This window comes from Miniopterus schreibersii, assembly GCF_964146895.1.
Source record: "Miniopterus schreibersii genome assembly, chromosome: 2".
Taxonomy (NCBI): Eukaryota; Metazoa; Chordata; class Mammalia; order Chiroptera; family Miniopteridae; genus Miniopterus; species Miniopterus schreibersii.
This window is the reverse complement of record NC_138102.1, coordinates 54724745-54796833: the sequence shown is the minus strand read 5'-3', so window position 1 is coordinate 54796833 and position 72089 is coordinate 54724745.

The window sequence follows — 72089 nt, the reverse complement described above, 5'->3', positions numbered from 1 at the left end:
ACCCCTCATTCCCTGCCTTGTCTCTCTCTCTTAACCCCTACAAAGGACTGAAACTGGCTGTCAGCTCCGGGGCTTGCCACAGTCATAGCAGCCTTTGTTAACAAGTTAAGAATCTACAGGAATCCCCTCTTTGCTGTCTTTACACTCTGTACATGAGAGCAGTCAAATGGATCAGCTGGGAACCCCTGGCTGTGAAAGCATAAAAGAGCAAATGAATAGGAAAGTTCAGACGAGATATTTCACTGAAATATCCTGCTGATCCCGTTTCATTCTGCATTTAAGAAAATAATACCCATGCCCAAATAGCCTCTTTCTCCCTGAAGTAGAGGGTTGATATCACACAGACTGTCAACCCAGGGGAACCAATTCAAGGCACAACTGAAAGTTCCAATTCAATTCAATCAGCCTGTGTCATATGTCTGGGGCCAGTCCAACGGGGCTGAGGATGTGATTTGAAAGAACCAATGTGAGTTGCTGGTGGCCCACACAGTCAGGAACTGATACCTCGGGTTTACTTGGATGGCAACTGAGCATTAAGGTTTTTTGAGTGTCTCCTATGTGCTAGGCACTGGGCAAGGCTTTTTTAATGTTTCTTAATTCAACTTCACAATAAGCTTATGGGATAGAGTGTTCCCTTTTTAAACAGACATTAAATCATTTCCTTAAGATTAAAAAGCCAGTAAGTGGAAGATATAAATATTGTATGCAAATCTTCAGCAAATGGAAATTTTAGGGAGAATCTACATTTGACTCACCCTTGAGAACTGTTTATTTCTAGGCCTGCCTTGACCTGGGACACAGAGCCAGTATGGGAAGGAATAAGCTAATTAGGCCGTCCTGGTCCTTCCCACTTTCTTGGGACAGCTGTGGGGGCGCTAAAAAACAACCTACGTTAGTTCTAGGGGAGTCCCTATGCAGGGAGGTGGGCCTGCATTCCCTCTCCAGCTCTCCCCTCCAGTCCCCAGTGGCACTGTTCAGGGAAGGAGGGCATGGAGGACACATGGTCCCATCTCCTAGTGACCAGGGGGTGAGGAACACAACACACAAGGCTGTAGAAACAAGAGCCCTGGTCTTTCCTCCTGTCTCCCTTTTGATTTTCATCATGGGTAAAGTAAAAAATAATAATAATAAATAAAAAGACCAGAATCAAGGCTCAAAGATTTTCAAACATGGAAATTAAAAGACATAAACACCATGATTTGACATTATTTCTCCATTTACAAAGAACAATAAATTGGAAATTTCAACAGCTTTAGAGTGGTATTCAGCTCATTTCCCACTTGTAGATGAAAAGTGTGTTTCTGCTGCCCTGGCACTGAGTCTTCTCACCCACAGGAGTGCATCCCCTCTAATGACATGGACAGATTGAAGGTCCTGAGTGTCAGGCCCACAGGGCAAGTGCCAGGAGAAAACCAAGCAGGAGTTTGCGGTGAGACCTGCAGCATGTGAGCCGCCAGGCTCCTGGGTGCTGACACCTGGCCACTCTCATTCTCTGGTGCGCACATGCAGCGCAGGCGCAGGGAACCCATCCAGGACAGTTGTGTGAAAGGAGAAACTTACTCCTCCAAGACTGAGGCGTGACAGAGGCAATTCCGCTCTGATTTCCTCAGCCAGCCACCACGCCTGGTGGGAGCCGCATCTCCACTAACATTGCTGGGCTTGTTGACATGTGTTTTATTATGAGCCACAGTAATCTGTCCACAAGAGACAGAAATCCTGGTATATCAATCCTTAAAGCCTTTTGACATTTGTCCACTTGGCAGATCATAAAAGCCCCTTGAAAATCACAGGAGTAAATGTGTAAACCGCTTACCAAATTATATGATGTAAAAGCCAAGAGAAGGCATTCTGCAGGATAAGATCACTGAATCGTGACTGCCTTCTGAATGTAACTTTATTTTGGTCTTGGGTTACATGTGAGGTATTGCCAAGAACAACTGAAAGAGAGACAAAGACATATGAATTCAGCCCAAAAGCTGACTTTTAAGTTCTCTGTCTTCAAAAGACTGGAGATTCTTTATGAGACGTAGTTTTACATAAACAATCTTTGCTAACAAGAGTTTTCCCCAAATATCATTTAAGTTTTAACTAGTTCCCTGTAAATATTATATGAGTGCCAGAAATGATCTCGGAGATTTGAAAGAAAAAAACTAGAACAAGAGAAAGCTTCATGGCATAAATACACAGACAAAAATGCAAACTGAAATGGTTGGTAGCAGTCAGACTGCAAAGGGGCTAAGAGTTCAAGATCACTGCCACCACTTTCCCGAGAATATCTCTGGAGAGATTTCTCAGAAGACTGAAGAGGAATGTAATAGAATAATTATGCACGAAGCAATGATAAGTACTGTCTCATACAGCGCAGGTAAATCTCTACCAGAAGCTGTTATGCCTGAATTGAGGCTTAGATGAGGCTCTTTGAGAAATCAGGCCCAAAGTCTAAAACCCTCTTTCTATAACAGAGTAATCTCCATAGATTCCATTTTAAATCTCTTGCCTCCATTTCTTAACAATTAATTGCTTATATTTGAATCTTCGATAGAGACAGCACATTAGTTTCATTACATCTCTCCACTGTTTTACACATTGTACTAGATATTCAGCTAGAAATGAGATGAGACTCAAAGAGAAAAAAAGAGACAGAGAGAGGAGAGAGGCCAGGGAGGGGAGAGGGAGTGAAATGGAAATGAATGCTACTGTGTCTACCTAGGTAAGGATTTCCTTAACAGTCACACATCTCTTGCATCAACAGTAAAGCTGATGGTGAGCAGTAGCTCCCAGGTTTCCCAGATGACAGGAATCCCTTCATGTGTGGAGAGCTCTTATGGACAGGAGGGCTGTGACTTCCTCCTGTCAGAGGAGCCTGGGCAGGGCTTCTGGCACTATGATCCCACCTGTTTACCAAGGTGAGAGTTATAAACCTCCTTGCTGGCCTCTAGGAGGGGTTTGCTAAGGGTCTATCAGACCTGTGACTGTTCCTCTACAACTCATGGACTGTAGGTACATATCATACCAGAGGATCTTACATTCCTAAGGGACCTTACAGAGGAACCAGTTCTGCATCCTATTGAATGCACATGTCCCCTCCCCAGTGTCTTCACTCAAGTCTCATCTAGCCTGCACAGACACAGTGAATGAATGCCCTTGCACAGAGCTCTAACTCTCCAAAACCAATTTTTCTGAAATAACCAGGGCATTTTCTACCCATTTCCATTAGTTCTATTCCCTCAGTACCCTAAAGAACAAATGCAATTTCTCTTCTTCCTGAAATATGAAGCAAAAGTCGGGGCTCTAGAGCCAGCAGTCATGTGTGTCACTGGGAGCCTTTTCCTCTCCATTCTCAGTTTATGAAAAGATGATATAAGGCCTCGGATGCGTGCAGCTGCTCCTGCCTGAGACTCTTGGTTTGAGGACGTTGTGGTATGCCTGGGGTACTACCAAGGGACATGGTACTGCCGTGTAGAGAACATCTTTTCCCAGATTTCTAACATGTCAACTGTGCTACCCCTACTAATGGAAGAGGTTTTTAACTTAATCCAAGTGATGTATTCCCCATATCCTCTATTCACTGCACATACATTGGTGAATGACAGTTATGTGCCAATTCTAGGTTTTATGTTAAGGTCAGAGAAATTTAATGGTGATTGAGAGAAAACCTTTGCCTTTAAGGAGCTGTCTAAAGCAAAATCTAGATGAGTAAACAGGCAGGTCTAGTACATCATGGTTAGGATCACAAGAGCTCAAAAAAAAGGGCTCTAATCTAATCATAGGTGGTTCTAGAGGAACTGGTGGCTGAGAGAACCAACCACTACTGCAGACAAGTAAAAGGAACAACCACAGAATGCCTCCCAAACAAAGGAAATAGCCAGGCCAGAGAAAGGGCACAATATAGTATTCCTGGAACTGCTTGGAACGTAAGGTGGGTAGGAACAAGTGCTTATCAAGATACTGTGACTGTATCTCTGCATAGAAGATATGTGAATAATACTGTGTTCTACAGCAAAGATTATATGTGTTGAATTGTGTGCCTGTGTTTAAGTTATATTTGAACATTAAGGATTAAAATAAAATTCACTCAGTTATTCAGATATCTAAGCACTGAGATACAGAGAAGATAACACCTTGTTCTTGGCTTTGTAGAGCTCATAGTCTGGTGGAGGCAATATTTTTCTAACTTGCATGTTGTCCAAAACAACATTATCAAATAGCAGCACTGGTAATTTAGTTTTGTGAAACGTTTTTAAATTGTTTTAAGCATTTGAGTTAAGTCTTCTGAGACAGAAACCCAAAACATAAGTCCCCTACTTCACAATGTTCTCTCTCCTCTTAATCAGAATGGAAATAATAATCACAAATAGTAATTCCTATTCTTGAGTGCTAATTGAAAATCAAGATGCATTTTGGTCAGCAATGAGCTCAATGACTGTTCCTTCTATTGACTTTTGAGAGCCTCTACAGAGCTAAAATGATAAAGAGCTGAGTGGAGTTGGAGGAAACACAGATGTGTGTAAAGTGTAGACGTGGCAAGGAGTGGGCTGTAGGAAGACGCTCCCTGTGAGAAAATTCTGAAACAAAAGGAAACCATCACTGGAAGTTAAATGTTTACCAAGAAGGAAAGACTAGTAAACTAAAGAAGTCAAATTTAATTAAAGAAAAATGTTCTGATTTCTACTTAAAACGTCTCCTTACCCTTATTCAAGGAATATTTTATTGAAATCTTATTTTAAATGGAGGTTTCTCAACTTTAGCACTGTTGAAATCTTGGGCTGGATAATTCTTTGTTGTGGGGGTTTTCCTGTGCATTGTAGGACATTTAGCAGCATCACTGGCCTCTATCCAGGGCATGCCAGTAGCACCCCCAAATACATATCAGTTGTGACAAGTGAAAATGTCTCCAAATATTCTCTAAGGTCTCATGGGGAGCAAATTGACTCTCTTCAGAACCACTGATTTAAGCTAACAGAGACAAAGAGGCAGACAAATTTAGTGAGATAATGAAAGGAATATTTATGGCAAAAAAAAATATTTTAATTCCACTATTGTAGATTATAAATCTCCAAAATTCTTAACCTGAATAATCTTTAAGGTCTATTTGACACACATGCACATACCTAAATGCACACACACAAATGAAGTGGATTTTTCCTAACCATTTTTATATTGTGTTAGTAAGGAAATAAGTTGTGTGCTTTGTAATATAAAAATTAAATGGATTTCCAATTCAGCTTCCTGGGGTTTCAGAATAATTTTATGTTACCATATCAATGTTGGGAAAAAAATGTGTCTCATCAAAACTATTCCAGAAGCACCTCATTTTGATAGGAAAGTACTTTGTGATGATTACCTAATAGGCAGCATTTGTTGAAATGCTTTTAATAGACCTTTTTTATCACATGGAAAAGAATTTCAATGCTAGTTCAGTCTCCTGTTTCATTCTGTCATGAATCAATTTGTAGAGACATTTAGAAGTCAATAATCCACTGCAGCTTTGATGACAGGTGATTAATTTCTACATTTTAGAGACATAATAAGATTTAGCAATAAAAAGGCCTTGAAGTAACCTACCAAACAGCTTTAATCTCAGCCTTGGGACTGTTGCTAAATATGAATGCTTGTACACAAATGTGAATGATTTAAGTTAGTAGGTTTTATTGCAGACTCCTTGTGTTTTCATATTAATCTTGCTTTACAATCAGCCTATCTATACAATCAATTTATGTTGGATATTTTTTTCCAACACAATGCTTGGAGGGAGGAGGGGGTGCTAACAAATTATTTACACACAAAGGGTTTGTTCTACAAAAGAAGTAATTTCACATGCTTATTGCTGAGGGGATGACTGATTTTACTGGCATAGCAAGGAAAGAGAAAAAAGAAGTGAAGGTGGCCTTCAAAAGATTCAGACAGGGGACCGGTTCAGTAAATGGATGGCGATGAATGCTGAACAATAGCCAGCTCATCCTTCCAAGTAATCAGCTGCTCTCATCTTCATTTCCATCTTTTTTATTCTTAAGATTAACAGAGGCCTCAGAATACTTTCCAACTCTTATCACAAGATATCTGTAAATTCAAGTGCTAAAAAAAAGAGTGAAATTAATCTAACCTAAAAAGAAGAGTTTGTCTTCTACCACGAAGGGATGAGACAGACCCAACTGTGGATGTTTGTTTAAAAATAAATATATAAATAAAGATGGATACATTTGATATCCTACATGATTTATCATTCATTTTTGGCCAAGAAATGGTATGGTCTTAGAATACACTAAGTATTCCTAAGGCCAATGCTCCCAGTTTGGTCAAGTTGTACCATGCTTGTTAAATCTTGGTTGCTAGAAGTTTTGCTTTGTTCTGACATGTTTTTGATGTAAGTAGAGGATCATTCCTGAGAGTCTTTATAGAAGGAATGTTTTTTGTTTTGTTTTGTTTTCTTTCAGAAGGAAATGACTAAAGAAGAAGTGGCTGCTTGACACAAATACACACAAAAACAGGAGACAGCATGCTTCTGGGGAAGATCCAAGACCAGGGCATAGGTACAAAAATAAAAGGCTTCTCAAGGGACCACCCAATGAACCAGAACTCACACTCACCTCCCATCACTGTGCCCTTTCCCTTCCCCAAACACCACAATCAAGATTTGGCTTTCTTCATTATTCTTCCTGTTTTAAAGATTAGACATCTGTTATTTTTCACTTTTTCTTCTTTTTTATCCAAACTTTGGCATGACTTTCATTAAAGTGTTTCTTAAAATAACTCCTTTATTCTCTGATTTAGTGCACCAAGTCCTCTGACTAGGTTGCCTCAGTGCCCTCAGCAGGGCTTCACTGCTTCCAGCCTTATCCTGACCACCTTCCTGTCCCTCCCCAAAGCTTCTGCCAGACTTACTTTCCCACAGGACTCCTCACTTGTCCTCCTGCCTTTCTTTTGTTCATTCACACATTCAAGGAGCAAATCTGAGCAATTAATACATGCTAGGCACTCTGGTAGACACTAGGAATTTAAAGATGAGGAAGACATATGTCTTTATTTAAATTCCAAATCTATCCAGAGAGACAGACACATAAATGATTAGCAGAGTACTGAGTTCTGTAATAGATCTGTATGTATGTATTCACAAAAAGTGCAGTAGGTACTCAGGTGAGACTGCTATTAGTACCTCTGAAAGAGAAGACATCAAGACTGAACCCTGCCATATCCTACCAGGAAGAAAAGGCTATCCAGATAAATAATAAACACACAGATTCATCTTGTCCTTAAGATGATGATAGATGAGAGACAGATGATGATAGAGAGATGATAGATGATGATAGATGATGATAGATAGATAGATGATAGATAGATAGATAGATAGATGATAGATAGATAGATAGATAGATAGATAGATAGATAGATAGATAGATAATAGATATAGATAGATGATAGATGATAGATGATAGATGATAAAATCTGCTCTGATTTCTCTCTGTCTCTTCCTCTCTCCTCCCATCTATTCTCATCTCTTGAAAATTTCTTGAAAGACTAGTCTATGTTACTTCTCAGCCTACCACTCCACTGGCATGTCCCCCCACACACACTTAAAAGATAAGTGACTTCCTAGATGCCAAATCAAAAGCATGTTTTGTCATCTTCATTTTACTAGACCACTCTTGCATTTTTGTGTATGTGCTTACTTGAAAACTGTATTTCTTTGGCTTTGAAACAAACACAAATTTCCTTGTATGTCTTCTCCTATCTTTAAGGCTCTTTTATGGGCTCTGCTTATTTATCTACCTTTAAAGGTTGAGTTCCTAAAAGATTTCTTTTCACTGTATATACCTTTCTTTGGAGCAAGTCATCATTCTCATGGTTTTAGCCAGCGACTATCACCATTCCCCATCAGTCTTTAGCCCTGACCTCCCTTCTGAAGTCAGAACCATTGTATCTGGCTGCTAATATTGGATTTAACTACCTATAGAACATCTGTCAATGGCCACAACATGTTGTATTTTTAAGAAGGGAGGAAAGACACAAAAAAGTGAAGAACATGCTTCATCTATAAACCAGGTCTATTAGTCAGAGAGGTAGTCTGTAAAACAAGGAACACATGCAGGAGTTATACAAGATGATCCAATTAGGATGAAAGGAGAGAATACACTCATACATGAACCTATAAGTAAGAGGGGGGACATCCGTGTGTGTGTGTGTGTGTGTGTGTGTGTGTGTGTGTGTGTGTGATACAAGCATAAGTTATAATTTTATTGATTAGGATGCATAATCAAAAAGATTTGGAGATCACTAAAATAAAGTAGAGATTCTATAAAGGCAAGGCTGTGAGTTCAGTCCTCTGAGGAGCAATTGTTATATTCTCTAAATAACAATATCTCTATTACTATGCATTGTTTTTTTCCCTTTGTTCAATAAACCAAAAATCCTAATTTAAAGCCTAATATAATAGTTTTCCTATCCACATACAACTTGCTTTATATTTCAGGATACCTTTTGAATTCCAGGAACTAAATTATAGAGACACCACTCAAACTGACAATCCCATGAGTCTTTGGTTCCAAGACAAGAAGTTTGGTGTGACTGTTCACTTGCCTCCACAGGTTTTTCAACACTTCTTGTTGGCCAAATAGAGAGCTTTAAATACATGTATACACACAATGCATGTGTACACCTGTTCATCTCTCTTTTGTTTAAATAGAAATATCTAGCATTTACTAATGTTCCTGTGACAGGTTTTAAGTGTTCTATATGCATTAACTTAGCTTCAGAAAAACCTAATGAGGTACATACTATTATCATACCAATTTTATAAGAAACAAAAACAGAAAATAAGTAATTTTCAAATTTGATAGACGTACATAAATTATCAAGAACTATAAAGTATAAAATTCTTAATTTGATATCGAAAGAAAAAAATTACTTCAACTTCTTGTTTTCAACATCAATTATTTACTTTCATACATTTACCATTTGTAGCTGCAACATAGTGAGGAGGCAAGAAAATTTATTAAAAACCATAACTAGCCCAATTATTCACTCTTCTGTAATTTTTCCTGATTTTTTGTGATCTTTGGTACCAAAAACGTATATCAAAATGGAAACACTGCTAAGACAAAAGGACAATTGTTTGCTGTGTTAACCTCGGAGACCTATTGCAGTGCCGTAACATCTGTAATAAAACAACGGCTGCCTGTTTTCTCGCCAATGTCAAATCATCATAAAATACTGAGGAGAAGGGGGAATCAAATCTTGCAGTCCTCGGAACCTGATACGAGGTCTATAACCAACCCTGTGCAAGACAGGTAGCTTTTACAAGAGGACAAACACACTGTAAAGGAATGAATCAAAGCAAAGGATTAGATAATTGAGAAGGTGACAACACATCAGATAGCGGGTGGCAGAGTGAGGTATGGAACAGGAGTTGCCTGCCCAGTAACATACAAGAAGAGTTACGACATTTATGCATTTTCATTTCTACAGGTGGGGACCTCAAATCATTCCATAGACTAGCCTCTGAGTACCTCTAATCCAAGCCTGCCAAGGCTCAGTTGATATACTCCTGTATCGTCAAAGATGGACCCAACATATTTTCAACAATATTTCTTTGGTCCTAACAAGACACATTTTAAGTCTAAATAACCTGTAAATTCAAACCTTATTTTCTGTGTTTAAGAAATATGCCCTTGCAGGTTCTATTGTACACGGCCATCGATCCAGGAAATATTACTTGACTACCTACTCTGTGCCAAGCTTGTGCAAGACCATTCTCCTATAACTACCTATTTAGTCCTAACAGCCAGGCTCTGTTGTGTGTGTTATTGTCTTCCTTTTGTAGGTAACAAAATAAAAATCAGAGCAGTAAAATGACCTGAACAAAATGATATATTTTAGAATGCTTTTCTCCCTCTACTATGGTCAGTCTGATTGCAGCTGGATGTTGAAGAACTACAGGATGAGAACATGCTTGACTTCTACCTGGGCTCACCCTGAAGCCCTTCCTCTGACCTCTCAGGACTTTGAGTAAGAATTTCACACCCAGGAAGTTCTCAATCAAGCCTGTCAACTTTTGGAAACGTATTTCCCATTTTATTGAATTTATATCTTTTGTTAAGATAACATAAAATGTGATTATTTTCCTCCTTTACTATTTACTATAGTTTACAATTTTCCAAGATTTTCTTCTCTTAGTCTTTAGCAAATGAATAACAGCATATTGGTTAAAAAGCCTAAGGATAAGTCAGTGCTCCAACAAAGGATAATTACCCTCAAAACAGATCCCACTCCTCCTAACAGATCTCCATTCTAATTTTAAATTATCCTCTTGACCTTAAAGACAATGCTCTGTGGGAGTGAAACACCTAAAACCACTGCTCTTCATAACTCAGTCGAGTCATGAATTTAAAGTTTCCCCCCAAATAGCAATAAATCCAGATCCAAAGACAGCTTAGGAAAGCTATAGGAAAAGTGTTGCTCTCTCATCTCAAGGTCCTTTCAGTCCTTACATAATTTAATTGTTTAAAATCTAGGGTCTTGAATTTATAGGACTTTCTGAAATTAGCCAGATGTCTTGAAAAGTCTACATTGTAACCCTAGAAGATATCAAGGAAAGGTCAGACCTGGAGAGTGCTTTAGTAATATCTTACTGCAGATTTTATCTTGAAAACAAACTCTTCCAAACTTTTGATGGGATTCAATGTAGGAAGTCATGTTGAATGAGAAGTGAATACTGAAGTGAGTGGGATAAAATTAATAGTCATCCTGGCTTCAACCTTACCAGTGATTCAACCTAAAACCCTGCACTCATAACTCCCTGAGCACTTTGTGGCCTCACCTGAAAAATGTAGGATCTTTGACTAAGTTATTTGGAAACTTCATCTTACAATTTTCCATCAGAAAAAGCATAATTAAATATATACATCTAGGATCCAGAATGGAGTTATCTAATATTCAGTTCTCAACTCATTTCATTCTCAAAGCCAAGTAAAAGCTGGTTGGAGTTAGGATAAGTCTACCAAGGCCTTTAGGCTGAAGTTGGTCATGCCTCTGTTAGGAAAATACTTCTTTCAATAGAACAAATTTCAGAATTTTATTTAACAACCAAAACTTGACTAAAATTCCAAGGCTCCTCTGAGGTGAAATAAAGCACTTTAGTCATAATATAGTAAGTCAGCAATTTTCAACAAGTGTGCTGTGGCACACTGGTGTGCTGCAAGAATTTTTAAAACATGAAATACCCTACTATTTAGTCATGAGCACTGACCTCTTTTCCCATAGATTATCAAATAAAAAAATGACAACAGCCAACACAACAGTAGCTGTCCAGTGTGAATGCCTTGTCTTGAACTATAAATATATAGGTCACATAATAGAGTTGCATCTTATTGGTCATGTAGCATAATAAGTTTGCATCTGGTTGGTTAAGTCTTCATACCAGATATCTTTATATACGGGTATAGGCATGATTTTTTTTTTTTAGTCACTTTGGAACTAAAAAGGGTAGGTTATTACTATTATTGGGGTGGGTTTTTTTGGTAAATCAATCAAAATTATACTTATTTTTGTCAGATCAGCAAAAAACATATATTTTGGCATGCCACAGAATTTTAGTAATTAGCTTATATGTCCCATGAGATGAAAAGGGCTGAAAATCACTGTGATAAGTCAATAATATTTTTCCACTACGTACTAGATGTGAGCAGGTGATAATATTGGATAGACTTGTGGTGCACTGAGAAATGCGCCAGTTTTGAAGCAAGGTAGTCCATGAATGATTCATTTTCTACTGTTTCCCCAGGAACTAGAACATTAACTAACATACTAGGATCTTGACCCATATTTGATAAATGACTCACTAAATGAACAAATGAATGAATCTCTTTCAACCTCTTTATTTTACAAATAAGACCCAAAACAGTTAAGGAATTGGTTCTGGACTACTAGCAAACAGAAACTAAAATTCAGGTTCTCTAGATTTTCCTGTGTCACATTGTGACTTTCTCTGTTTTTAATCTGTCTAGTTTATTTTTCAGGTTAGAAAATTTAAGCCTGTATTGAGCAAGATATAAGTTAATGGAGGCACTGACTTACCTCAAAATGCTATAGCACAGAGTTTTCCTAATGTGCCTAATTATAGAAATCACCTGGTGTATCCATTAAAAATAAAGGTTCCCAGTATCTCTTGCCAGGCAAGTCCAGGAAACAGTGGCCTAGCCAGGTTGCTGCAGAAGAAAGAGAGATCCCTTGGTTCTCCACAAGAACACCTAGTTCAAACACTGTTCATTTGGGCTGCAATAATACAGGATGCCTCCTTTGTTGCTGGTAAGTCAAAGGACGCTGATGAGAGCAGTGAGTGAGGCAATTATGAGGGCAAGAAAATACCTGAGAGAGACAGCACTCGGCTTTGATTCATTAATTAAATTTGTAGAAAGGCAGTTACCCAAGAGGTCCTGCAGCTGCACATGTTTCGCTCCACCTTTTTTATGAGAAAGAAACCAATGGCCTAAAGGCAGACCAGTGTAGGGTTTTTCCAGAAACTAAGTTTTAGTGAAAATCCATTCTCAGATGTTTCTGTGCTCCATATCACTCACTTGGGCATTTTCACCATTGACCGGAAATGGTTAAAATATAAATATTTGCTGAATAGATGAATGAAGAGTTTCCTCTTCAACCACTAGAATTAGTACGTGACCCTTTATCTTAATAGCCCTTTTCTAGAATCAGTATAATTTCCTTTCAGAGACATGTATACTATAAGCTACATTATTATGGATATTAAAAGAGAAAATGAAGGAAGAGTCAATGACAGAATGGTAGGAAATAGAGGATTTGGCAAACATACATGCTAAAAGCCTTAAGGAAAATAAAACATGATGAGAAAAAATAAACTTGAGCATTACAATTGCAGTCTCGTCATTGGATCAGTGAAGAGGAGGACATGCTGATGTGCTTAAGAGGGATTCATGTCTTTTTGTTTGCAGTTTTAATGAACTAAGCTAATGTAATCCCGGCAAATTTCATGAACACTGTATATAATTGCTGCAATGCAAGTTTCACAAGGATAAAGTCAAAGTCTGCTTTACCTACTATATATCCCCAGAGCCTAGCCCATGGTAGACAATAAATATTGGATGGATGGATAGATGGGTTGGATAGATAGATGAATGGATGGATAAATAGATAAACAGATGGATGAATTATCTTTGAAGGGTGGCTAAATACATATCTACAAATATCCTAGGCCTTTTTTATCTTCAGGAGCCAAGCAGTAAGGAAAAATATTTTCCATACCTCCCATCTTCTGGTGGTTTGCTAGCAATCTTTGGCATTCCTTGGCATGTAGATACATCGCCACAATCTGCACCTTCATGTTCATATGGCATTCTGTGCATGCGTGTCTGTCTCACCTTAATGACCTCGTTTTGGCTTGATGACCTCTGTAAAGGCCCTGCCTGAGGTACTGATGATTAGGACTTCAACATATGAAGCTGGAGGAGGAGGGTCAAAATTCAACCAATAACAACCCGTTAGGAAAACTGGCGGTGCCACCTAGAAGCATATTATCTGCAACAAAATAAAATTAATTATTGTTTAAGCTTCTCAGTAAAGGGAAGAGGGTATTCCAATCACAAAGGGATAGTAAGTAAAAATTAGTACGAACTACCCATCGTTACTTAGTATTTCTAAAATGTCATTGATATTCTCCTAATTTAATTACTCTGTATTCGTTTAGTGAGGATATTCACTTACTATTTAAACACACAGTTGTTGTGTAAAAATATTTTTAAGAGAGCCTGAATGTATTTGTTTTCAACATCAGTTCTCTCTCATCCTCTTTTACATTTAATGGTTCAATTTCTCCACCACAGTTTTTTAAAGAAGCTGGTCACCACCTTTGGAAAATAAATATCATATATATAGTATTGCATATCTTCTGAAAACATGTCAATCTAAAATAAATTTGAAGTTCTGACCCTTGAAAAGATAATGTCCTCAGAAAATTTACTTACCCAAATAGCTCATTTCCTGACAATGATGAATAACTAAGATTGTGCTATTTATAGAAGTAATTTAGCTGGATTTATACAAATGATAAAATTCAGCTCATTTTATGTGAGAACAAGTATCTTTATGATGAAGGAAAGGGGATATTTTTAAAATATCCAGCAAAAACTTCAACAGCCTAGCTATGTTGTATAAGTCACATCCATCGGGAGTCTGAAAAACATTGAGAGGAAAAGATCAAATTCACTGTTATAGTAACGATCATGGTATTTGGCATTTTTGCTCTATGAAAGAGGCATCAAACATTTCCTCTGAGTACACTAGACTTGAAAAAGAGAAAATTAAGAAGGTTAAATGTTAAATCCTACACTCAGAAAGTTCATAAAAAATATATTTGTGATCCCACAGACATGGGTTTTAACTGGAAAAATAAACTAAGAGTGAAGAAACTCTAAAAAATAAAATGTATTTCACTGCCTAACAATTATAATTGATCTTGAAGAGAGGCAATATTTTTAAATCCACAAGGCTTTGATATAAAATCAAGGACCCATTGTATTTGAACTAATAATAGAGTTCTACAAAATAAGCAGATAAAGAAATACATTAAGACAGTATATTTCCTAAATATCATCAATATTCTGTTAGAAATGTACAATTTTTAAGTAGCACTCATGATTGCATCAAAATATCTAAAATATCTAGGAATAAATTAAGCATATATATAGACAAAAGTATATAGATCTATATGCAGAAAAATACAAAATGTTTTTGAGCAAATAAGATAAATGAAAAGGCATAGCCAGTTATTGAGATGGCTTAATACTGGATAAATGTCAATTTTCTTAATCTACAAAGTTAAAGGTTTTTCATTGACAACTTTGATAGAATTTTTTTGACAAAATGAATCTAAAGTTCATCTGGAAGAGTAATGTGCCAGTATAACTATGAACATTTTTAGAAAGAAAACTGCACAGGGATTTTCCCTGGCAGATATTAAATGTATTTTTATAAAACTATTGTAAAGCTACAATAATTATATGAGTTCAATGGGCTACAAGTGCATGCTATGACACAACTTAATATATGGCTGGCAAAAATATATATATAAGCTTCTATAAATTTATAAACTTAGACTGCAGTTTCAAAAGGGTAAGGAAAGCATTGAAAAACTAAAGTTTACCTGAAGAAGGCAACACTGTAAAGTGGATTGCTCAAGTGTAGAAATTTGGCCTAGAGGGCATTTCTGATGTTCCTTCCCAATTTAACTCTATGAAAATGAAGTAGAATGTATGCAGATGGCTGTAACTCCAAGTCTTTTTAAATTTTTTTTTTTACCAGAGCCCTCTTATTTCATCAGAGTGCTCTAGGGTTCCCTGTGGCAGGTTAAGTGGGAGAAGAAATGGGTGCATTCAAGTTCGCATGTCATAAAGATCACTTGGCAGCAGTGAGATGGATCAGAGAGTGAAGGACAGGCAGAAGGAAGACCAAGTCAATGGTTATTATAATAGTCCAAGCAATAAGGTTGCTGGAACAGAGTAGCAGTGGAGGTAGATAGGGGGGAAAAGAGAACCAAGAGTTACTTAGGAGGTAAAATTATCTTGGTGATCACTGGCACATTAGAGTAAGTATGAACAAAAGTCCGCGATAATTCATAGGTATTAAGTCCTAAGCAACTGTGTAACAAGGAAAAAAGAAGGGTGGGTTTAGAGAGGAAGACAATGAGCTCGATAGCTAGGTCTTTAATTTAAGACAGAATCGGCCTTTTTATATATTTTGTGTATTTGATATATTTATTTTGCATATTGGATTCACCACATAATTTTACCTATAAAAAGATTCTGTTGCTGTTTTAAAAAAGGATTGAAAACTGAATTTGAATGAGAGCCTTTGCATAGTTATGCCAATTCTCATTTTTAAAAGAAGAAAGCTAGGTGCTTTTAAAGTTGTATAATTTTCATCCTCATACCCAATCAGTGTCAAAAACTTCAGGTCTAAAACTTGTGATCCCAGCCTGTGTTCAGATCACTAGACCACATGTGGTACAGAATGTCATGAACTTTGAACTTCTGACCTGATAAGGACCTTCAAGTTCTAGTCCAACCTTTTGATTGTTCAAGAATTGGAGTCCCAGACATTTGTCCTGGTTTGCATAGCGCATCTTAGAATTAGACTCGAACCCAATAGAGTAAATCCTAATCAAGCATGTGACCCACTGCCACACCCAGCCTCACCAATGGATGAGAAATCAAGCAGAATTAATAGCATTTGATGACACTTTGAATAAATTGCATTTTCTATTAACAAAATAGATTAAATGTATTATCCTATTCAATTCTCACAACTTTATGAATTAGGAATAAGATTTCTGCTGTACAGATGAGGAAATTAAAGTTTATAAAAAATATATCTTGCTCGAAGTCATGTAGCTAAACTTGAACTGAAATCTTGGAACTGCAAGCTCTTTACAAGAGAAATGAAATTAAACACAGGAGGAACTGCTGTTGATTTCACATTGGTCTGTTGCAAGACAGTGAAAAATAAAATATACAAAGTTTGTGTGTCCTATTAAAATCGGAATTTTAAAAACTGCTTACTAATCCATTTTACCTTGACATCATAGATTACCTTTAATACTATCCTTGCCCTGATATATTTGACCTTTATTTATAGAAAATGAAACACAGCTGTAAGGATTGATTTTTAGATCTCTTTATTCAAAGTAAAAGATGAGCCAAAATCAAATTTCAGTATGTCTAATATTTATGCATGCAAAGGCAGTCTAGCAAGTGTCAACATTAGGTGTGTATTAGCATTATGGAAGATCAGCAGGTATTGGGTGAAAAAGCCATCATCAATAAGAAAATCTCATATAACAATAAACAGTTTCAGAGTATTGTTTTAAAAAATATACACAGCCCCTCATGTAGACTGTAGTTATTTTTAACAGTAGTCCTTACGTTTATTTTTCTAAAATGTATAAAATTAATTATCAATGCCAGATTCAGAAAGCTTTCTTTCTGATGAAAAATTGAAATAATTGGCTAATACGATAAAAAGAAAAATGGATAGATACCAAGGGCCCTGGATTCAACATGGCAACATGGCAGAGTGATTAAGGGCAAAGACTTAACCAGCTATCCGCGTTCCAACCCTGACTCTACCACTTGCTTGCTAAACGACAGTATAACTGATGCTCAACTTCATGCCTCGGTTTACTCCTCTGTTAAATAAGGATTGTAATAATTACACCTACCTCATAGAGTTATCATCAGGATTAAATGAATACTTACAAAGCACATAAAACGATGTCTGGAACAAAGTAAATGTTGGATAAATTTTTGCCAGTGAAACAAAATTTAGACAAGTCACTAAATAAACAAAATTACTAACAATTTTACACGCTGAATAGATTTTAGTAGACCAAATAAAATTTTAAACTATATTCAAAGTTTCCCATAAAACATCCATATCAAATCCATATTTGGATCTATATCATTACTTTCACTGCCATATTATACTCACTAAGACATATTAGCAAAATTTACGTAGTCCATCATTGATAAACACTTAAAACATTCTTTTGTAATTTTTTTGTGGAATGTGATTATCTTTTCCCTCTGTTAAGAAAAAAGTGACCCTAAGCACTAATTTTATGTGTGTTTTTTAATTCTTAAAAAATTTCTAATGTCAGTCTGTTCTATGTGGAGGGTGGGTGGGTGGGTTGGTGGAGAGATTAACCAAAGAATTTATATGCATCAATGCATAACCCATGGACACAGACAATAGTGTGGTGAAGGCCTGGGGAGGGGAGTGGGTGCAGAGTAGAAAAGGTGAATGGGGAAAAAAGGGAACATCTATAATATTTTCAACAATAAAGATAAATTTTCAAAAATTTTTCTAATGTTTTCTGTTTGTATTTTACTGCATTACTGTTTTGATAAAATATGGTAAATGCTATTGAAAAATTAAATAATGTACTAAAGAAGATAAAAATCATCCAAAACCCTACCATTTAGAAATAATATGTTAATACTTTGAAAAATATTGTTTTTGACCTCTCTTCAAACATATATAGACATAATATATATGATGTTACAGTAATTATATCATGCCAAATCTATTCCTTAATATGTTTTTCTTTCAACAATATGCTGTGGTTATCCTTTTGTCTCAGTCATTGTGGATCTTTATCATCACTTTCACTGCCATATTGTACTCACTAATACATATCAGCAAAATTTTCATAGTCCATCACTGATATACTCTTAAAATATTCTTTTGTAATTTTTTTGTGGAATGTGGTTATCTTCTCCCTCTGTTAATCCTTCTAGCTAAATAAAAAAATATCTTTTAAAAAATAAAAACTATTTTTTAAAATTTACGTAGATCCTATTCATAAGCAATTTAAACATTTAACATGTTATATATTAACATAATATATATTTAAGTATGTTTTTATTTACAAATATACATAAAGAAATATATAGGTCACATAATAAGAAAACTAAAATTTTACTTCAGAACAAAGATAAGACTTGAATAAATGGAAAGATAAGCCTTGTGTTAGATATGAAGATTCAATGTTGTAATAAAGCTAGTCTTTTCTAAATGAGTGCATAAATTTAGTGCAATTCCTATAAAATCCCAGAGATTTTTTTAATGATTCTAAATGTTATCTAAATAATAAGTGTGCAAGAATATTCAGAATAGGATAATTTTTAAAAAGAATTAGGAGCAGGGGAAGAAGAAGAGCAAGGAGGAATAGGAAGGTTCAGTAGAAGGTGGGCGTGTTATGTAGTTGTCATGAGTAAAACTCTGGTACTGGCACAGGAATATGTGATAAGATCAATAAACAGAATACACATTCCAGGAAGTACATAGTGATCTATCATGTGATAAAGGTGTCATTTCAAATCAAATCTGAACTATTCAATAAATAACACTAGGGCAAATTATCAATACTTGTAAAAAAAAAAAATTAAAGGTAGATAACAACCTCAGTCTTTATTCCATAGCAAATTCCAGAGAAATAAAATATTTGAATTTCTAGAATAAGCCTATAAGCTATTAGAAGAAAATTATAATGAGCTGTAGAATAATTTGTTTTTTAAATATATCTTTATTGATTTCAGAGAGAGGAAAGGAGAGGGAGAGAGAGAGACAGAAACATAAATGATGAGAGAGTCATTGATCGAGCCCGCAACCCGGGCATGTGCCCTGACTGGGAATCGAACCCTGATCGCCTGGATCCCAGGTCAACACTCAACCGCTGAGCCATGCCCGGCTGGGCACAAGAGACAGCTTTAAACATGTCACAACAAATGGAAAAGGGAATGAATGTATCTGTTTGACCTTATAAAATTTAGATTTTCTGTATGATTTTTAAAAACATTTGTATTGGTTTTTAGAGAGAGAAGAGGGGAGAAAGAGAAAGAAAAACATCGATGTGAGAGGAAAACATCAATCAGCTGCCTCCTGCATGCCCCCTCCCCGGGATCGAGCCTGCAATTCTGGCATGTGCCCTGACCAGGAATCAAACCAGCAACATTTTGGTGCACAGGATGACACCCAACTGAGCCACACCGGTCAGGGCATGTATGATTTTTTTTTTTTTTAAGAAACAACATACCTAATGTTGAAAGTTAAACCACAAACTGGTATCATTTTTATACCAATTTTTCATTTCAGAGAAGACTTTTATCTTAATAATATTTCCTAGAAAGTTGTTTTATAATGCCTCAGAAATCCCAACACAGGCTGAATCCCAGTCCTCACGTCAACTAAATAAAAAACTGCTTGGTTCCTTCTTCTAAATAAGTATCCACCTGATGCTTAACAACGAATTTTCCATTTTAACAATTACATCACAATGCAAACCTATTCAATTATAGTCTTATTTTATCATGCCAGTAAATTTCACATTTGTAACTTATATTTTAAAATGGTATTTCTCTACCCTTCCTTTAAGTACAAGGGTCCCTGTGGCAGTTCGCACTAACTGATGTACAATTTCAACACAAACCACTTTGTGAATTGCCTCCACTCTAACGTAGGATGCACAATAAAATCATCATATTTTAGCCTAAAATAATTTCTTTGTATATTTGTCCTTCTGTTGGTGCCAGAAAGACAGTATGGCAATAACGTCAATGAATATCTGTCTCTATATGTTGATGATTAAATGAGTTAATACATGTAAGTCATTTAAAACAGTATCTTAGCACACTGTAAATGGTCAATAAATGTGAGTTGTTATTATCATTATTAATCATGATTACTTAGTCCAAATTAAGTCAGAAACAACTTAGAGGCAGGAGACTATTGCTTATGTGTCCTATTAAATAAACAGAACACATATGCCTGTCTGATATTGGAACCGAAGTGAAGAAACAGGTACCGGTTTTGAGCTACACGTCCCAGGTGATGATTAATGGTAACACAATAGTAATGTTATGAAGAGGGGGTTGGGGTGGGGGTCAGGGAAGAACAAAGGGGGAAGGGGATGGGAGGAAAGGGAAGAGGTAGTCCACTGGCATTCTTAGCAAAGTGGATTTAAGTTGCTCCTCTCACTCAAGTCACGGCTCGTCACGACGGGGAGAACCCAAGGACGAGCACAAAGGCCCTCGAGTTGCCCAGACAGCGTGGCAGGCCACGTGGCATCCGCAGCCCAGTGGCTGACACGTCAGGCAGCTTGGACTTTTAGGGTAACTGAAAAACGATGCTGTTTAAAATCTGTGCAAGTGAAACGGAAGCTGGTCACCTGGGCAGATGGTATGAGGCAAGAGCTGTGTTGGGCTCTCTTAAGGGACTCCTGGCTGGACCATACCTGAGTCTAATCCCCCTGTCACGACAGTTATACTTGTTTTTAAAAGCAGAGGGACTGACCTGCCCCATTTCCAACATGGTCTGGTTCACCCCTCCTTAGGCAACCTGGTGGTCCCCAGCACCCGAGAGGTCACCATACTGATACCGAAGTTGGTGCGGACACCCGATTGGCATCGCACACTGCAGAATTGTACAGCTGAAACCTACATAAATGTATTAACCAATGTCACCCCAATACATTCAATAAAAAGAAAAAAATTTTTAATTTTTTTTTTAATTTTAAGAAATAGAGAGACTGAAAAGTGATATAAGAACTCACTGTATTCCTTTTAGAGTATGTTGTATGTTCAGTAAAACACGTGCTATTTTTCAGAACAGGGATTCAATCAGTCTGAACAAATCAACAAACCCTATGATCTTTTCCAAAAATTCTTGGATTAAAGGACAAATAAAGATAGAAATTCTAGTGCCCAGAATGGACAAAACCAAGAATAATGACATATATTCAAAAAGTTTGTTAACAAACTTATTGCAATCTGGATACAGTGGGTAGGGATCTCTTAAAGGTGTAAGACACCTGGAAATTCCCCGGGACTTAACAGATTTGTCTGTTTTAGGTCACAACATTTGCTTCAAACTAGTCTTCTATAACACAGAAAGAGGAAGTTTCCAGCCACAATATTTAATTAGTACCTAATTAGGAGCATCAACAGGATAAGTGATGCAGGTTCTGGCCCCAATGTTTGTACCTGGATATGGGTAAACAGTTTCTAGTGAGTCTTGGCTGTCTGACAGCTCTCAGCTGTCATTGGCACCACAGAGCCCAGGGAAGGTGCTGACGCTCCTTGGCAAGTACACGAGTAAACATTCAAAGCAATTGGAGAAATCCAATCATGCCAAGTAAACTAGTAAAGGAAAATATGGGAGTCTGGATGGAGCAACATACCCACTTATATATGCTTCATATTGAGCCTAAGTTATTACTCCAGTCCATGAAAGAGTTCTTCAACATCTTCCACACTTAACTGAGGTACCAGCTCTTTCAAGGATATCTTCAAGAATGTTGCTCACCCAGTAGAGTCGGTGCTACTGCCAAGAGCCAAATATTCATTTGGTGCAAGTGAAATCCTTGGTGAACTTCAGTTGCTCAATTGACTTGCCTCTGGGGAGCAACTTCTCTTATGCCAAGTCACTGAGGAAATAACATCACTATATACCTGGAAATCCTTGGGATTATTCATCTTTTTTACCACTAAGCAACTCTTTTATAAAGGGAAACTGGATGGCTGAGTTTCTTATACTTTGCTACACAGTAACCAGTTATATGACCTTAGTCTAGCCATTCAACCTTTTTGGACCTCAGCTTCTTCACCTATAAAATGAGGGGATTAGCTCGAGTGCTTTCTATGAGTGCTTCAGTTCTAAGATGATATGACTCGGTGCTGCGTATTTATATAGCATATTCCTTCTGCAGATTTCACAACCTCTCAAGAGACTCTCATTAGTATTCTCAGTATCGCTGTGAGGCAGGCAAGTGGCAAGGTTTATTATCCCCATTTTTTTAAAAAAGATACAATGAGACAGTTTGCTGACACAGCACTCTTGACCAAGTAAAGACTAAAAGTTAGGTGTCCTGATACTAATCAAGAAGTCTGTTAAACCACTTTGCTACTAAACTAAATGGAAGGTCTCTGATGAATAAAATATTCTGCGCTCATGGGAGGAACAATGTAGTTTGATCATCCTACAGAGATGTAATGGTTTAAAACACTGATTTCCAAATTACAGCCCATGTAATATTCCAGGTAGTGTTCTCAGTTCTCATCGACATATCCATATGCATATTTTCTCTTTTCTGATACAAATATCAAATTGTGAATCCACTGAAGTAGGAGAATGTTAAATAATGCATATCGAAAAAGGGAAAAGAGAATCAGGTAGAAATAATTAAACTTACGATGGAAAATTTTCAGAGAATAAACTATATAATCTATATTAATATAAGAAATTGTATCTAAATTCAATTATATATATCATTGAAATGAAATTATCATCCAAGGAATAATCCGAACAGCTTTCAATAGTATGTGTTTAGGCTAGGAATAAAGGCTGAGAAAGACAAATGTCACCTGATCTCACTTATATGTGGAATTCAGTGAACAAAATAAACTGATGAAGAAAACAGATCCAGGGACAAGGAAGCATGGAACAGACTGACAAAGATCAGAGGGAAGGGAGGTGGTTGGAAGAGGTTAGCCAAAGAACAAAAGGTGTATATATGCTTAGCTCCTGGAGACAGACAGTAGTTCAGTGAAGGCCTGGGCTGGAGTGGGAGCCAGGTGGAGCAAAGGGGACAAAAATGAGGGACATCTGTAATACTTTCAACAGTAAAAATAAATTTAAAAAAAAGAATAAAGAGCCCAACCCTGGCCAGTGTGGCTCAGTTGGTTGGGCATCATCCAGTGTACCCAAGGGTTGCCAGTTCAATTCCTGGCCAGGGCACATGCCCGGGTTGCTGACCAGATCCCCAGTGGAGGGTCTGCACGAGGTGGCCGGTTGATGTTTCACTCTCACATCAATGTTTCTCTCTCCCTTCCTCTCTGAGAATCAATTAAAAATTATTAAAAAAAAATAAAAGAATAAATGGCCCTAATATTTCACCCTTTTTGTAAGCTAACAAGTTAGCCTACGGTAGATTCATGGCTACTGGCAGAAGACACAATACTCCGAGCATGGGAAAAAAGGATACTATCACTATCAGCAATAGCAGTAGCCAGAGTGTCATTATTTTTGCTTTGGTTTCTCAAGCCCTTGTTCCCATAGACTGATGCAAAGAGACACTATCTGCACCTTCAGTGGGTTGCATTAAAGGAGATAAACCCTGAGCTTAGGGATCGCGAATGGTTTGTTGTAATGGACAGTAAGCACCGTTTCTCCAGAGGGAGACACTATCTCTACCTTCCAAGGTTGTTCACTGTATAAATATATCTGAAAAGATAGTCCCGAACAAAAGCAGCCAGAACCTCTGCCTGCAAAAGGTGTAGACACATATAAGACCCATGGAGAAAATCTCTGAACTGCATTTTCTGATTTTATTTGATAACTCGGAGAATTGTTTCCTAACTGAATTTTATTTTATTTGACTATCTGTATGTCTAGTGTTCTGGAAAGTCTTAAGTGCTCAAAGAAAATAATGTGCCAATGTTAATGAAGAATGGGACATTTTCCCTACCCTGAACCCTTACCAGATGTCTCCTTGTTTTTGTCACCATCTAGTAGTTCAACAAATTCAAACCAGAAAAATAACTTCTTCTATCCACACTTCCCTGCCTTACCCTCACTCCCTTCCACTTATTAAAGCGGGCTAACATCCTTCCACAAGTAATAAAATACATGAAAACCACCCTAAAATTCATAACATTTCACATGAACATAAAATTGGAATTCAAAACTCCTTGTCTTATTGCCAGGTACCCTGCAAAATTCGTAAATCTCTTTTCTTATTTCACAATCACCTGAAACTCCCTTTGTTTCTCTTCAGCTCTGAACTTAAAGTCCTAGTTAAACACCAATTATGGCCAGATATCTAGAAGACAAAGTCACTGGTATCCCCAGTCATAGATGTAGGCTGATCATCAAACATTTGCTCTTGAGTGAAACTGTGCTCAGTGTTCCCACGAAGTGTCCAGCAGCAGTTGAGAAGCTGCATATGTGGTAGGTGAGCATGTAAACTCTAGAGTCAGGCGGTGGAAGTGCTCCTCACTAGCTATGGGGAGGGGGGCAAAGAGATGTTAATCTATTCACACATTAAGAAAGAAAACTATTGCAAAATTTTGCTGTATTAGATATATCACACTGATTATTAAATAAGCATTTTCTGCTGTGCTCAAGATTTAACATCAAACTGCTAATTTTGTTTCCAAAAATATTATGTATGAAATTATGACCGATGAGCTATGACCTTCCCTTCTGTACAGAGAAAGTTTGGTTGCATGTAAATATAAATTGTTACTTTAAATGGAAATGTGAACGTCTTAAAAGTGGTAAATGAAGTTTAATTCCACACAAACAAATATAAAACAAAAAGAGGTAAATAAATGGCAATGACATTTTTAACATGACATTTTAGAATATTTCAAGGGACCACAAGAACAATAAGTGCATTTTGTGTGCAACTGTCTTTGAAGTTCTAATCTCAGTTCATGCCACTAAATCATCAAGGAAGGTTATTTTTAACTTGTTATGTAAAGGCTTTAGAAAAAAAAATCAAGGAGCTCTCTTTGAATATGAAACGTCAGACAGAAAGAGGTTTTTGTACATTCTTAGTATACTAAGGTGATCTATGTATGGAACAGAGAGAATTAGCTTATCTCAAAATTTTCCCAACTAGTATGAAAAGATTTGCAGAATGGAAATGATATATTTTCCTAAATATCTTCTTTGAGATACTTTGTAAGGGGAATATTTGTATGTGGCTAAACCACGGTACAGATTTAACTAATTAATAAAATATTGTCCCCGGAAACTAGATGTAAACCTGATTATGAGGCCCCTCTGGGAGGAACATTAGAATCCCTGTAATTCCAGAGAAGAGCTTTAACACCAGATGGAGAAAGGACTTATCCCTCGTAGGAAAAGCCCAATCAACTCGCTCCCGTGAAAAAGTCTCTTCTCTCCCTCTGTTCCCTTAGCTCCTCACTTTTCTCTCATTTTCTTCCTGTCATCTCTCTCAAGTACATGTACAGATCACTATGCTCTTACCTTTCTTAGTCTAGTCTATCACTTTATCAAAAATTAAAATTTCCATGGTGTCTTCCTTCACCTAAAATAAGTGATAATGTGTATAATATGTAATGTTTTCTCACATAGTGAATTTTGTCAAATCAAAAGGCAACATTTTGATTATAAACACACCTGTGTGTCAGTGTGAGAGCCCCAGAGCCATCATCTTTCGTGCAAGAGAGTGAATTTACCCTTTTAGTACACTGTTCACCTTCTTTTGATGTCTTGAAATTTTTATTTTGAAAATGGGAAACATAAAGGGTGCCATCTCTGCAGTTGAGGGGAAAAACGGAAAGATCCAAATTTCTCTCACTTTAATGTGGGTGAGCCTTGATCTACTTGTTAAAATTCTTGGATTGCTAATAAAAGTCATAATATACCAAATGGTGGTAATTTGGATGAAACAAGCATATCAATCATTGAGGAATGGGCTCATGGCTCTTTATCTGGGCAGAATCATTAAGTAGAATTTATGATATATAATGTATACTATTAAGCGGCTTCCATTAAACTTGCCTGCCAAACTCATTCTATATAGAGGGACATTTCTAAAAGCAAGATGTATGCAAGAGCGCCACCTATAGTAAAACTTCCACATTTATTTCACAATGCTAAAAACCCATAAAGTTATCAGGTTTTGAAGAAGAAAATTTAGAGGAAAAAATATATCAAGGAAATAAGATATTTGGTTTAATTTATAAATCTAAACCACCACCTTAAAAATAAATTGTATAGAATGTATTCCAATAAAAATATGAATATGCTAAGGCAACTTTTTCTAATTAAGGAAAAAGCACTCTGATTTTGCAGATAATTTAAACCACAGGAATAGCTTTTGTTCTAATTTAAATAAATAACAATTCAAAGAAAACCATTGCACTCTTTGCTATTCTTTAAACATTCCTTTGTTTTGCTTTTTGTTAACGTACTTTTAACAATCTGCTTTTTTGAAACCTGAAAACAATAGCCATTTAAAGTACAAATAAATCAACTTCTTTCTGATGTTTAATTTTTTAGAAAACACATTGCCCAATTAGTTCAGCGTTAATATAAGATAAATGAAGAATGCTAAGGAAATGGTGACTGGTACTACTGTTGTGAAATGTCCTTTAGGAGTTGATATCCACAGAAATTTAGTCTTAAATACTTGTTACTATGACCTAGAAGCTAATTATGAGGGAACTGAGCCAAAAAATGAGGTGTATAAAAGAAATTTCACTGGTATTACAGAGAAAGTTGCCAGAAACAGCTTACAAATCATGAATCTGTTCAGAGATAAAAAGTTGAGTCTAAATTATTATTCGACTGTGTCCTTAAATCAATGAAGAGCAAACAATAATTATAGTGGATCTTTAATTTTCAACTATAAAAAGTCAACGTGGTAGCTTGTTCAACAGGGTTTTACTGCAGGCAGTTAAAAGAACCTTTTGCTTTTTCATTTCCAAAAAGAGAATGTGTGTTTTTTTAATTAAAAAAAAAAAACCACCATAAGTACAATCAATCATTGCTGCAGATCACATAAGAAGCGGCTCAGCTCTCTGACCAAGTGTGGTTTAGCAGGAAACACACCAGGAAAGGATGATGCCCCCGAGGTACCCCTCATTATCTCAGACCGGGGCCCTTTTGCTTTCTTAGGCCCATTGTTCATCCTGGTGAGGTTGGATTTTAAGTGGATTCAGTGCTCATCAAGCAAGGTGCCAAACAGAGAGCGCTAGGCACCGATGCCCTGTGTTTGCAGAGCAGGAGCGGCTGGGACAGCAGCCGCTTGCCCACGGTGCCCCGCGAGGGTGCTTCATCTCGGCCCTGGGAGGCCCACTTCTCAGGATGAGAGGATAATTCACTCGCGATAGCCCATTCAATCTTCAGCCTCTCGGCTGACGCTGCCAACAGAAGTGCCAATTAATGCCAATTACAATGGTGACTTTTCTGATATGGGCGCCTACTCTTATAGGCCATCAAACAGCCATCATATATTAATGACTGTCAGTCATTACCAATACGGGCAAAGTTTGAACTAGTGACCTAGAAGAGAACTGCTCTTTATCCTACTTCCAACTCCCTGGACCGTCTAATTCCCCTCCCCCTTTCTTGGCCAATGTTCTTAATTATAGTTTTGTACCTGCATAATGAATGTGCTACATTTTGACAGTGACAATCGCAGAAACCGTGACAGCAGAAGTGCAGCTACTGTCTGCCATTTAGCAGTCCCTGTCACAGCCTTCAGGCCGGGAGGTCCAGCGCAAACCTTCAGCGGGCACTACTATTTCCCTTGTCATTTAATCGGCTATTTTTTTTTTATTTGTCTTTACTACTGCTCAGAAATAAGGAGACCATTTTTACGCATATAAAATGTGTCATGGACTACTATGCAGATGCTGCCATTAGGCCTTTTTTATCTGCTCATTATTTCTATAGCCTTATGAGACAGAAACTCCCCATACAATTAAACATGCTGCAAATTAATCTGGAAATGCACCTATTGGGCTCAAAAAGGGAAAGCAAGCTAAACACAACAAACATTCTAAATGGTAGGAAAGGGTCAGGTTCCTTTTGTAAAACACACGTTGTAACCTTTCTTTTCTTGCTATTGTTTAAACCCAATTTGGGGTGCGACCCCTAAATGACCACTTGCTGTCTGCTGTCTAACTAGAGTGCTCTCATGTTTTCAAAAACAGAGACTCGCCTGACTTAACTCTCAAAGCGCACTCCCTCAGCAATAGTCAGGAATATCTGTTTCAAGTTTGTATTACTCCTAGATTGGGGGGAGGGGTGTGGAGGGACTTTAAGAGAAAGAAATTGTTACTAAGTCTCTTTACCTTTCAAGGAGCCTGAATGCAAACTCCGCAATTGCCCCACATTCCTCACACATCAAAAGAACAAAAGAAGTAACCAAAGGGCAGAAAGTATCAGGCTTCCAACTCCTTAGTCTTTCTCTGAAAGTGGCACCAAAAGACAACTTGTGAAAAAATATTCTGGAATTTCCACAATACGTTTCCAGAAAATGGTGATTTCTTATAAATGTGTAATTTCAACACGTCAATTTAGAGATCAAGGTTAATCTGTCCTATGCACCTAGTGAGGTGGTGGCAAAATTAAGGTTAAAACTCAAGCCCAAGGCTTTTTTCACTCTTTGTTGAGGCCATTTATGTTTGCAGTTCTAGCAACCTCCTCTGGGTGCTACACATACACAATTCCAGGCAGTTCACAACCCGGACAGGATTTCTAGAATTAGCACCATTTTGCAGATAAGGAAAGGAAAGCTCTGGGAGGATACTGCAAACTACCCAAGACACTACAGCATGTAAGTGGCAGAACCAGGATTGGAGCCCAAATATTGTGAGATCCAAAGAATATGACTGTTCAAATGTATCACACGACCTCCGTCAAGTAGGTTGAGGTTCCTTAGGCCAATTCAGCTTGCTGTCCAAACCCCCAGGCAGTCTTTGAATTTTTGAGACTTCAAGTCACTCCAGATCACCATAAAGTAAGCCAGGGCAGACAGCATCTTATACTGAGTAAAGGTGGCAGAAAACACTCTGCTTTCCATTCATGCTCAGCAATGCTAATACCATACGGAAAAGAGACTGGGAGGCAAGAAGTGGAGGGAAGAAACGCTGGACGTGTTTTTTCTTGGACACTCCAAGAATGTGAGTCCCAAAAGTCACCATCTAATAAGACTAAATAAAACACAATGATTTTATTACTATTATTAATGACCATTCACTGAAGTCTGCATTATAGACTTAATCCTCACAATGGGTATTATTATCCAGTTTAATGGATGAATAAACTGAGGCCCAACAAAGTTCAGCAAGTTGCTCAAATGTACCAAATTCAAGCTGGGATCTGAACGCAGGACTCTCAAATGCAAAGCCAGAAGCTCTTTCCCATGCACCGCTCCTCAGTTAGATCTTTGGTCTCATAGCTTTCTGTGTTTATTTGTTTTGCAAGGGAAAGAGTCCCAGGAAGGTATTTCTAAATAGGTTAGTCTAAATAAACTAAGACTGTCCATGCTTCAAGGGGATAGTAGGTGGAAGAGGGTGTGGAGAAATATTATTTAAAAGAACAGTTTATTGATTTTTTTTTTTAGAGAAGAGAAGAAGGGAGAAGAGAGAAGCATCGATGTGAGAGCACATCAATCAGCTGCCTCCTGCACGCCCCACACTAGGAATCAAGCAGAAACCCAGGCATGTGCCCTGATCGGGAATCAAACTGACAACCTTTCAGTGCACAGGGACAACGCCCAACCAACTGAGCCTTACCAGCCAGGGCTGGAAAAATATTTTTTAAAGTATCAACCTAGGGAGAAAATATCAAAAATATCCTAAAATGACCTTTTACCTTGGTGGGGTATTTTAAATGACAGAGACTTTTCCAACTTAGAGAGAAGATTGGAAAAAAATAAGACCAGTGTACACAGTAAACAGGCTGTACATGTCTAGTAAAAATAATAATAATAAAGGCAACCTCTCTCTAGCTTCACGCTGCCCTTCAAAATAGTAACCACATGAGCTTGCCTGCAGTCTGAAGAAAACGCCTCAGAAACACAAGTCATTGGGTTTTGGAAAACATGTGTTGATCCACCCCTCCTACCATGCTGGACAAGCTCAGACACAGTATTTCCTTTACATGAAATATATTAAGACTCCAAGTGTTATAGAAAAAATATGTGAAATATTGTAAATAATTCGGAGGATTCATTTTTCCTTCAAACTAAAATTCTAACTCTTGATGTGACAAATCTTCAAAGGGCAACAACACCATCACCATATGAGGCCATTCTGGACCAAATACGAGGAAATTAGCCTGGATGACAACCAATGTTAAGGTCACAGTAAGAAAACATCTAGGATCCAGGGATAATAAATATTACAGGGGTTGAAATGCAAAGTCATGAAAGATTAAAGGAAATAATAAAATGTTTGTGACTTCAGGAAATCTGACTTTGAGGAAATGTGTCACACCCTGAGGAATTCGCTAATAGAAAATCCACTACTGAAAAGTAGGCATTATTTGTTGGTACAGCTGAAACTAAATAGCTTCTGATTCTGTGGAAGACTTACATGGGATGCAATGGCAAGAATTTCTGACAAGTGTCCTGCAGAAACAACTGAGGATATCTTTAAAAAGGGCACAAATTTCAATGTTCCACTCTTGAGGCCAGACGGAAAAATAAATATATGAAACAAAGAAAAAATACAGATGGGAATATTTTTAAAAACATAATGAAGAAATGAGAACATCAAGAATAAAAAAAGATGAACTAAGGTACTAAACACACTAGTTAAAATTTAAGACAATTAAAAAGTAAAGAGAGGGCCATGTGCGTGAGCCTTCTCTCTGTGCCCCCCACAGGATCTAGCAATTTCTCATCTTTTAAGACCTCAAAGCTCTTTTCAGGCTTCCAAATCTTAGCTGACAGCATTTGTCGCCTTTACCTACACTTTTATTTCTAAACTTAATTATAATTTTCTTTCTCTGGCTACATTTGGAATGCCACGATTTCAGTTTTCAAACAGTTTGCATGCAAGATGTTGTTTTATGTAAAGAAGGGAAAAGATTGACAAATCGAAACCAAACAGGGAAGAATTATAAATATTTTGCTTCACTATTGCAGCTTTCTCCATATGCCTCAAATAAAACATTTTCAATCAAGCTCCACTTCTGCAGAAAGCTTACCAACAAAGTAGTCTTTATTAGTATGTAACATGTGTAAATGTAATTAGCTTTTTAAAAAAGAACAATTGAAATACGATGTTTATAGGAAGGAACTAGATTTTTTCTTTTTGCAAATGAAATCTGAAACTGCAGAAGCTATTGACAGACTGATGACTGGGTCGGTTGCCAGACGCTGGTCTCAGGGAAGTCAGTATGAAGGTCACTAATTTCATTCTGTTTTATTTCAACAGGACCTTGAAACAAAGAACACAGCCTTAAATACATGGTGAGGAGGGATGGGTGATTAAACTAGTGCTTTACTATCGGTCCTGTGCGATCTTATAAATAGGAAGGTAGTATTTAATCAGAATATATCTTCTAAATTTTATCGTAAAATGACTGAGAAGAGGGTAAGGAAATAATATTTGTAGCAGTGACAGATTTTTAATTTTTCCAATGTTTCTTGCATTTTCCTTTCTATATGCCAAAAGAGTTATAATTTGAAGTAAATCAGCTGAGGTTTTTTGGGTGTATTTTCTTAAGTGAATTGTCTGGGGTGTGTGGAGGGTATATTTTGGGAAGTTCCTAGACTTTCTCCATGTATTAATAGTCTCTATGCAGAACACAAATACAGTCATTTGTTTTGCCAACTTCATTTTTCTGTTAATTAACAATGGAATCACAGTAAGGCAATCCATTTTCTTACAATAGCCACTCTTAAATTATTCTTTTAATAAATTTAACTTGTTTAGAGAAGGGAAATAGTATCATACTTGATGTAACAGCTCAGCATACTGTTTTACTTTTGTCTTTTATTTTAAAAATAACCCTGAGTAACCATATACATGGTCTAAACTGTATGGTATGAATGAAATTACTATGCACAGCAAAATTACAGTTTGAAGAAATTTAAAACCTAAATATAAAACCTTAGATAGTATAGTTCTTCTTTTTAAAAAGTTACTTTTTTAAAAAACTGGGAATTTATTTTGAAATATACATTATACTGTCTACACACATGCACACACACAAGACTAAGGGGGTGCATCTAATAAATAGCATAAGAGGAAATTAACTGAAAAACTTAATTAGTCAAAAAAGCAGAAGAATTCTAAAATGTTTTACTGGATAGACACGAATTCAACAAATAGACCAAGAATGAGGCAAAAATATCAAACAGAGCCCCCACAGTCCCATTTGTTTCAAGTTGACACGGGTTTTCTGTGACTTGAGTCAGCACCAGATCTGAGCAGTGTCAGGACATACCCTCCCCACAAAGGGATGAAGGCCAGGCCCTACCTTTTAGAAACAGTACGGCCAAGTCAGGCACTAGAAATATGGTCCATGGAGAATCTGTCTGCCCCAGGAGAGAAAAGAGAGTGCATATGTTTCCCTTTGGCCACAGAAGCTCTTCTCCATTAAGCATTTCCTCCCAAAACCAACACTACCTAGTGCTATGAACTAAATGTTTGTGTTCCCTCAAAATTAATGTTATAACCCTAACCCCGATTGTGACAGTATTTGGAGATGAAGTCTTTGGAAGATAGCTGGGTCTTGAGAGTGGAGCCCTCATGGTGGGATTACTGCCCTGTAAGAAGAGACAAAAAGAACCTATTCTTTCTCTCTCTCTCTGCCACGTGAGGACAGAGCAAGTAGGCGGTTGTGTGCAAGCCAGGAAGAGAGACCTCACCAGAAAAAGATCCTGCTGGCACCCTGACCTCAGACTTCCAGGCTTCAGATCTGTGAGAAATAAACTTTTGTCATTTAAGCCACCCAGTCTATGGTATTCTTGTTTCAGCAGCCCTAACTGACAAACACCTGATTCAATAACCAGTGATGGGCTAATTTCTCTTGTATCCATAGCACCCCCCTCTACCAACACTTTTTCAAATCCTAGTTGACACCTCCCTCCTCTCAGCTGCCAGATCAGGGGGTTTTCTGATGTTCATGGTCCGAAGGCTGAGAATCACAGTTTGCCTTTCACCTCACTAGGCTCAAGGCTGGGCTTGCTCCAGGTTGTCCCAAGAATACAACTCCATATGTGGCACCTGCAGCAATACCCTGAAACAACACTACGTCCTGCTGTGTAGCTAGCAGACTTGAGGGTTCTTGGCATAACCTTTGCCATATAAGAGGGATAGACACATCTCTGTCATGTTAGTTTTTATGCTGATTCCAGTGAAGTCTCACAATCCTCTCATTCTGATTTACCTCAAGAAGCCAGAACCTTTACTAGCCAGGCCTTCTTTAGGCCCAGCCATGAGGTTCCCTGCCTCAAAGTCAGTGGCAGTCAGCAAGACCTGCATATGCAAATTTCACCCTCTTACTTCTTCTGGCTCTTAACTTCTTCAGATATGGTATCTGCCAACCCAATGTAAATAAGGACAAGACCTTCCCTGTACTATTTGTGGAGTGCCAGTTCCCTTGGGCGTTCTCCACCAGACCCTTATACTTTCCTCACTCTTGAATTATATTTTTGTATGATCCCCAGAATGCTCAAGCGCCAACTCCCCTGCTCATCTAACACAAGAAGGTAGACAGACACACACTGTAGATTTCATAGACTTCATAGCTTTGGGCTACACAAATAATTTTGCTTCTCGTTTCCTTCCAATACTAACTTAGTTATCAGATTGCACATTTTTACATAGGAATTTTAATCAATTATTCACAATGTTCTTACTTACAAAAATGTCCCTACAGTGGGGAAAATATTCATTAAAAATTTTTGAAGAATCTTAGTCATTAAAATTTATAACCTGTTTGAAAGCTTACACACACACACATGAACAGTAACTATATAGCGACTAGAATTTAGAATCAGTGTCGATAATCTCTTAAAAGTTTTTATTTGTCGCATATTAACTTCACAAAACAATATTACAGTGAACTGCTGCTTCATGAACTTCACATCTGAAGCATTTGCTTACATAACTTGCTTTTCTGAATTAATGCTTAAATGTTTTAATTTAAATGAAAAATACTACTTAATGTAATATCTAGCCTAAAGTGTCCCTGAAGCTTCAATTGCAAACAATCATAATAAAGAATGTTCTTGTTTAATCTACAAAATAAGTACATTTGATTTTAATTACTTGGGTAATGACTAAGCAAGTACATCAGGCACATCCCTTCCAAGAGATAATGAAAGACACAGAGGAGCAAACAATATTCCTGCGAACAGACCATCACATTCCGACTCTGAGGATGACTCCACTAATGAAAATCTGTCTTTGCGAATGACTCATCTTCCGAAGACTGCTCTGAAGATGTTGGAAATCAGAGTGATGCATGTGGAAATGAAATTAATCAATATGAAGATGGGGAACAGCAGTCTATCACAGAAGGGCTGTTTGATAATAATGAAATTGAGGAAACAGTCAGTGGTAGAGAAACACATGCAAGCACAGGAAATGTCAATGATAATAATGAATAAGGAACTAATTCTTGAAATTCAGAGGAAGAGTTAGCACACAAAGACAAATTATCATCCAGAAAAAATGACAAAGACATGCAACTGCAATTACTTATAAGTTTATTCCAAATTTATGAAAACACTAATATGGTAGTAAGTTTAACAGAAAGTGTGTAGGGGGGCATCTGAAATTTTCAGAACTTTACATTAATAGTAAAGCTATACGTTTTACTGCCCAGTTTGACTGGAACAATCAAGCATAAGAAGGTAGCAGTGAGAGATAGGACTAGAAATTTATACTGGACTTCCAGGGAGCATTTGAAAATGTCAGTATCAATCTTCTTTAATTGACCTTGCCTATTTTTTAATCGCAGTTCCAAGTCCACAGTCCTACTCTAATCCAATGTTGTCTGTCACAATAAGACAGCTCTCAGTCTCTCTATCTTCATGTTCTTTAAGTCCAGTCTTTAAAGTGTAGATGTTTTAGGTCTCAATTTCATTCTGTTTATTAACTCCATTTCCCTCATAAATGCAGTTGTTTGTAGTACTAATGGTGAATTCACACATCCATGGAATGGCACTTGGACGAGTTGTAGTTCCCCTGTGCCTCTAAAGACCAAATGTCTTGTGCTCTGTTTTGAATGCTGTCTAGCAGATTCTTTGCTACTGTGCAAATAAGCTGTTCTCTATACTATAAATATTCTTTTTTTCACTACCAAACTCTATACCATAACCTGTTCTCTATATCACAAATATTCCTCTCACTAACAAGCTCCCCACTCCAAAAGAACCATTTGAAACCAATGTTGAGTTTACCCCAATAAGGTATTATTTAACTCTGTCAAGATCCTAAATATAAGGTACACTTGCAAATAGGTCATATTCATTCATCTTTTGCTGATTTCACATAAACCTTAGGTTTTTCTTTGTATATTTGTTTTGATTTTTTTTTTTTTTTTTTTACAAACAACATATTACACTTGAATGTTATTTCTTTTTATCTTATAACTTGCAGGCAATGTTTTCTTCAGGCTAACCTTACTCAACCTAAGTCCTGGCATTTAGTAAGCATTATTAGAGTTAAGAAAATCACTTTGAATACCAGTCCTGAAATCTACATACAAATTGTATGTATACTTCAGAAAGAGGTTTATATATTTCAACAACAAAAATTTAAATTTTTTTGTTGTTGAGAGTATTACAGATGTCCCCCATTTTCCTCCCTTTGTTCCCCTCCACCCAGCTCCCACCCTGAACATCAAATATTTCTTAAATGTCTTAATTTTTTAAGCTCTTAAATATAAACATGCATTTATATTTAAAATAGTTGTGGAGGGGGGAAATATGATTAGAAATTAATATTATCTTTTGCCTCTATTACATGCCTGATTTCCTGGCTTACAAATATTGCGATGCCAGGCTTCCAGGATCCATTTAAAACATCATCCAGCCCAAAAAGAAGTACACGGAACCGAATCCTCTGAAGGGACCTTCCTCATCGTACAGATACTTAGGATTTTTATCTGTTACACATACCTCATGAAGATGATTACTTAACTATCATAAAATAAGACTCACTGACCAATCAGAAGACATGGATAAAATTGTGGGAGGAAACCCAGAGAAACAGTAAAACAGCTTTAGACTTCACAGGACACTAATTAATCATTTTGGCTAGAAAGTCCCTCTCCCCATGGAGCTTAATGGCTTCCAAGGAATGTTTGGATGAAACATTTCACCAGATGGATCCAGTACCTACATTAAGATTCTACCACCCACACCCTTATGTATTCATTTATTTCTCCATAAAACATTTGATAGTGTATTGAGGTAATAGAGTCTATACTAACAATGGACTAAAGAAAATGTTGTATGACAATTTACTTCCAATTTTTCATAGCTGAGTGTAAACTAAAATGGAGATTTATAATTAACATGATGTCATCAGAAACTTAACGTTTCAATTTTATTCTCTTTCACTAATGAATCTAGGTAGCAGGAGGGCAGTGGCATACAAGAAATTACTTACATTTAAAGAAATGAACCACATGACAGAAAAAATCTTTATATGCATGTTCCCTTTAGATATTATATTTAAATTGTATGTTGCATAACAAGTGTTTCCAGTTTTTGAGCACCTGCAAGACAGATGTCATTATCCCATTGCCCAGATGAGGAAAATGAAGATAAAAGAGGTAAAGGTACCCAAAGTTATTTGATTTGTAATGGACAGAGCCAGCATTCAGACCCAGGTCTTCTATGTCCGAAGCCCCACTCCTTCCAGAATTTTACTTCATTATATAACACAACCCTTTATCAGAGTTTTTGTTAAATGGTTACATACATATATAAGTAAGTAAGAAACAGGTTGGACTTGTAAAGAAAACATACATAGGGAAAAAAGATTTTAAGAACTGAAACTTCTGCCAAGAACAGGCTGTGATAAAGGAACTCAGGCACAAAATATTAGTTTTGTTTCTACAAAAAATTAATAATGATCTGATCTACTTTATTTGCAAGGCTTTATTGCAAAGGTTAAAATAAATGTTGATAAATTAAGACTATTAACACAGACTCGTAATAGTTTAAACAGCAATTTAGTTACATTGCCATCTTACACTTTAATGAAGTGAAAATTTGAATTGATTGTATAAGGAAAGAATCTCTTGTTTACTCTAATCTTAATATTATGGTTGATAATTTCACCAGCAGTCCTGATGAAAATATACCTGATAAAACAACACCACAGGAAACTAATGATCATAATGAATCTACTTGTCGCTGAAGTACAAAGATAGAGACTCATAAATCTTTTAAAAATCACTACAAGCAAAAAAGTGATCAGAACAAACAAATTATTATTTTATCATTGTTTATATGTTCTCTGCTTTACAGTTATTATCTTATTTCCTGGGCAAAATGGTCAAAATACCTTTTAAATATTTTAACCTTTACTATCTTTACTCCACAGAAACTCCTGAAGACTGGATTTCAGCAACCTTTGTTTAATTTTCATTATCAGATGGCTATCTAATCTTTCCTTTGCTTCTTTGTCAAAAGATAATCAGTAGTCAACTGATAAATAATATTAGTATTCCCCTCTTAATACAACATTTTGCCTAGTTTTAGGACTTTACCACTTGATTGTTAATGATTATTCAAACTCATAGTATGCAAAGATAGCCATGATTTTTTTAAATCTTTTGTTCCAAAATTATGTCTAAAGATCACAAAATATGTTTTATTGCTTATTTTATTACTTTAAGTTGGTTTTCCACAAGTGAAATAAAAAGTTCAATAAATTACCCAAAAAGCTGCATTGTTCACATCATCTCTGAAGAAAACAAACAAATAAATATCTCTATCAAAGATAGTTGCAATCATTTAGTTAACTGTCTCCACTATAAACTTTCTATATTTACTAATTGATAGTCCAAATAGAACCAATTTGTCATCAGCAGAAACTAAATCTGTGCATGCTGAGTTCAGATAAATAGGAGGGAAAGGTCATCAATCTACTTTTAAATGAAAATCAGAATATTTTTTATTATCTGATTACAATATTTACTGTTATTTTTATAGCATTTAACACTTCTGAAATCTTTGAATGATAGTGTCACATTTATGATCATTACTTATAGGATAAGAAGCATTGAAATATGCAGAGAATCTTCTCTAGCTAGTCCAATCTTGATCTGGAATGATGCAGATTTTTTAGGTAGTGTTGTAAAACAATAGTCATGAGTACAGATTCGGGGTGGTGGATATATACCCTACCTAATATAAAATAAGTTTACAGTTTGAGTCCAGGTGTCAAATAAACTTAGATTTGAATTCATGGCAGTTATTAGCTACATGACACAGATTAAACTCCTTAACTTCTTTGTGCCTCAGCCTCCTGGTCTGTACAATAGGAATAATAAGAGCAGCAGCCATGGAAATATGTTCTGAAGATTAAAGGAGTTAAGGCATATAATTAAGCGGTTAGTGCAGGGGCTGATGCATACGAACCACCCAATACATATTGGTGTTGGTGTTGTTCTTAAACACACAACCTGTGTGCACACACTGAGGGCCCCAAATGAATTAAAGTCCAGGCACATTTCCCTAATCTTAGTCATCTCCACCTTAGCCCATCAACTGAACTATTTTGGTGTACTTCTAACTGGTTTTCCAGACTCCAGTCTTGTCCCTCTCTGTTGTATTCCACATCGCCACTTAAGAATTCATGATCTGGAGTCTCAGTTTTCTCCCTCCAAAAATGGATTATAAATCTAGTCCCTCACAAAATTATTAGAAAGATGGAATGAGTTGATTGTGAAAGAATCTCAAAAATATAAAACTCTGCAAATATTAGTGTTAAGAGGAGTTCTGATCTTAGCCAGGAGTGACTTATTTATTCAACAAAAATATAGCAATGCTTATTAGACATGTGCAAAACAGTATGCAAAGTGCTAGTGACAAAACATCAATGAAACATGGCCTTGAAAGAGCACAGAATTGATGTAGTGGAAACCCTTCAAAGTTCTGTCCAGTCTTGGCACTGGCTTTCCCTGCCCAGAGAGCCGTTCTTATTCACAGGGTGGGTTTGTATAGACAGGCACAGATTATGTGACTATATTCTCCTGGAAATAGTTGACTGGTCAGGGACAGACAACCGAAATAAGATCAAATCACCAGATGCACTTTTCCAGAGAATAGAAAACTGAGATTCAGAGACAGCCAGTCAGTCCCTGTAGGTGATTAGAATTTCAGCTCATGTAAATCTTGAGTTTCCATGCATCTCGGGGGGCACAAGGAAGCAGAGAAGCTGGTCTGTAGAAGAAGAAGAATGAATCTAATAAGAAAAAAAGATGCTTAGGTTTCTGATGACTTTTTTATTATTTATTTCAAGTCCCTGCCTGAACTTGAATGCATTTCCAACTCTTAGGGTCCTTGATCCCCTCCTCCCTCTACCCCAGTAGACTTAAAATAGAATTTTTTTTCTCCTAACACTACCTACTGTGTTTTCCATTACTTAGAACCAAAAGAACATTTTAAAATATAATATACATATAATTAATATAAGGCAATCACTACTATAATAGAGGCATATAGAACAAGCTTTGGAAGCCCAGGGGTGGGTGCGAATAACTGGCTGAGATTATTTTATAGAGGAGATCACATTAGGGTTTGTGTCTATTGCAGCATCTTCTAGATTACCTTGTCATCCTGACAAAGGAGCCTTTTCCAGCACCCTTGCTCCTCTTATGTCCTAGTCTAGTGAAAAGGGTTAGTTTCAAGCCCAGTCCTAGCATGCTCTGTCACATACTATTTAAGGGGTCCATACCAGTTTGAACTCCAACATGCAACACTATCTTTTTAAGAGGGGAAGTAGGGTCTGTTTTTCAATGACGTGCCCATGATCATGCAGTCTTTAAGAGGTTTTAAAGAGTATTACAATTCAAAATCCTACGCTCTTCCCACAGTTTGGGGATGATGCAAAGCTCCTGTGGTTATGGGGACACAGATTGAATAACTTTGCAGACCCCTATTACCTGTAGGCTCAAGTCCAAACTGCTTGGCATGGTGTTCAAAGCCCTCTAATCAGTCAGCCTGGTTCCAATCAGTCATTTCTATATTTGCCATATCAGACTTTAAATGAGCCCCAAACACACCACCCATTTTCATGCGTCTCGTGTTGTTCTCTGACAAGTACGGCCTTCAGCCCAGTCCTACCGTCTATCAAGCCTTCTCATTTTATACACGGACAGACTTCATCACCCCCTGCTCTGCCTGACTTAGCACTTCAGTTCCTTCTAGCCAGAAGTTCTCCTCCCTCATTAGATTCTGTATGTTAGCCAAATTGGCATTTCTACAGAATCACAGTTAAACAGCTCTACCCAGAAACTGGTGAGAACAGAGACAAGCTTAGAAAGAAGTAAAGTAGATATGATCTGAGCGGTGCCTAAAGACCAAGGCAGCAGCAAGATAGTTTTCCCACCCAAATGCCACAGTACTTGAAATCACTCTATTAGAAATCTATTTCTTTGGGTCTAACATTATTTGTCCTTCTATTGATATGAAAACACTTAAGTAACCTAGGTGCAAATTAACTGGGAATACATTTCCTCCGTGACAAGAGGAACTAAGCCATGAAGGAAGAAGGTGCATAAGAAATGAGGGATAGGAAGAAAGGGAAGGTCAGAGGAAGGGGACATCCAGAGAGCAAAATATAAACTTGGCAGGCCTTAACAATCACACATTTAATTGATTAGAAAAGGAGCACTTGACATCACTATCACTGATACCACCGGGATTTTGTTTCATTCTCTCAAAGAATTTGCTGCAACCAAAGGTGGAAATGTTATTTCAATTGATTTTTAATACATGACAACTTACATTTCCTTTTGCCACCTTGCTGTTGCAATCGAGAAGTCACTGGCTAAAGCGTTAATAGATGAGAAAGTCCGATACATCCATTTTGTAAAACTGATTTGATAATGTAGTGGAAGTCAATTCAGATTTTGGTCAGTTGGTACGAGAGATGCTAAATACCCATCATTTAGTTCCCATTGGTACAAACTGCCTAATGTTCCTTTATATAGCGGCAACATGAGAAGCAGCGAAGGCTGCAAGAAGCAGGGGAGAAAGTAGCTCAACCCCATTTCTGTTTTGTCACTGAACCTGGCATGTACTATCAGTCACATTGTATCACCTCCACCGGGAATTCTCCATCTGTAAACTTAGAGTCATAATGCTGCTCCTCCTCAAACAGCAGAAACTGAGAAATAACTATTTCAGTGCACTAAACTTAGGAATTGATCGATTTTATGATAAACAAGGTAAATAAAATGCATCCTTCATCACAAAATGGCCACATGATAGCCCGGCCGGGTGTGGCTCAGCGGTTGAGCATCAACCTAGGATCCAGGCGATCTGGGTTCGATTCCCGGTCAGGGCCCATGCCCGGGTTGCAGGCTTGATCAATGACTCTCTCATCATTGATGTTTCTGTCTCTCTCTCTCCCTCTCCTTTCCTGTCTCTGAAATCAATAAAGATATATTTAAATAAAAAAAAAATGGCCACATGATGAAAATTATTTTATAAACAAGTATGTTTAATCATCTTTAGTTTCCTAAACGCTTAAGGAGGCATATCAAAAATGGTTTTAAGAGCAAAGACACTTAATGCCTCAGGTATTTTTAAAAGGTTTGTTTTTATTTTACCCTTTTGTGTGAAATCTACGCTGCAGTCTATGGGTTTAACAGTTGCAATTAATAATCTAGCACTAGTAAATTTTTTTATGAATCTAAAGAAATGGTCTCATTACAGCAACAACAACAGTAATGACATCAGGAAGTAAAACAAAAACTTTCCTTGCATGATCTCATTTAATTCTTGCAGTTATTTTTACAGGTGAGGAAACTGGGAGTTAGAGGGTTTAAATAACTTGGTTACAGTGACACAGCCAGTGAAATAGCAAAGCTCAAAGCTCCAGTATGTTCACCTTTGACACTGTGTTTCTGGCGTTACTGGGCTTTCCTTGTTTTAGGGAATACACACCCTTCTTTGGTCTGAATGTTTATGTCCCTCAAAATTCATGGGTTGAAATCCTAAAGCCTGATGTGATGCTATTAGTAGATGGGGCCTTTGAGAGGTGCTTAAGCCATGAGGGTAGAGTCTTCATCGATGGGATCAGTGCCTTATAAAAGAGGCTCCAGAGAAACCCCTACCCCCTCCACCATGTGTGGGCACAAGAAGAAGGCACCAGCTGTGAACCAGAAAAAGGACCTTCCCAAGAACATGACCATGCCGGTGCCTTGATCTGGGACTTCCAACCTCCAGGCTGTGAAAAACAAATTTCTGTTGTTTATAAAACACCCAGTCTGTGTATTTTGTTACAGCAGTCTAAACAGACCAGTGCACATCCTGGCCAACTCCTTGGAGCAAGTTGTAAGGAGCCGGCACACAGGCACAGCACATCGTATCCACACCAGCCCGCATTGCACACCCTTGTTCTGTTGAGTCACATGTGAGCACCGTAGTCTTCGCCTTCAGACACCGTTATTTTGGTATCTTTCAAGAATATAAAAGGGCATTGACTGCTGGCTGTGTGTAAATGGGACTTACACAAGATTATAGTCATGAATATCAAACAGAATTCTATGTGAAATGCACTTTAAAGTAAAAATATGCACATATTAACCATCTGTACAGAATTGCAGCTTCTTGTCTTTTACTGTTGGCTATTATAATTGACCAGCTATGTTGCAACAGTATTTAAATACTGTAACATTCTAAGAATAATCCCCTTTTCCTATTAAGTCCTTCTAATTTTTTGTTTCTGCCAGCACACTCCATGTCGGTTAACAACTATACTCTTAACATAATTCTAAAATATTGAACTGTATGCTAAATAAGCAAAATATTTTAAGATAATGTCCTGAGGGAATAGTATTTCATATTATAACTCAATATGCCCTAAGGTAATTATTCAGATATCAATATGCAAAAGAGCAGTCTGTTGTAGTACCCTATATTTCTTTTTATTTTGCTTCTTTGTAGCAAGCAATAAATTTCAAGGTGCAAAGAAAAAATATTAAAGGAAAAGTTTGTGGTTGGCTTTTTAAAACAAGATTGTTTGCCAAGAGAGAGAGGAATTTCACTTGGTCTTTTTCTAATTATTCATGTAAATTAAATTCTACAAGTGAAGAAAAATTCATAAAAGTCATACTTACTCATCTGAGAGGGAGATATGGCATATGAATGGGGCCCATAACCTCGGAAGGTGAAATGCAGAAAATATCACAAGCAACTCCCACATTAAGTTAAGTGAACCAAAAAAAAAAGGGAGATTCTTGGTGTGAAGGAGACTTCAAGGGTATCCTCCCTAATCGCCTCTTAATAATCTTGAATCTCTGGCACAGGAAAAAAAATCAAGAATCCAGAGAACATGGACTTATTAATCACTTGTATTTGATACCAAATGTAAGCACTACCAGACACATTTTAAAATTTAAAAACCTTTTAAACATAACACTTTAAAGAGCCCAGAATGTGATTTACATTTTTAAGACATTAATATGTGGCTCATCCTAGGAAAAGTTAATTGTATACTCTTTGTATTTTTCTGAAATTCACTCTTTCTTCTTCTTAAACCTAATACACGTTAAAGTGAAATTTCACAAGAAATAACCACAGATGTGTATGCTGACTAACTAACATTCAATAGTCAAAGTGGACTCAAATCATTCAGCTAACATTTTCTGAAGGTTTCCCTTGTGCGAGGCATTGTGCTGAACAACACAATAGCACTTCAGATGGAAAGAGTTTAATCAATCCTTTCACAAAAGGCTCAATCGTTAAATAGAAAGTATGTCCACCGGTCAGTGGCACATCTTCGTTTGAATCTCTTCAGAATAAAGTTAAAAACAGTGAAGGAAGCTGGTGACTAGTTGAAAATGGAAAATGAAGATGAAGAAAACAAAGATAAAACCAAAGCAAAAGTGAAGATAAAAACCGAGACAGTGACAGAAACTGGGAGAGATTTGTTGAGACCAGGACAATTTAAGTAGCGATATATGCTGAGCTGGAAGTAACAGTCAGAGACCCAAGAGCAGATGTAGTAGAGGTAGCTGAAGGTATTTGGCCAGAGCCTGAGAGCTCTAAAAGATTATCTTAAAACATTACAGTGAGAAGGGAAGTTCCAGGAGTGGAACCATCTGCCCGAGTTGTGGATACTCACATCGAGCAACGATGGAAAAAAATAGAAGGTTCCAAATTACAGTTAATTAGCACTAATTGCTATAGATAAAAAAGAAGCGAAAAAGGAAAAGAAAGACACCGGCAAGAGAGGGCAAAAAGTAATTGTTGAGGAGGTTATGGTAGCCTGTAGGGTCAAAAGCACTGGCAGGTGAAACTGAGCTAAGGAAAAGTTACTGATGCCCAAGTGCATAGCAACCTTTAGCAAGAAGGCTGGAACCTAACCAGGACTGTGCTCAGGGCTTTAATAAAAGACCACCCCAAAAGATATTCAAATGACCAATAAGCACACGAAAAGATGCTCATCTGAGTAATCATTAGGGAAATGCAAATTAAAATCACAGTGAAATGCCACTTCACACCCATTAGAATGGCTATTATCAAGGGGAGAAAAAGTATGTGGGGGTGGGGTACACAAAAGGAAAAAGAAAGGAAGGAAGAGAGTATTAGAAAGGATGTTGAGAAATCCTGAACCTTGTGCATTGGTGGTGGGACTGTAAAATGGTGCAGCCACTGTGGAAAACAGTTCCACAGCTCCTCAAAAAGTTAAATATATAATTACCATATGCTCCAGCAATTCCACTGCCAGGTATATTCCCAAAAGAATTGAAATCAAGGATCTGAACAAGGATTTGTACGCCAAGGTTCATAGTAACACTATGAAAGATAGCTAGAAGGTGGAAACAACACCAACGTCCACCAAGAGATAAACAGATAAACTAATTGTGATATATACATACAATGGAAGATTATTCAGCCTTAGAAAGAAAGAAAATTCTGACACATGCTACAACATTAATGAACACTAAAGACATTGCGCTAACTGAAATAAGCCAAACACATTTGTCCTTCTGGACAAATATTGCATGATTCCACTTACATGTGAGATACTTAGAACAGGTAAATTCATAGAGACAGAAAGTAGAATAGAAGTTGCCGGGGGCAGGAATGTGAGTGAAGGAGAACAGGGAATCTTTAATGGGTACAGAGTTGTTTGGGATGATGAAAAAGTTGGGGCGATAGGTGGTATTAATGGTTGTACAGCATAGTGGATATATTTAATGTCCTTAGGTACACTGAATTGTATACTTTCCAATGTTTAAAATGGTAATTTTTATGTTACATATATTTCACAACATTTTAAAAAGTAATTGAGAGAACAGATCAGCAGAGCTGTGAGAGAAGAAACAGGACTACGGCATCATTACAGGAGTATCCAGGGAGGAAATGGAGTTTACACGGGACCCTCACTTGAGATGTTGGTACACCCACCAAACATCACGGTGAAAGTACAAATACTGTCCTCAAACAGAGCACACTATAAATAAGCCTTCATGAACAGGAAATGACACTTCCTAGCAGCTAAGTCATTCCTTTCCAACCCTTGCCATGTGTCAGAACCTAGAGATACAGACAATAATTTGCAGTCTCTGCATTTAAAGGTCCACTATCTTTTGGAGAATCCTAAACCTGAAGCCAATTTTATTTATTGAACAAATCAATTGGTATTCATTGAGCACCTATTGTATACATCAAGCCCAGACCTAGTCACCAGAGTCAGTGGAGTTTACCTAGAAAGCAGGCAGCTATCAACAAGGTGAGGCTTCAGGACAATAAAACTCCTCTCTCCTCACCCAACTCTCACAAAAGGGTACTCAACGCAGCTCCAAGGCCATTAAGACTTTTATCTCAACAATCATAATAAAAACTTAAAATTCACATTTGATTCCGAAAAGTAGGACATTAACTCAAATTCCTCCTTAGTTACAAATGTCAAGAAAAATAAAGCTCATGGAAGCTTCTGTTTTTCATGTTTACTGAGCAATGTTTTAAAAAAAATTCAAAAATTCAATTGCTGTGAAATTAACTGAGCTAAATATTTTCTGTGTAACACCTTCTATGACTCCTACAACAATCCTATGAGGCAGATTATGTCAAATTTTTTAAATATCAAATTCAATACAATAATATAGAGAGACTAAAACATGCCTTTTTTTTTTTTTTTTTGAAGAGCCTTCAGCAATTCATGGATCAGAAGAGAACCACAATCTCAGCTCTGCAGTGTTACTGTGTCAATGTACTCTACTACTTGTTTTCAAAAATCAATTGATTTGTATTTTTAAAAATCTTTCCTCTAGGTAAGAACATCAGGAAATTATACTTTTTTAACTGTTTTTTTCTTTGTACTCCATGTTTGCTTTATTCCGTATGATTTTAGTGGTAGACACCGCCTTCTATAAATTCTTGTGTTCATTGGTTAACTTGTTTCTGGACAATTATTATTTATGTACTCACACAGCTGTCATTTCTTGAGCATCTACTATATGTCAAGCACTGTACTGGTACTTGGTAAGAAGAAGTTGGAGGGGGAGGGGAGGCAATGGAAACAAAAAAGAAAAAGGTTCAGTGTTTTTCCCCCCTCAACTAACACCCAGTCTAGTAGGAGACTTAGGTATATACAACTATTTGTAATATAATGTGAAATAAGCTGTAATATCGATCTGCAAGGGACTATAGGAGCTGAGGGAGAAAATAACTAATCTTCTCTCTGGGTAAGGCATCCTACTAGATCTCAGAGGCCACCAGAATATAAAAGAATATGCCACAGCCTTCCAATAGTTTATAATTCCAATAAAATTAAATATATACACAAATAACGATGCACCAAAGTGGTAGTTACAAGCACCATTAAAGTGATACAAAAACGTAAGTTCCTAAGATTGCCCTCACATCTGGCAAAGAGTGATAATAATACTGCCCTTTATGAAATATTTTCCAAGACTCAGGCACCTTGTGGAAGTCTTTGTATACATAATTTTCAAACTTATGGGTTGAGAATTGTAGCAGGCAGATTCTAATATGGGCCCCAATGTCCCTGCCATCTGGTACTCACACTTTTATGTGATTCTCTTACCCTTCAGTGTGAGCAGAATTGTAAAGAACAGAAGACTATGGTAATGTGTGTGTGCATACAGAAAGGTAGATAGAGGCCAGCCAGTGTGGCTCAGTGGTTGAGCATTGACCCATGAACCTGGGGGTCATGGTTCGATTCCTGGTCAGGGCTCATGCCTGGGTTTCAGGCTCAATCCCCAGTAGGGGCCATGCAGGAGGCAGCCGATAGATGATTTTCTCTCATCATTGATGTTTCTCTCTCTCTCTCTCTCTCTCTCTTTCTTCCTTAGAAAGATTGCCTGGATCCTAGGTCGACACTCAACCGTTGAGCCACGCCAGGCTGGGCAAAGACACATTAAAAAAAAAAAAAAAAAGGTAGATAGATATGTAGATATAGATACAGATATAGATATAGGTAGAGATAGAGAGATGCATACAGATATACATATAGACACACACATTAAAAAAAACAGAACTCTAGGAAGATGTAAGATCGCAATAGCTTTAACGGACATTGTGGTTGACTCTTCAGCATCCTTCCTCTCCCAGGTGATCAGTCTAGAACACCTAGACTAATGAATCCCCCTGGAAACTACTATTAGTCCAGGGAATATATATTTCCCATCTTGGCCCAATCATATTAAAGGGGAGAATATATATTCCTATCTAGGGTGAGGTTTCTAAATATGTCCAAACCAGCACGTAGCAACATTTACTACCATTAGCAGGCACCTTGCAACCATGAGTGAAGCCAGTACGAGAACAAAGGCAACTCAAGCAGGTGGGAGAAGGGAAGCGTTCAAAGGAAAGCAGAGCCACAGCTCCAACATGCTCCGTCTGGATTTGACCCTCCTCTGGGCTTCTTATTACGTAAAACGATATATTTTCTTGGTGTTTAAAGCCACTCCCGAAGACAAAATCTTTCCGACCAATACAATTGTGTAATTAAGAGAATTCAGATATTGCAGGCAAGGCAAATATGAGAAAAAAAATTGGCTTTGCCAGATGGGTAGATTCTATTCTACTTTATAATTATTTACCCTGTCCCTTGACATGTGACTTGCTCACGCCTCCTGTCACAGGTATATATATATCTTCCCTTAGATGTGAGTGAACAATGGAATATGAGTGTATGGAGCCTCTGTTACATCTGAGCAGATACTTCAAGAGGGATCTCAAGTTTCCATTAGTTTTCTTATCATTTTCATCTGCCACACCACAAATTGGGGCTGGTCCTTCACCTGGGTTCTGACAAGTAGAGAGGCAAGTACGAGAGCCCAAGAGATTTCAGGAAAAAAAGCCATAGAAGTAGCAGCCAACCCATAACTAACAATATATGTTGTGGGAAAAAATAATTATTTTAAGTGACTAATAGTTTTGGGTTATTTTCTTAACTGCAGCAAGGCTGACTACTGCACCCATGAAAATCTTCAAGAAAGCAGTTTTTCTAGATGAATTATGCCAATGGAAAAATTCCAAGGGGTTAAAAAAAGAAAGAAGAAAGTTTCTCTTCCTAACAATGAGAAAATCCAGGCTAATATACAAATGTCATAAGTTTGAGGAGTCCATCAGAGTCACAGGGCAATCAAATAAACTAAATTCCTAAAGTTGATGAGCCCTTCCAATGGGAGACATGACACAAAAACTGTTTCACATTTGACAGGGTGTGGAAGGAAGGATGGTGGCTACAGAAGTGGGTAAGAGTAGGTGGGAGAGAGTAGGAGAGGTGGAAGCAATGAACAGTAGTAGCAAAAACAAACAAACAAAAACCGAAAGCCTAAGATTAAGAATGCAATTAAAGAGAGCAACTCACTGCTCTACCAAGTTCAGGTTCCTGGTCTAAACAAATTTTAGTCATGGTTATTAAGAGAACTTGCAAAAGGGATTTCCCAGCCATTGACCTTAGAATAATCAGAGGGAATGGAAAACAGAATGTTCAAAGGACAGATGAGAGGAGACTGGGGGATGGGAGTGAGTTACAATTACCAAAAAGGGGAAATAAATTCTGCAAACTCCAGGCCAAGGCTCCTGATAACAAATCTAGGTAAGAATCCTCAGCAAATGACTGAAGGTGTGTTTGGGAGCCCCTAGAAGGCAATGTAAGTTAACCAAGAGTAAGACTCACCTCATTTATTCTTTGAATCTGATATTATTTGGTCAGCAAAATCCATTGGCATTGTATATTTGAACTTTAATAAGGCTTCTGACAAAGTTTTTCATGATACTCATTTACATAAGATGGAGATATATAAACTAGATTAAGTAGAGAATGAGAATATCAAGAAATAAGAACTACATAATTTATAAATTAAAAATAAAAAAAGAAATAAGAACTACAGAAATTTAAGACTGTGATCCCTAATATAAAGAGATTCCAGGCAAGAGCACATACCTCTGTTGCAAGCTTGATCCCCTGCCCAGTTGGGGTGTGTGCAGGAGGCAACCAATCGAAGTGTCTCTCTCACATCGATGTTACCCTGTCTCTCCCCCTCCCTTCCATTCTCTCTAGAAATTAGTCCAATCACTTTAGAATAAGCTTCATAATAATAGAAATAATTTTCTCAGTACTTACTATGATGGTAAGCGTTTTTCATAAATTAGCTTTATTAGTCTTCACCACAAATCTTTTTAGATAGCTATCACTTTCCCCTTTTACAAACAAGGACACTAAGTTTCAGAAAGGTTAAGTAACCTGGCCAAAGTAAAGCAGCTAGCAGGTGAAAGAATGGAGATTAGGAGCGGGGTTTGAGTCCAAACATTGCGCTCCTAAATACTGTGCTGTACTTGGGATAATGCTGGGCATTTATTCAAAATATGACAGAGTAGCATCAGGCAATGTAGAGAGACCAATGTAGACCTGATCTGAGTAGGCCAGAGCCTAGAGAAGCAGCAGCGGTAGACAGCCAGCTGCGCATCGGGCAGAAGAGATGCTAAGAGGAATGCAAGGAGCAAGGGAGCAGGAGACAAGCTGGAGGAACTTGATGGTTGTGGAGATGAAGAGGGAACAGGGCTCTATGAACTGTGGTTAATGAAGCCGACTAGAATGATGGTGTCACCGAATTTTCTTCTAATACATTAGAAACTGCACCTCCGCCCACCGTTGTGTTCAATCCAGTTGGCGTCTTCAGTATTGCTGGTGAGAAATAAACTGATAGACTCTTCCTGTGCTAATATAATAGACATTTGTACAACACTCTCCTTTAATTACTCTTAATAATTTGATTGCTCTTAATAATTTCCTAATTAAAATATTTGAGGTTCCTTACAAATAACAAGATTTTTTCATTGACCAAACAAGGAAAAACATTATATGAAGTTTAACACTGTAAAAAGGTGGACCCCATTCATCTTATTTATTTTACCTATACCAATACCATATTTAAACAATGACAATTTATTTATATAAACTTTCAAACAGTAAAAATGATACTGCAGTTATATGTTGTTGTTAAGCATCACAGTGAACTGAGCAAAGTAATTGTTCCAAACTTAATGTCTAGTAATATCTGGTATTTCAACTACAAATTTGAAGTTTATAAATAAGACTAAGTAAGAAAAGTTTAAAAAGCAACAGAATTTTTAAAGTTCCTGTGATAAATACACACAGATATTAATATAGCTAAATAATACAAAAGTAGCACCATAAATAGGGAGTTGATATCATACTGCTTGTATGCATTCTAATGTGTGTGAAGTTTACAAATTTTGAGTTCAAACGGTACAAAGGAAATGCTGTTTTTATCTAAACCTATGAAAACAGTTGGTCAGCTGTTGAGTCCAAGGAGAGTCTAAACTTTCCTGTCATTTATAAGCAGTCTCCTGACTTAAATATAAAATCATTGGCTTACACAGTGAATCATTATAAATCTCTCACAAGCTTTTAAACCAATCAGTCAAGCTTAGAATGCAGTGATTTGGAGAATCATAGCTCTGAGGCTTTGGGGCCTCACTGTGCAAGGGTAATAAATGTAAATGATTTTATAACTTGTAGAAACATAGGTTAGTTCGCTCTTTACCTCCCAAGGAGCAACTGGATTTGACTAAGGAGGTTTATTTTGATCCTAGGGGGAAAAAAAATATCTATTATGTCATTTTCTTTCTTGAATCCTGGGAGGAAGAATAACAAAAAAAGCAGTTAATCTGTTAAGCATACAAAACTTACCACATAGAAAACTGCCACTCAGGACCCCAATTCCTTCTGTAATCTGTAGCTACATAGTGAGAAAGAAGCCTTCCTAAGGCAACGTTCTCTAAGTGATGTGATTTACTTAGTTTTCCCGGCTGTGAGCAAGAGAATCTTAATTACAACAATCAGAGAATATTCATTGAATATCACTGCCATTCCAAAAAAATTATTTTGTAGTCTTACAAAATGAAATCTAGATTTGAAATAAAGGCCAAATATGAAAGTAAATTGTATGCAGAGTCCGGATGATTTTTTTTTTCAGTTTCAGACTTTGTTTCATAAAGACAACAAAAGGGTTTACAAATAATAATAACATTTACAAATGAGAATAAATACATATTGTCGTAGTTAATTAAACCTTAATTACATACAACAAAACTATAAATGATGTAAAATGAGGGTCTAATCGTACTTATAATTTCTCCTCACAGGAGACCTGCTAAAATCTCTTAACCCAAATGGGTAAAAAGATAGTCCTGCTGTAAATCCAATCTGGATGTGTCATCTTGTCCTGTTTTAGTTCTATTAATGGTCTTTGTGTCCATGATACTTTTGTCCCTCTAGTGTCATCTGCAAGGTATTGTCATCATAGGGTTAGAACACTAATTATTTAGTCTTTGTTTCCTTTCTCAATGCTCAGATTTTAAATAAACCAGTTCTTCAAACTGCCTTTCCCAAATTCCTTCTACTTATCACCTCTGCTCTCCGAGTCCCCATCCTTGCCTTTTCCATTCTTCACTTTAATGTAATGCTAAAGCAAAGAAAGCAATTTTAATATCCTTGTAGTAAGGTTGTTAATTAAAGTCCAAACTGGAAAGTAAAAAAAAAGTCTGGCTGCCCCACAATGGGGAGAAATGCAGATAGCATGTAACTTTCTAATATAAAATATCTTCCCAGCCCACACTCTCTTCTAAGACGCTGTTATAGTTGCTTGAAGGGTGCCTCTGTTTAACTATTTTGTGCTCAATATGACATAAGCTAAACTTATAAATACTAAAAAATTATATATTGATTTATTTAAGCAATGATTTCTACTTTAACACTCTATTTTGAAGGACATTTTCCCTTTTATATAAACATATTTTCTTAGAATTTTAGATTGGAATATTAAACAGAAATAGTATCATTCATGTACATCTATGAACCAAAGATAATTTTTACCCTTTCTTTACTGAGGACTCTTTCTGCACCACTGCTTTTTAATCTCCTTGTCTGTATTGCATTTTCTACTTTATATCTACTCAAATATTTTAACATCCAGCTAACATATCACTTCCTTCAATAACCATATTGAATATATAATTATTTATTTTTGTTTATACATCTCATCTCTCTTATTTAAAACACTATAGTAAACACACAATTAACACATAGGAAAATATTTCTTATTTGTTGATTTTGTACATATGTTGGTATTATCACTCTCCAAAGACTGTATCTCTCTTAAATTTGTGTATTTACCACAATATTGTGATCAATAAATAAAGATGGATTGGTTAACTAGTGGATTTAAAAAAACATCAAAAATGTATTGAACATTATGAAGGAGGAGGAAAATGCATTATAAAATGCTGATAAAAATTGAAATATTTTAGACATATATAATGAGTGGAATTATGATCCAAATTTATTTTTAAATTATTAGGATGCTAAAATGAAGGAGTTCAAAACTTGAAAAAGTCCATTTAATACAAGTAGAAATAAGTTCTCCTCACAGCAGGCATTGAACTATGAAATCCTACACCAAGCGGTGGTGCAAAATGAAAACAAATGAGGTTCATGAGGAGTTTAGATCATTTAATTCATGCAAGAACCATGAATAGCTAACGGTTACGCAATTCTTATCACAAGCCAGACACTGAGTCAAGCAGACTATTATCTCATTTGATCCTCACAAAAAGACCTTTTATCATCCCTATTTTATAGATGAGGAAAATGACATAAAAAAGAGGTTAAGGAACTCGTTCAAGGTAAACCAAAAAGTGTTGAATTCTCATTTGCTACAAAGGCACTAGACTACAGATACAGAAAACACAAGAGTGGGAGCAGTGCAGTGTGAGGAGTGACCTGGGACCACCCAGCAAAGGGGTCTCACTCAGACTGGGGAATCAGGGGTGACTTCCAAGGGAAGCTGATACCCTTTAAAAGATGACAGTGTGTTAACCAGGCAAAAAAAGAGCAAGAGAAGGGCATTCTAAGAGAAGAACAGCATGAACAAAGTCAAGGCTTTCCAAGAAGCCATAACATGGTCTGGTGATTGCCAGGAGTTGATGGGACTAGAATCCCAAGTAGCATGAAAAAAGCTCAGGTATACCAGGGTCCCATAAAGATGTGCACATGCGCGTACTTATGTATACAAAGGAGTGTTTCATGATGAAGTAAAGGCCTTGGAAAATTTTTTGCTCAGTGATGTTTATACTGGTTTGGAAGAAAAGATAAATCAAACAACCAGAGAACAAAAAATGATGTATAATCAAAAATCCCAAATGAGTGAGAGAAAAAATTCAAGGGACCTGTAAGAGTGGGATAGGACTAGAGCAGGAGGAGAATTTTTGGAAAGGACTGTCCTGAATTAGCTGAAAGGGGCCATTTAAAACTGTGTATGAATGAAATTTTAAAAGAGATATGCATGGTTGAGGTATATGAATATACTTCTCTCCAATTAATACGTTTTTCTTGATTTGCTGCTAAAACTGTAACAGAACCTAACATGTTCTAAGATTCATACAGTAAATCTTCATTTCTGTAGAAGAGACGTACAACTTACATTAAAACGGACTTTCTTTTCTTCTTTAATCCACACCTGAGGATATTTTTTTCTGTTGGTTTTAGAGAAAGTGGAAGGTGGAGAGAGAGAGAGAAAGAGAGAGAGAGAAACATCAATGTGAGAGAGACATATCAATTGGTTGCCTCTTGTGCATACCCTGACCTGGGCCAGGGATGGAACCCACGACCCTTCAGTCCAGGTCCAACCCTCTAACCACTGAGCCAAAGTGGCCAGAGAAGACTTTATTTCTTTGAAAATTTGTAATAATGATTGCTTAAGAGTGATTACGAAAAAAATACAATTAATTTAAAACAAGCAGAGACTGCCTGAAAATTCATTCAAAAACAACTTAGTAGAAGCAAATATATTTAAGAATAAGGTAAAACATTTTTTTAAATCCTCACGGGGGAATATTTTTTTTTTTATTGTTGATTTTAGAAAGAGAGGAAGGGAGAGGGAGAGAGAGAAACATCAGTCAGTTGCCTCCCGCATAGGATGACACTCCAACCAACTGAGCCACACCAGCCAGGACAGGTAAAACATTTTGAATAGTTCTACTAGTTTGACCTCATTTCCCTGTTTTTCTCCAACATGAACTACAAATAAAAAATATTTTGTATATTGGTAAAGAAGCACTTACTGGTGCGTGAATAGTTGTGAATTCCACTGTTTATTGGAATCTATATTTTGAAACATATTTCTTAAATTATATAAATTATTTATATAAAAGATTGCAATAATAGTAAAATGAATAACATCAGACACTGAAAAGTCAACCAACTCTGCTTTCCCAAATATAGATCAAGGGAAATGGATTTCAAATAAAATCTGATGAAAGATTCTTGTTGAATATAAGCAAAAATGTTGGCACTATGGTAAAATAATAAGATGAGCTTGTACAAGGTTATGGAGTGACTTTTCCTGAAAATTTTCTTTCAAAATAATTTATTTATTTTTAATTGAATAATTACTTTTTCTAAAGTAAAAGACATGACCAAATGATTGTTCCAACATCCATTAGAAGTGATTCTAGTATTGTCTTCTTTGTGTGTGTGTGTGTGTGTGTGTGTGTGTGTGTGTGTGTGTGCGCGCGCGCGCGCACGCGTGTGTGTATGTGGAAATGGACCAAATGAATCTTAGTATTTTTTAATACCTGTACTTATATTATTAGTAAAAGCTATTTGTGTACTAAATATTCCACTAAACTTTTCTTCCTGTGAATTGAGTTTGAAATCTTTTGGTCAAGTTTTGAAACATGATTATGCACAATGATCCAATTACATCATTTATGAGTTAATTTATTAACATTAATTATTGTTTATGTAAAGGTAGAAAATGGAATCTTGAAAAAAACTAAGTTTAAATATAATATCACAGAGCCAATATCTCAGCAGTAACATGAATCAGGTAATAAATAGCTCCCTTTGATCATTGTTTTTAAAATCTCTTGAACCGTGCTTTGATTAGTTCTATTTAATATTTAACATCTGGTTAGTCAATTTCAATCTGCAGGAAACACTGCTGGAAAAATTCTATGCTGACTAAATACATTTATAATACTACAAAGCTGACATGTAATTGATTTTAGTTCTCATAAAAGGATTATGTTAACTTTCCTAATCTATATATTTGTATTTTGTACAGTCTAGTGAATTTACACCAGAGATGCTAAATTTTTATTTCTTATCAATATTTTATGTAAAATTGATAGGATTATATTTTAGTCTAAGTACCACTTTCCAATTTTTTCTTTGAAAAGAAAATAACATACTAAAAAATATTATGGCACAGCTGTGGCACTAATACAATAGAGGCTGGCTGGCTGGCTACAGTTCTTCTAGTCAATGAAAGGCATAAGGTAGTGAAACATGTTTTACAGGCTATCAGGCCCCAGAGAGAGTTTTATATTTTTTTTAAAAGGAGGTAGCTCTGAGTTTGCTCTTTTTTAAGAATTGTCTAATTTAGAAAATCGAGAATTTTCCCATCAGTAAATAAAAGGTGGCAAAGATTTTCAAAGATTTGTTAGAGATAGTATTTTGGTTATTAGTCACTCAATATTATTTCATATTATTGCATATTAAAATACAGAAGTATGCCAAATATATAATCAATATCCATTTCCAAGGAGACTATGAACTTTATAAGACAGAAATTTTGGTTTTATCTTTATAACAGTCTCAACACACAGAGCAGTTAATTTTTTTAGATAAGTAAAAATTGCCTTTTCTATTTGATTTCAAACACCCAATACGTTGAAATTGGTATGTTTTCCTTTCATTTCAGGATTCAGATTCTTCCTTGTGCTTGGGTTTTGGGGGTGCAGGTATAGTCACAATGTGATATAAAAATTGTGAAGACAATGTCCTAATCTTCTCTACATAAGGTCTGCCATTGGAATTGTAATAAGTTAGAAAGGCACTAAGTTATGAAAAGAAGAAATATTTAAAGCAATACTAAAAGAGTAATGAAACTTTTTTTCTTTCTAAAGAAAAATCACCAAAGATTGCAACGTGCCAGTAAATATGCTAAAGGAAATAAAGATATTTCTGCAATTATAATGATTGGCTCTCATAGCTCTACCCAAGTTTTCCATAAATCTGCAATAAACCATGTCTTGAGCATTCACAGTGCTTAGCCTAGTACTAAGCACATGATTGATAAATACTAATAAATAAAAATTGTGCTTGATAAATATATATTAACAAATAGAGTGCAGTGATAGCTCATATATAGGAAGTAATCCTTTTTTCAAATGCACATAGTTAAGAGCTAATTTAAACAGGGTTAACAGATGTCAGCTGTTTAAATTCAGCATTTGCTTTCTTCTAATACAATTATACAATGTTGCTGACATAAAACTGATTACATTGCTGAAGTAAAACTGGCTTTTGTTGTAATGACTGGCTTTTACTCTGGGTGAAATGGGAAACACTGGAGAGTTTTGAGCCATATAATGGCATAACCTGGTAAATCTTGAGAATAGACTAAAGGAAGCAAAGACAGAAGTAGAAAGACTAGTGAGGAGACTAATACAAATATCTAGACATAAAATGAGGGACTTGGACCAGAGATTAAGCGAAGGAATTAAAAAGTGGTGAATTCTGCACACATATTGTGAAGGCAGCAAAGAGAAGATGTAATCCAAAAGAGAGCAAGGGGCCGTAGGTGACTCCAAGGACTTTGATCTAAGCACATAGGAAGGTTGAGTTTGAGATGCTTGTTTACATCAAGTAGAGACTGTTCTCAGGTGGACAACGGGTCTGAAGTGTAGGGAGCCACCAGCAACTAAAGATGATTGGACATGAAAGGTCTGTGAAGTCGCAATCTTCTCACAATTTTACCTCCATGCCTGGGGCAAAGGTCATTCAATATGATCAAAAAACTTACAATTGGCTAAAACTTGGAGGTTCGGAAGGATGCTATATTCACCTTAGACTATAATGACTTTGCAACCTCAAGAGAGGAGAGCAAAAGAGAGCAGGCATTTTTGTACAGTTACATTCTTCCTGACATCTTGTGGGATTTCTGGAAGTGTATAAAATGGCAAATACATTTGTTGTAATTCTATTTCATTTTAACAGTATTTATTGAGCGTTTGTGATGGGATGGTTGCCAAGGGACTTACAAATTAAATAGAAATACCATAAATTTTGAAAAATATAAAATATTATAGCTCTCAAGATACCTATAGTCTAAAGGGGAAATATACACAAAATAGGAGATATGCTTTGACGGCAGTGGTTCTTAAACTTTAACGGGCTTAAAAATCTCTGCACTTGACCCCAGGGATTCTTTTGGTAAATCTGGAGAGGGACCAAGTGTATTAACAAAATTCCATGTTGTTCTATTGAAGATCGTCTGTAGCTCTAAATAATACTTTTAAATATACACAATGAAAATTATTATTATTTATTTATATGTTATAGGTATAACCCAGATATAAGGTGGGATCAACTTGTTCCTTGAGATCTAGGTAAAACCTAGCCCTGTGGAAGTCTGAAACCCTCTTAAAGATTTCTGTGTATTCTGAGGAAGTAAATTTTCAGACTTCATTTAAATTCTGCCTCTCAGATACCTGCTTCTATACATACTGTTTCTTTTCTGCACAGTTCTCACAGATGTGAACCTCTCTTCCCTATGGTCCCATTCTAAAGAGAGGGGAGAGGGCGAGAGAGAAAGCATTAATAAATAAAATAGATTTTATTAAAGTGTTGAGGGGGAGAGTCGAGACAGAAAAGACAGAAAATAGCATTAACTTCAAATTCAGCAGTAGGCATCACACGCCCCACTCTCACTCACGAGTCAGAAATTTTACTGACTCTAAGCTTTGCTAGAATTACATGATCCAATATATTTAAAACAGAAATGAGGGATATTTAAAATAAGTGTTTTGTGGAGACATTGAAATATCAGATCATTCTCTAGAATTATTCCTTATAAAGTTAATAGAAATGGTAACTACTGTGACTTCCTAGTCTTGAAAAATAGATGATATTTTAGGACCTTTCTATCCCTGAGCCTCTATAATTCTGTGAGTAGTTATTGCTGTTTGCACAGAACTTTTCTCTAAGGCTCCCTAAAACAATGTATTTACATATGATATCCGCTCAGCTCGAAAGTTGCAGTAGTAAGCAGTTCATTTAAAATTTGGGGACCTAAGAGACTAAACAGGAAGTCAGAGGCACCGTATGCTATGGAACTGCTAAATCAACAAAGGATAATTCCAGAAGCTTGTCAGAGAACTCTGTGCATACAATATCCATTTCATCCTAATTTACAGTACCCATGACAGGGGAGAAAAGGTCTCCAGGCTCCCCTCTTTGGTATGGATAATACTTCACCCTGATTTGAAAAGCAACATTAAGTCATATTGTACATAAAAATATAAACACGCCAACTACATAATCAAATCCAGTTATACATTAGTGATCTACACAATGTGCTGATGTGTTATTATCCTTGAAGTGATTAGGCAGATCAGAGTGAAGAAATTGTTGGAAAGGGCTCCATAGAGAAACAGAAATTTGAAACTGGGAAAAGATAGGCATATATTTTTAAAGAGAAATGGAGAAGTTAAGAGTGGAAGCCGATGATACACTGGTGAAAATGACAGAAATGTTTACCTGATGGAAGCAGCACTCCCACGTGTGTGCTATTGACAGTGAGGTTAGATAGTTTGGATGGACGCCAGTGGCTCATAGGAATGTTAGAGGTTTCAATTCAAGCTCATGATTAAGAACCAGAAGATGATTATTTGGGAGCTTGGGGATAACTTGGGGGAAAAGGAATAACTTTTAAATAAAGTTACATTGTGTTGTAAAGGCAGACTATTAGAAGATGCAACTTCCCTGGTGAATCTGATCAATAATGAATAGATACAAGATTATTGCAGTTGTCTGTATAAGAAAAATAGCTAAAGTTTACTGAGAGCTTACTCTGTGTCAGACACAATTATAAGGGATTGTACATGTATTAACTTATTTCCCTCTACAACCTGTTTAGATAGGTATCATTATTGTACCCATTTTACAGGTAAGGAAATTGAGGCCCAGGGTGGTTAAATAATATGTCAAAATTTGCATATTAAAAAAGAAGCTAGGATTTGAACCCAAACACTGTGGCTCCTGCATCTGATTTCTTAACCACTATAACTTTCTGGGGGTATGCATACATATATGAAAGAAACAAAAAGAGCTAACAAACATTACCAAGAAAGAGCTGTAAGAATTTTGGGGCCAAAAGAGAGAATGCAACTAAAGATGTCTCCAAAGTTTCCAGTAAGGAAAAGGAAGAATTGATAGTGTGTTTGATAACTAGTTAAGTTTTAAAAGTGTATTAGTGACACAATAATAGAGAGAGGTGATGATGTATTTGCCAATCAATATACGAACATCATTTCTTTTAATGTAAAGAATTTTCCATGGTGAGAAAAAATAGATTAGGAGTTCATTGTGCCTCTTAGCAGCTATACTTAAAGTATTGTAGCTATTTTTCATGTGAGATAATACTCTGTATTTATGTAGCACCTTTCTTCTAAGGAGCTCAAAGCATTTTACCACAACACATTACCTTATTCATCCTCATAACATCCCCTTTTAAGAAAGGAAGTGTCAAGTATAATGACCACAATTTTACAGATGGAAACACTAAGACAAATGGAGCTAGTGACTTGCCAAGATCATAGAAAACCCTGTAGCAAAGCTAGATGTAGAACTTATGCTTCTGTAAAATTCAAAATCCTTTCCAATCTAGCCTTGATGATGTCTCATATTTATCTTAACTTTTGGCATTACTTTATCAATAAATTAACACCTTTAGAATCATGTTATAATCTAGTATTACCTGAGAAGTGTGCATTGTGAATTTGATAATTTCTAATTGAATAAATCTCTGAAATGGTAAAAAAACAAAAAAACAATGTTTTATTATTTTAAAGAAATAAACACTCTCCTCCTCAATTAGGCATTTAGTACCCCTGATTTTAGCCCTAAAGAAAATGCTGTTTTTTACTTGGAGCAACTTTAGTATATAAAATCCCCAAGTTATTAACAAATGGTAAAGAAAACTAAAGACAATACACACACACACAGGTGGTAGTAATATAGCAAGAAATCAAGTGATGTCTTTAAAGGAAATTAAGTATTGCCCAGCCGAGTGTGGCTCAGTGGTTGAGCGTTGACCTAGTATCCAGGCGATGGGGGTTCAATTCCCGGTCAGGGCACATGCCCGGGGTTGCAGGCTCGATCCCCAGTCGGGGGCGGGTAGGAGGTGGCTGATCAATGACTCTCATCATTGATGTTTCCATCTCTCTCTCTCCCTCTTCTTTCCTCTCTCTGAAATCAATAAAGATATATTTTAAAAAGCATTTTAAGGAAATTAAGTATTTTCTTTCTCCTGATTAAGAAAAGAACAAACAATAACACCCTTAAGTCTTGGAAAATATTTAAAAACTCAAAAATTATGTTACTACTCACTCTTATATTAACTAAGATTTCTATCTCATTTCTGTTTTATTTCATTACAAATGCAAAGCAAAATTAATTAGTAAGGTCATATACTTTGACTTTCGGGTCTTAATAAGAGAAAGAGAAGACAGAAAAAGTGTTGACCTAATTTTTTTTTAAAGAGCTAATAGAATATGTTCACTGTCAGAGCCCTTTAATAAAATCCTTATGTACACTAGTGGGTGGTAAACACTGTATATGGTACAAGTTGCACTATATTCAGCAAGCCAATCTAAGATCAAAGACTCCATCATTGGCTTACACAATTTAGAGCAGGTATGCATTTTACTTTTCCTCCTTAAGTTACACATGCTCTGCTCTTAAAATGTATAAGGTCTTTTAGAAATTCTACCAGAGGTTGGCAGGATATTCCAGTTCAAAACTGAAATAGCTTCCTCAATAACAATCTATAAAAAGAACAAAGATAGAAAACAAATATTATTCAACAGTGTGCCAAAAATTATTCAAATCAGATTCATCATTATTCCCAAACTCAAAGAACTATTTGGGGAGCTAGGTTGTATTTTATGTTTATACCATTTTCTATAACAAGTAGAAGGCCTTACAGATAAATATTAAATTTTCTGTGTTACAAGACTGCCATTATTAATAACTACTATCAACATTCATGGATAGTCAACCGCTTCTTAAATAAAATAAAATAAAAATTCCTTAACTCAAGTTGAGTTTTCTGAAGGACTTGAGTTATTAATACATGTTTTTTATTTTATAAAATGCCAGATTTAATTGTGTCAAAATTGACACTGACAAAAATGTAGTTCTTTTAATAACACAAAAGACACAATATAAGTTCACTTATTTATCCAACAAATATTTTATTGTTGAGCACTTGCTATGTGTCAAGCATTGTTGAAGGCAATGGGTATAAAGCGACAGAAAAAAATAAAGCAATACTTTCATGGTGCTCACACTCCAGAGTGAGAAGATAGAAAATAATTCGTAATTAATTAAATAATTAAAACATGTAATATGTCTGGTGATGATAATGGCTGAAAAGAAAAGTGCTAAAGAGTAGAGGGTGAAATGTGTAATAAAACGTTACATCTTTGTGTTGTTTGAATTAAGTCAAATTTGGAAAGTACCTAAGGAAATCTGAAAAAGTAAAATTGTGTGTTATACCTTGCCCTATTAGAGAGTTCAGAAAAATCCAATACAGCTGAAAAACACATTTGTTTTGCTGTATTCTTAGTTTCTGAGATTTCTTCCACATGAAGATGGTGAACATTCTACCATTTCATTCATTTCATAAAAATTTATTGAGAACCTACTATTTACAAAGCCATGTGTTCAAGAGAGCTGGTGGTTGATAAGATCCAGATTTTGTCCTCAAAGAAATGTATTGTTGTAGGAAAAAGAGGCACATAACTAACTTGAGCCATATAGGTGACAGAAATGCCACAAAAAATGCAAAACTTTGAATAATTAATCTCCTATAATGCTTCAAGAGAAGCTATAAAGAGAAAACAGTATTTATGTGGAACCATGGAGAATGAGAGAAGGGTTTAGGCGAAAAGAACAGCGTGAGCAGAGGGGAGTGTGGAAAGGCTGTGTAGTCTCTGGGACCCAATGCACAGGAAGCCCCTGGAGATGGAGTTGAAAATTAAGGTGGGGATAGATCCTGAAAGGACTTGAATGAATAGGTTTCAACTTTATCCGGTAGGTAATTGTGATTCACTGAGCCAACCAAAGACAGTATCAGATTTGGGTTAGACTCCGGCAGCAAGGTAGAGAAGACAAAGAGAACACAGAAAAGAATGAAGTTATTAGACAGAGTGTATTAGCTCATGTATTAGTCTCATGGGAAATGAAAAGGTTCTAAACTAAGCAGAAATAGGAATTGAAAAGATGGAATGGCTGAGATAGTCCTTTTTATATGGCAACCAATTGGTGGAGCATGGAGTAGCTAAAAATCTTTTTATACATGTCAACAAATCTTCCAAATCAGAAGTGAGAGAAGTAAGCACTACAAATATTTTATGAAATCAATTCAAATATAAACACCCTGCACGCAAAGTAAAGCTTTCAACTTAATAAAGTATATGTTGAGGTCATAATGAGATGCTAACACCTCTTAGGTGCTATTTGGAATAAAAATATAAAACCTTAAGACAATTATTACCCCCCTCAATAAATGATAATAAATTGCTGCAGTGAGTATATAATACAGAGTTTAATTACATTAGTACAATCTTAAAATATTATTGGGTCACTAGCAATTAACATGAGCTCTTGAGTAACTGGTAGACACTATATTAACAAATCTTAGATTTAATATCTTTGACTTTTTTGTTCATGGAAAAAGATAGTCAAATTACTTGATCAGTTTTTTCACTTGCCAGGAAACAACAGTTCACCATCAAGAATCATTTCCTGTGTAGTTTCAAATCTTCAGAGAGAATAAGTACTTTTTACTTCCTATTAGAAGAGTTTTCTAAAAACTAATGATTTTCAATGTCAAAGAGTTCTTCTACCTTAATTACTCCTGGTAACTTACTCTTTTATATAATTTTAAATAATTCTACTCCCACTATTTTAACTTTCAAATATTTGGATAATCTTATAATATACCCTGTAATCATTACTTGCCTAGCTATATATTTGCCTATTTAAATTTTTTCTTATAAATTAATCCCTCCCTTCTCTTAATCATTACAATTGTTTTCTCTGGCCTAGCTCCAATTTTTCTTCAAATTACTGGTTCCAAGGTATCTAAAATCTAACACAGTGTTCTACACTTAAATTATATCTGCATATTTCCTTTTTATTTATTTGCCATACTGACCATGTATGTATGATTTCTGCATACCATTGCCCCATAGACATTTGGCAAGGCAGAAATATACTTCTTACTTGAAAGATAATCATAAGTCTTCCATTTTGATAAAGAAAAGACATTCATTTTCATACATCACTTATCTACTACATAATGAGTCTAAGATAATCCACATCAACATTAGTAAAATTAGTTGAGTCTGTTTTTGTTTGTTTTTTAAATGAGTCTAAGATAATCCACATCAACATTAGTAAAATTAGTTGAGTCTGTTTTTGTTTGTTTTTTAAATTCAACGTTCATTTTAGCATCATATGTTTCTTGCTTGTTCTTTGTAAAAATTTATTAAATTGGGATATTTTATTTTCCAAAGTATGTATTGCCTACTAAAAATGCATATATTTTCAAAATTATTTTTCACATTTCTCCTTTTCTATTATAGTCTACCTAAGTTAACACATGGACTAAGGAAATTTAATTAGAAAAAAATTATTATCTTAGTTTCAAATATAAAAGGAAACTCTGATATTTTATTCAAAATTTACATTCAAGCCCTGGCCAAGTGGCTCAGTTAGTTGGAGCATCCTACCATACACCAAAATGTTGCTGGTTCAATTCCCAGTCAGGTCACATACCTGGGTTGCAGGTTCAATCCCTGCTCAGACATGTGAGGGAGGCAACCAATCTATGATTCTCTCTCACATTGATGTCTCTCTCTCTCCCTTCCTCTGAAATCAATAAAGATATTTAAAAAAAAAAAAAAAAAAAAAAAAGGAACTGCCTTAAAAAAATAAAATAAAATAAAAAATAAAAGTGGGCTTTTACTCAGAGAGTAAAGCTACCTCATTTTTTCTTTTTTACTTTTTTTCCCATTTTCTATGACTCTTAGGAATCAGATGTGTTCCAGTGCACATTTTCTAAAATTGTTAGCTATTTGTTAGTAAATCTCAACATTAGAAAGCACTTGGTGAAATTAGAATAAGGTAAAATTTGAATAAACTCTGTAAGTTAGATAATAGTACTGATAGCAGCAAAACAGCATCAGAATGTTAGGAGCTTGGACCTCAATTCAGCAACCTTGGTAATTGAGTTCTGGCTAAGAAAAAATTCAGAGGGAAGACTCAAAATACAAGCAAAAGTTTATTTAGGAAGTCCAGAGGTAGAAGAAGTGAGCTGTAGAAGAAGTGAGTCAGCTGGACTTCGTGGGCTCTGGAAACAAGTTAGAGGCAAAAGTAGGGCCTTGGAGCTTAGGGAAAAGAAAGTAAGAATATATATGACTGGGGAAAGAGAGGGGGAAAGGTGCAGGCGTGCTCCAGAGACAGACACACACACATTCACACAAACACACACAGACACACACATCCCAAGTCCTTTGTCATGTGGGTTTTTATCTAAAGGTCTCAGGGGAGAACCTCAATGCAATATTCATCAGCTTTCCTTTCAGGGCCTTGGTCACCACTGATTGGTCATCCTCAGGGCAGGGGGTCATTAGTCATTGAAGCTGGTCCTGATGTTAGCTATGGCGTTGTACCACCTAGCCTTGCTACTTTTCTGGGCCTGGAGCTGAAACACAACTGAGGCCTAGATGTTCTCGCTAGGGATTAATGCTTAAGGGAGTGGCCCTGCAAGGACTTATATGGGAATTGTATGAGGCTACCCTCTGGCCCCCTTGTTCCTCCTCTAAAGGGATCTACCATATGACGAGCAACAAGCTAGTAGAGGAAAGGTCAGGGGAAGGTCCCAACAGGATAACCAGTGACATTCTAGGGAAGGAAAGATCACCCTGGGGGCAAGGTCCCACCATACAATTGTCCATTGCTAGGCATCCAGGGCTTACCTGACTCATGGTTCCTACTTTGCGCTTGTCTGTCTAACTGCTTACTGCATTACCATATTGACTGTTAATTTCCTTATTGTGTGACTATGTAAGATAATGTTCTTATTTTTAGGAAATACATACTTAAGTATTTAGGGGGAAAGAAGCATTATGCCTACAATTTATTCTTAAATGGTTGAGAAAACCTCCATAGAAAGGGAGACAAAGAGACACAGAAAGAGACAAAGACAGAGAAGAGAGAGCATGATTAAGCAAATGTAGTAAAATGTTAATATTTGGGAATCAGGGTGAAAGGTATATGGGAATTTTTTGTAATATTTATGCTAATTTTCTGTAAATCTTAAAGTATTTATTATTTCAAAATAAAGAATTTTTTTAAAATAGTAATGTTAAAATGATTAAAGAAAACAATTTAAGTGACACTAACAAACTTTAACACTCCATGAAGTGAATAGCCTCCATTCAGAGAAGGTAAAATGGGGTTGAAGGCAGGAATCTTTTTTAGGATAAAGATTCAAGAACACAAAGAAGAAAAATAGAAAATATTTGGTTGACTGGAGCCACATAGTCAACTTTGTTTGAATGAGAAGAAACAAGATAATAAGTATATAGCCCAGAGTTGGCTTGGGGCTTGGGAATTGGCTGGCTGGACAGATTGTTTCTGGTCAAGCAGAGCAGTCACAGGGACATAAAAGTTACCAAAGTTCAGTTGCTGACATGGCACTCTAGGCAGGAAAGGCTGAATATTGGGTCTAGAAATGTATTTCAACAGTAGTCTTTACTTGACTGATAATTTATCACTTATAAAGTTTTTTCACATACTACATTATCACACTGATTCTCAAAGCTTTTTTTTCTTTATTCTCTAAAAATGGATACAAACTCAGAGAGTGTCAACATGAAAGCATCAAAACTGGAAATCAAAGGCTTCCAACTTGAAGCACAATTACTTGTTCTACAGACCATTATACTTCTCTATAATTAAAAAATTACTCAAATCAATTGCTTTGAGACATTTTAAGAGTTTTGTGTCATTAAGGAGCATTTTTTAAAAAACAATTATTCAAATACATGAACTTAGCCTTGTTTCTCCACTATGAAAAGCGTTAGGCCCATCAAAAGTCTATCTATCCTACCAATGCTGTATTGGGCCCATCTGCTCTCCCCCTGATCTCCCTTCACATTCATCTGCTGGCAGTGGTGGAAACAGCATCAGGTGTTAGACCTGTGGTGTCAGATCAGACCTTGATTTAGCAACCTCAGTACTAGAGTTCTGACTAGGAAAGAATTCAGAGCCAAGACTCAAGCTGTAGAAGAACATTTATTTAGAAAATCACAGAGGTGGAAGAAATGAGTGGTAGGGAAAAAAAAATGGGTTTAGGAAACAAGTTAAGGAGGCAAAAGAAGAGTCCTTGGAGCTCGGGAGTGAGAAAGGTAATGGTAATGCCAGAGCAGTAGGGGAAGAAGGAGAGGGAAGGGAAAGGCCTCCGAGTGTGGGCAAGCACGACTGGTTTTCTGTCCTAAGGGTTTTACTTCTTTTCTTTTTTTTTTGTTGAGAGTTTTACGGATAAGGATTTTAAGGGTGGAGATTTTAGGAGAGATCCCAGGGGAAGATCTTGATAGAATAGTCAGCGGCTTTCCAGGTGTGTTTTTTCAGGGCCAGGGTCTCCACTGATTGACTGGTTGGTGCCAGGGCAGGGAGTAGTTATTCAATGCAGCTGGTCCTGAGGTCAGCCTCGGCATCGCTAGTTTGGTTTTGCTGCTTTTCTGGGCCTGGAAATTGAAATACAACTGAGGCCTACATGTTATCTCTAAGGAGGATAGGTCAGGGGGTCTAAACCACATGACCAATGATATGCTAGGGGAGGAAAGATCACCCTGGGGCAAGGTGTTTGACACCTGGGGCTTTCCACCATGATGACCTTTTGTTCCTGACCCATCTTCCTTGCTCTGCTCATGTCTGTCTAACTGCCTACCACATATTCATAGCCCCATCCTGATCACTGTATTAAGGACAAGAATCATAAATATGTGAGGATAGCAAATATACTCAGGTTCTCCATAAAATCTGATAAAAAAGGAATTTGTGGGGGAATAAAATGAAATACAGTCAGCCTTCTATATCCACAATTCTACATCCAAGGATTCAACCAGCCACAGAGCAAAAATATGTAAGGCCTACTAAGGGACTTGAATATTTTCAAATTTTACATACCTGGTGATCCTGGAACCCAAGGATACTGAGAGATGATTGCATATTAAATTGATGGTATAGGACACTTCTGATTTCTTATTGGCCCTGAACACATCTGATGGTACCCAAGTGCCTCGGAGAAACTGGGCTGTCTCAAGAATGATTTCTTCCAGGTTACTCCACCCCCTTTAATTAACTATGAATTCTAATGGCTTAAAAAAGTAAACAAAACTCCACACATGTCTCTCTGGGATTCATTTACACCCTGGAAGATCAGTAATGAATAGGTCCTTTACTCATGCTTATTGATTTCCATATGCTATCCTTCAGTTTCAAAAATTATTTTCATCTCTTTGATGCAAGACTCTTCCTGGAACATTTTAACTACTTCCCAATCATCCTGATACCATTGTAATTAACCTAGTTATTAATAACAGGAAAGGAGCAAAGGTACTTGCTGTCATTCACACCTGGGAACTGGTCATTGGCCAGAATGGGCATGGCCACTGCAAGGGTGAGAAATTTGGGGCATTTAATCCCCTAAACAAAGAAACTTACTCTCTTGGTCTCTCTTCATTGCTCTTGGTTGCTCTTGGATCCTCTTGGCTGCCCCTGGGATATTTGTTGCAGGGGGATGCTCTCTTGGCTCCCCTGAATTTGCCGACATGGCCCACAGCCCTGTGGATTCCCACACACAATGGATTAATGGACTATAACTAGCCTGATACTGAACTGACTCCAGCTGTAACATGGAATGAAAATTCTGGACACTGCCTCTGATTTTAACTTTACTAAACTCCCAACTACACTTCTTCTATAACTGGATTAAGAGAAATGGGACTTTGAAAACCCAGGGATGTAATTCCATGCAAATAAAAATCACTCATCCTCCCATGTGAGTCTCAGAAAAATCTTTTTCTTGAGATATCATAAGGACTCCATCCCCAGCACTCAGTGGGGAAAGGATACCTCAATTTCCACCATAACAATCCCAAATATATATATATATTGTTTTACTTTTTGCTCAGTACACACTGATTTCCATAATCAACTATTTTAAGATGGTATACACTTTGATGGCAGAATTTAAAAGTGGTCTAAGTGGAGTAAATTTTATTATGAAGAAAACTATTTTTCCCCCATTTTGAAACTACTTACCAGCTAAATAGTTAAAGCTCTCCCCCACCCCCAAAAAAAAGATTGACCCTGAACTGACAACAAAACCCTAGGTGGGATATTTAAATCTTAAGTGAGTGGTCAGTTAAGTGCCTGTAGAGGTAAAAGGACAGATAGCATATTTGATATGCTAATGAACCTATTTACTTCAAGGAAAGTGACAAAAACATCAATCAAATCAGAAGAGGCTATTAAGGATTGTTAACTCCCTTTCAGATGAGCAATGATTTCCATTGGGACTTATATAAATATTCATGAAAAGGACCAATGACAGAAATTTCACCAAAAATCACACCATGGTAAGGTTTCTACATAACTTGTGACAAAACTTTGACTATCTGGGGCATACTCTCCTTTCAAAATATCAACAAAGATTGGCTTTCCCCCCCTACTTTAAGCCCAAAATATATTTATTTTAAATTATGCCTTTGGGATATCTCTAATTCTCAAAAGATTGTATAATGTCTTCCCCAGCCATAAAAATAACACAATTGCTAATGCATTAGTGTTAATCAGAATGTAGTTCAATTAAAAAAAAAACAAAAAAAAAACCTGGAGATGTTTAAAAAACATTTAAGGGAGCGATATAAAATCATAATTTAAAATTATATGCAAATTATGTAAAAAGCAGTTTATTTTAATTGAACAAGTGAGGCTTTAGGCAGCTTTTCCACGTTTGCCACCACCTGGTGACAGCTCTGTGCAAGTTTACTACAGACACCCCGAAGTCAAACTCCATTAGTAAAGTCTAATTTAATTCAGTCCAGTAAACATCTAGTGTGCCACTACTATATTTTTAAGACTGGTTTAGACCATGTTAGAAACTCAAAAGTATAGCACAAGGACTCTATCTTAAAGATGCTTACAGCTGAGATAGAAAAGCAAACGAGTAAAAAAAGGCAATTCTTATGACCATTATCAAAAAAACAAAAGCCCTAGCAGTTTTGGCTCAGTGGTTGGAGCATCGGCCCACGTACTGAGAAGGGTTTTGGGTTCAATTCTGGTCAAGGGCATGTACCTCGGTTGCAGGCTTAGTCCCCAGCCCTGGCCCAGGTGCATGCAGGGGGTAACCAATTGAGGTGTCTCTCTCACATCGTATTTCTCTCTCTCTCTCCCTCCTACTCTCTCTGAAAATAAATGGAAAAAATATTCTCAGGTGAGGATTAAAAAAAAAAGACAGGTGTTCATGAGAACGTGGAGAAAAAGGAAACTTTGTAAACTGTTGGTGGGAATGTTGTAAAAAAATAACATAACCAAAGTCACTTAAATGGAGTCAGAGCTGTGATCCCATAGAAACTGCCTTGCAGGTCCTACTCCTCAAACCTTTGGAATGTTAAAACTAAGAAAAATAACATTTGGACTGGGCCTAAAGCAGCATTGTATTCCAAACAACGGTTTGTTATGACTACAGGACTGAAAATTGAAGACATTATTTAGAATTAGCATCACTATGCTAGTTTATCTGCACCTATAGAAATTTCTTCCTTCTAGTCAAGTAATTGCCCCCTTCCTTTTGTCACAAACACCCTTGTCTTTACATCCTAGTTGGGACTATTTGGTGGTTCTAACCTGGTAGTTCCAAAAGACCTGCTAGAATCAGTGCTTCCAGAATAGCTATTCTTCTGTCTCTAATAAACATTTGTTGCCTCTCATTTTGGCCTTTGATTTTTAGGTTAACAATGCAAACTTGTACAGCCATTATGGAAAACAGAGGCTCCTCAAAAAAATGAAAAATAGAACTACATTAGGGTCTAGCAATCCCACTTCTAGGCGTGTCCTTCCTTCTAGGTATGTCCGAAGGAAATGAAAACAGAGAGGTATTTGCGTCTCATGTTTATTGCAGCATTATTAACAATAACCAAGACATGAAAACAACCTACATGTCCATTGACAGATGAATAAATGAAATGTGGTACACACACACACAAAATGGAATGTTATTCAGCCTTGAAAAGGAAGGAAATACTGCCATTTGTGATACCATGGACGAACTTGGAGGACATTATGCTAAGTGAAATAAGCCAAACACAAAAAGACAAATACTGTATGATCTCAGGTAAGAGAGTAGAATGGTGGTTGCGGGGGGTTGGAGAGAGGGGGAAATGGGGAGATGTTGGCCAAAAGGTACACATTTTCAGTTATGCAAGATGAGTAAATTCTGGAGATTACTGTGACTATAGTTAACAATATTGTATTGTATACTAAGTGTTCTCACCACAAAAAGAAAAAATTGTAACTATGTGAGGTGACGGAAACATTAATTAGCTTGATAGTAGTGATTATTTCACAATGCATACATATATCAATTTGTGAATTAATAAAGCTGGAGGGGGGAAAGGAGCAATTTGTAAACAATATAGAAGGGTGTTAAGTAAACACTAAACACAAAAGAAAAAGAAAAAAGAAACTAAATGTAGGCCTGGATTTTCAAACTTCTAGATGAAGTGAGACTTGAGAAAGTTTTTAGAAAAATTGGGAGAGGCTACATTATAAAGGTAATTGAAAAATCAGGAGGATGTTAGACTTGGTGCATAAAGTATTGGGAAGCCTAGAAATTCTTTTTTTCTTTTTTAATTTTTTTAAATTGATTTGAGAGAGAAACATTGATTTGTTGCCTCTTGTACCCACTCCAACCCTGATTTGAACCCACAACCTGGGTATGTGCCTTGACTGGAAATCCCACTGGAGACCTTTTGGTGCACTGGGTGACACTCCAACCAACTGAGCCACACCAGTGAGGGGAAACCTGGAAATTTCTTAATCACAGGTTTAACATATTAAAAGTGGTATTTGAAGAAGACTATTCGAAGTAAGGTCTCTAATGCAAACAAA